Here is a 70,731-nt window from a genome sequence, read left to right on the forward strand (position 1 = left end):
TGCAATCTGTAGAGATGGAAGATTTATTTTTTGGGTTCGTATCAAGAATATGCTGCCGGCATTTGAGCAGAGGAAAACCATAGCGAATGTTGCTTCTGTTGCAGGTAAATTGCTTGATCTGGATCAGAAGTTGCAACTGGAGAAATTAGGGTTAAGGTTTCTCATGCAATTTTGAAACCTTTGTTCATGCAAAAAACCCTAAAGTTTGCAAAAGGAGTTGAGCAAGAGGTCCTCTTCTTCTTTGAAAACCTAGTGGGCAAATACAAAACATGTCAGCGTGTTTATCATGATGGGAAGGCCTGTAATATAGAAGCAGCAAGACCGATGGCCACTACTGCTCCACCACCAGCAGCAAGAAAGCTAGAGCTCAAACACTCTTTTTTGGGTTTTCAGGGAAATCAATTCAAGGATGGAACATTTCATTTTCAGGGGTATTACCACCCCAATCATGCCACCTGTTGGAAGGTCTCTATTTGGAGGAACCGAGACAAGCAAGGTATGCGAACCTATTATTATTCGTAGTGCAGAAAAAAGATTTGCTAGCGAGGATAATTCTTTGGCCTTGGCACCTGTGGAGATCGAGCAGCAAGCAAAGAGGGAAAGGCCTTTCGCCTCCCAAAAAAAAGCTACAATTCCTAATGTCTGATTTACTGGAAGGCAAGACAAGCCTTGTTGCACCCTCCAAGAAGGTAAAAATGCCCAAATTCCCTACCAAGTTTCGTGTAAAGTCTCTGGGATTAGTGGAGGCACCAGGTGGTATGTTGGTGTTTACAGAGGTAATGATGCCCAAATCTGTGCAAGTAGAGTTTTCTGGTGGAAAAGAGAAGAGAGGAAGACCTTTGGGAGCTAAAAATAAAAATCCCCTTAAAGCAAAGAAAGTTCTTGTTGAAGATGTCCTGAGTGTTCTATTTTCAGGTAAGCCTCCTAGCCCTAGTGTAAAGGGCAAGGAGAAGATATAGGTTTTTTTTTTTCTTTTATGATTATAAAAGCCTATACACTATGTAACTGTTTGACATAGTTATAAGCTCGCTTTAAATAAGTGACCGGTAAGTTCAAATATAGTTTGGTCTATCCTATGTATCACTATGGCTCCCTCACAAAGCTTTGTTCTGTCCATTGTTATGTGAAAGCGGGTGGGTATGTAATAGATTTTTTAGCATGCGCAATTTATCAATGAAATTATCATTACTTAAAAAAAAAAATTAATAATAATAAAAAACAGAGCCACTAGAAATATCAAAATATTTAATATTTACAAAAATGACATTGTATTTTTAATTTTCATTATTTATAAAGATGTCATTTTGCATCCGAAAAACTACCATTCTTTAGAAAAGCTATTAGCTTTCTCTAGAAAAACTATTGTCTTATAAAAAAAAAAAACTATTTTCATGCACAAGAAAAATTGTTACCATATTTCAAAAAACTATTGCCATGCATCTTTCGAGAAAAAAAAATCAATGAAGGAAAAATGACTTTTCCTCGTCCAAAAAATAAAACAAAAATAATACAATTTCCAAACAATTGCAAGAAAAAAAAAAGTGATATCCTTCGATTATACCGGAGGAGATTGGATTAGGTCCTGATGCCCTATTATTTAAAGACATCCTTTTTTTGTTCTTTCTTATTCACAGAGGGTCTCCCTGTGACTCATCGCATAGCTCCAAACATGCACCTCCCCTCTCGTCCTTACACGTGGCACTACAGCGAAGTCACACTTCGGGACCCCACGTAAAGCAGACTTGGATTTATGCGTAGGACCCACCGTGACTGGAATTTTACAAGTGTGAGTGCTCACATCCTACGTTGCCCCCCCGTACCAAAATTAGCAGTTGTGTTAGTTTTCCCTTCTCGGGATCCACCAACGACTTTTAACTATATTTTTTATATTCCTTCTCTCTTTTATTTTTTTATTTATTATTATCGTATATATGATGTAAAAAATATATGCCACTATTTATCAACGGCGTGCCGAACACCAATGTGAGAATGTGGCATGAAATGGTCAGTCTGCACTGTTGGGTGCGAAATATATTTTTCTAGGATTTATCTTACCCAATACTTTATTTATATTATCATTTGGTGTTTTTCTATTGGTCATGCTAGGGTGTGAGAGGGGTTTTTTTTTTTTTTTTTTTGAACGCGTGGATTAGGTAAAGTGTCTTTGTTAAGGCAAGGTATCTATCTGAACCACAAAAAAAAAAAAAAAAAAAAAAAGGGAGAAGAAGGGCAGGTATGACTTATGAGGATCAAAGGGTGAGGACTACTGAGGATGTGAGGAGGCATTGTGTGGAAAAGGTTTATGTGATTGGGCCTTGATGAAAGGATTTAAACTAATGTATACCGCACTAAATCACTCTCTAAAGAGTTTATTGACGGTTCTAAAATGTTCATCTTATATTATATATATTTTTTTTACTTTGAATTCTTGTGATCTTATTTTATAAGTTCAATGATTACAAATTGTTCATATTTGAATTTTTGACAAAATGGTTTCAAAAACAAGCCCCAGCTCTCAGGGAACTCGGGACCGACGTTCAAGGCCAAGACCTATAATCGACATTCGGAGTTTGGTGTTCATGGTCCACAATTGATTAGAAGTCTTGAATCATGCGTACATAGCTGTTGACTATAGAAAATACAGAAAACATTGGAAAACAAGTTAGGGTAATTTTTGAAAAATTCAAAATTATGGTAAAATAGATTAAAAGTACAAAAACATAAAATGTGGGAGGGATGACTTTTTAGTAGTGTAACTATTTTAGTCTAAACTTTGAGTATGAATATTATTATTATTAGTTATATGAAATTCATATCAATTAACGAAAGCAAGTCATCCACACATATGAAAGTTATATTTAATTTTCACTGATTTTTTACTTGCAAGGAAAATGCACTTTTGTCACACAAATGAAAGGGTATTTCTTTATTTGGGATGTAAAATTAGCCCCTATTATTTGAAGAGTTGAATTCATCTTTGATGGTCCTAAGCCGTGGAACAATGTCCTGTTGCGTATTTAGTTGGTTACAGGTCAAAATCTATGGAGGAATGACCAGGCAATCCGATGGCTCAGACCAGAAGGTACACAAAATCGATGGCCAAAATTACCCCTAGTTATTATATTGCTGACCATCAAAGCTGCAAGTTTCATAGGTATGGTGGGCCATAAGATAGGCAAACTAAATACAATAATAGTAGAAAATGAGGCCACATGGCACCAAATCAGTCAAATTCATGAGATACCCACTATGCATCATGGAGGTTTTCAACTTGTCCTCTTTTATTTTCATCAAACCTGCAAAATAATAACTCCAATTATTTAATAAAAATTCAATTTTACAGAGCTACTCACTTAAAGGATAATTTTTGATGGACAGTAAGATACAAGTGTATATGATGATTGGATAAATGTAAAGTTTTTAATTATTATAATTTTAATATTTAAATTTAATATATGTAGTTGAGATTTGTTTATTTTCCACAGTTCCTTAAAATTGTCCCGTAAACAAGTAAGATTGCTTGTCATATGAGAAGGGATTGAAGTCTGGATCTAACCTTATTCTGTCCCAATTTACACGGTTGAATAGGGGAAATAAAAAATAAGGGGAAAAAGGGTGACTTTGTGAATAAAAATAGAAATTTCCCTTTCAATGGAGTGCTTTGCATTTTCTTGGTCTAGAAATTAGGATTACACGCTTTGTGATAATGCAACAAATGACAGCCCTCTTGATCACCAGAGGATCCACAATCATGCCACATGGCAAAATCCCAAGTGGGCCCACATAAACATTCTTTTCCTAATTAAAGGCGGAGATTGCTATTGTGATTTAAGAATTGGTTTTGTGGGAGGTGAGATTAGAATTGAGCTGTTTTAAATAAAACCCACCAAGTTTGATCAACATCATGTCATCATAGATATAAAATTTCATAAAGAAGGAAAAATTGTAAAAACTGAGGGAAGAAAAAGAATAATAATGGAGTGGGAAGAAAATGAGAAAGACCAAACAAACCCCTGTTTGTTTCTTCTTCCCCCCCCCCCCCCCCATCTTTTGTTCCTATTGGCTATGGGAGGCTTATCTTTCTCCTTTAGCTCTCCCCCAAGTTTTAATTTCTAGTCAAAATCCTTCTCAAAATTTCAGTGCTTTGGAAAGAGGGGATTTTTATTGCTTCATTTGTGGGATTTGAAAATTGATATACAGGAAAGTCTGTAGTCAACACTCAACAGGATATACAGCAATAATATTCCTTTAACTTTACCCTCCCTCCTACTCACAATTTAGAGGGTTTAATTTTTTCACATTAACATTAATATTAAAAAGAGGGGTTGAGAAGAAATCTTTCAATGACATCAAAAATAAAGCAGAGGAGAAAGCTCAAACATTTACTTCATATACAATACAACAACACAGACACACAACAAAACCTCTCTCTCTCTCTCTCTCTCTCTCTTCCTCTCTCTCTCACATTTCACCTTCCCTTTTCACACAACCCCATTTATGAGATTCCTCCAATAATGGTCTTTTCTTCTCCATTGGATTGTACAAATACCTAGCTCAAAACCCATCTCAATCCCTCAATTTCTTGTTGATGTTTGGCTGTTTTCTGTGATTTTTTGGGACTGTAACACATAAAACTCTTCTGGGTCTTTTGGCTTTTGCTTTCTTCTGCAGACTCTCGCTCTGGGTTTGCAGCAGAAAAGCCTTGTATACTCATCAGTATATGTTTGCCATAAAAGAAAAGTTCTAAGAGAATAATCTTGTTTGGAGCATAAAAAAATTTGTATTCTTTTTCCACTTTTTGCAAATACATCAGTCTCTTCTTTGTTCTTCTGCAAATTTTCTTTGATTTTTTTTTCTTTTCTTTCACTTGAGGAAAAGAGATAGAGAGAGACATGGGCAAGCAAGGGCCCTGCTATCACTGTGGAGTTACAAGTGAGTTCTTGTTTCTCCATTTTTCTTTTTCTTTTTTTTGAAATATACAAGAATTGGGTTCTTGATTCCATGACAAATAGATATTGCCCAGGAATGGATTTGAATCGCAGTATAGAAGAGAATAACTGTGCAGAAGAGGAGTGACCAAAAAGTTAATAAATGGAAATTAGAAACTTATGGGGATTTGCTCAATTCAATTTGCCTATGATTTGAGTACTGCCAGCATCCTTGTATCATTGGATATCTGTAGTGGGTTGAGTTTGATTTTGTTTTGGTGAATTTTCTGGACCCTTTTAATCTGTGTTGATTGGTGTTGATCCCCCTTTGACTCTCAGTAGAAGTTGAGCATGTGTCAGCAATGCAACTTTGAGATTGATTTCTGTTGTGTTCTGGGCAAGTAGAGAGTAATGTTTGATCTGTATTACTTGCTCATTGCTCTTGTATCTCTTGAAAGTGTATTTGTTACAAGTGTGTCTTTGTATTTGTGACTACAGCAACTCACTTCAGCTTGGGAAAATTTGATACTCACCCGGTTTGGTTCTGAAATACAATGATCATTGTTTTGTGACTGCAAATCATTCTCGAACTTTTTAAGCTTCCTTCTGTCAGCTTATTGAGGGAAACTTTGTGGGCTACTCATACATTGGTATTGGTGTTGAATAGAAATTCAAGGACAATGCCAACTCCTGGTATTGTTGATTGTGCCTTTGTTCTGGACTGCATCCTGTCTATCAGTGCCTTGGTTATTGTGTTGGATTGTTCCATTTTTAACTGTAACAGATACATGACTGTGTGGTGATTTGTTGATAACGGGTCCTCTTTCAGTTGCAGTAATCTCGACATAAGTTAAAATGACATGAGAATATTTCTGAGTATAGCTGATTGTTCTTGTTCTGCTTATCTGCTTCTTCAAGTTGATGATTAGGAAGTTGTTGAGTATCTTCCATGTTCAATTGTGCTTATCTGCTTGCAGCTTATTTCTTCTGGATTAAACTGACAACCAAGCATTGTAACAGGCACCCCCCTTTGGCGCAATGGGCCACCTGAAAAGCCAGTACTTTGCAATGCATGTGGATCTCGATGGAGGACTAAGGGAACACTTGTAAATTATACCCCTCTACATGCTCGAGCAGAACCTGAGGATTATGAAGATCACAGAGTTTCCAGGATGAAGAGCATGTCTATAAATAAAAACAAAGAAGTGAAACTGGTTAAAAGAAAGCAGCATCCTGACAGTGTAGTGGTTGGTGCTGATTACTCCCATGGGTTTCGAAAGGTAGTTGATGAAGATACAAGTAATAGATCCAGTTCTGGGTCTGCTGTGTCCAACACTGAAAGCTGCGCACACTTTGGGAGTGCAGATGCAAGTGATTTGACAGGTCGGATACTCTGTGACAATTAATAATCAATTAGAGATACTTGAAATTTTCTATGTGTTTCCATTCATCAGAGAGTATACTTCATCATAGAAGTGATAGATGTATTGATAAGTTAGCTACACCAATAGCTGAAATTCCTGTTTATATGGCTTGTGTTTCTTCAAATTTGGAGATGCATTTGCTAGTCGGTCAGGAAATGGTCAATAGTTCCTATATATGTATATATTACATATATATGCGGCTGTACCTCATGCACAGTTTTGTTTGCAGCACAATAAATGTCTACAGATATCATGTTAGTAACATAAACGAATAAATATAGAAGGCACTTGGTCACGGGGGTTGATGAAACTCTGACACTGAGTGATATCCTTAGTTCCTCGAGTTTTTTAAAATCTCTTATTCAGGCAGTTGGCTGTCATGCTGTCTATAAAAATCTGTTTCATTTCATATGATACAGGTATCAATAATGTATGACACTAGAGCAGTGAACTTTCAATTGATTTTCATGGACTTAAATGGATCATCAAGGCTTTACCCGTAACTTATTGCAAAAATAGCTGGTCAATTTACTGCTCTAGTATAATTGCAGTTGTTGTCTTAAGTGGCAGAACATTAGGGGAGTTAGATTTTAACTTTTGATATGCAGAATTTTAGTTCTTTGTCCTTAGTTACTTGTATAAAGAATGCTTTGTTCATATGATCCAATAAAAATAGTGTCTGGAGGTCATACAGAAACCAAATAATTCTTACTTACATACTCTTTTGACTGCTATTTTGCAGGTCCTGCTCAGTCAATGGTGTGGGACTCAACGGTACCTTCTAGGAAAAGGACCTGTGTCGGTCGTCCAAAGCAATCTCCTGTTGAAAAGCTCACAAAAGATCTATATACTATTTTACATGAACAACAGTCTTCTTACTTCTCTGGGTCTTCTGAAGAGGATCTACTTTTTGAGAGTGAAACACCTATGGTCTCTGTTGAGATAGGACATGGAAGTGTTCTCATAAGGCATCCCAGCTCAATAGCCCGAGAAGAGGAGTCTGAAGCTAGCTCGCTTTCAGTTGATAACAGGCAGTGCCATATAAATGAGGCTTATTCCCATTCTGCATCCCTTTTTGTACATAATAACAAGGGTGTAAATATGTCCAGTACTGTGATTGGAAAGATGAATAGCCCTGCAGGACAAGGGATGCAGCAAGAACCACTGAAAAGGTAATATTCTCTAGATCCAGTAAAATAAAGTTTGATTTGCACTCGTCAGAGATTCAAAAAGACAAAGCCCGGTATTGAAGCTCAACTAATCTAGGCCTACATACTATCCAAAGCACAATAAGTTGTTTGTGTGGTTTTTATTCAAAATGATGGGGTTCCAAAGTGTTAGGAATAAAATTAGGACCATTATGGTATGTACCTATTGTAAACTACCAAATATCCAATGTTCATGTGAGCCCGAAATCATTTTAAATAGCTGGTAGCAGAATATAGCAAAACTTCTTTTTACTGTGATTCAAAATTATATATCAAGTATGTCCTTGCAGGTAAACGTAACAGATACTATATGAGAAAGGAGAAGGAAAATATATTTCTGTCACCATAACTAATATTAAGTATTTCAAAATGCAGGGACAAGTCACAGCATGACAACTTCCAAATCTTGGGAAACCATAATTCACCACTTCATCATATAGATTTGAATGTAAGTTGCAAAATCTATGTGTCATTTCCTTCAATTATGTCAAATCAGCCTTGTGACAAGATTCTCTATCTTCTATATATACCCAAAATCATGCATGGCAGTCCAACAAGTTATAATGAAAGCTTAGCTAGTGTGTGAATTTTTCATGAATGTGGAACTTGTCACTCCTATCCAACTCCTATTTTAGTGGACATTTTCATGGTGTGAGCTTTTTGATAGTTAATTTACAATTTTGTATTTCTTTTATTCTTATTGTTATCTTTAGGATTTTGCTTGTTCTACCCAACTTTTTGTTGCCCAAGATCATTAATAAAGTCATATTTGGTGCTTGAGTATTTGTTCATCCAAAATGTTGAGTGCTTAACATAGTTTGCATTCCTGTTTGGTGTAGGATATTGTAAATTATGAAGAGTTCATGAGGCAGTTGACAAATGAGGAGCAACAGCAATTACTGAAGCATCTATCTCCAGTGGATGTCAAGTTTCCTTATAGGTTAGAATCCTAGTGATTCTTTGTTAGCATAGTTGGTTGACCACAGAATTTTCAAATGCCTTGTGATATTTATATTGTGGCATGGAACCATACATCACCTCACAAGATGGTTTTTATTTCTAAATTTATGTATATATATCAGTTGACCACTTGGAACATGTCACTGGTCTTTGCAATCTTGCTGATACTGTAACCCCTGTTTTGCATGTCATACTTGAAATTGATTGCACAAAGACCTATCTTTCAACATTGGGTCATGTTGTCACAAATTACAATCACCTTATGTGATTAAGGAAATATAATAGAAACTATTTGGGATTTTAGACATGATATATATAATTGACTGTAGTTTGTTTTTTCTCATGTGCAGCCTCAGAAATATGTTTGATAGCCCTCAGTTCAGAGAGAACTTAACTTCCTTTCAGCAACTGCTTGCAGAAGGGGTCTTTGATATCTCCTTCCCAGGGGCAAAAACTGAAGACTGTAAGACTTTGAAAAGGCTTGCATTATCCAATTCTTTGAAATCTAAGTGGGTTGAACGCTATCATCTTATCAAGGTTTGAGCTACTCTAAAATATGTACCATTAAAAAATATTCAAAAGGAAACTACAGTAGTTGACCTTTATTTTTGGCCACAGAAGTGTAAAACTACCTCCGGAAAGTCTGTTGTCTCTGGATCTAACTTCACCACATCTAGTAATTTTCGACAAGTCAAGAGACTGCGGGATAGTGAGACTCGAAGCTTTCCAGGTTAGCAGAAAATTCTGTTTGCTTGTATGTTTGAATGATGGAGTTTATCCACTATTTCCTTTCAAGACAGAAATCTACAGATGATCATACCATATTAAATTTCTGAGTCACAGCATCATTTTGCTCTCTGCCCTTGTATGATGACAAATTAAGGGTATAAGTGGTCCATAATGTGCTCATGTATACAACACAGGCGTGTCTACATTAAGAGCTACAAATCTACTTAAACCTCTCACTCACGCAGTGGGATGTGGCATCTAAAATCAAACTTTCTTTTCTTCCCGAGTCCCACATCATGTGTTAAATTAACCGAGGAGCTTTAGCAATTGACGTTTACATGGATTTTATAATCATTTGGAAATAATCCTTCACATAATGCACATTCAAACTTTCTTAACCGCTTTTCTTCTTTCAGATGTAAAGATTGTGATGAAGAGCCCCAAAAGGGTAATCATGAAGGGGGGCTATGAAAACAAGGATATCCTGGACTATGATGGTTCTTGCTTTAGTCCAAAAAGCCTCTTTGCTTTGCCTCCTGATGGTAGCTCTCTCATGCTGGATTCCATGAGTTTCGTCGAAGAAAGTTCTGACCAGGATCTTCTGCTGGATATTCCATCCAATGGATCCTACCCCCAAGCAGAGCTTCTTCACCCAGCCTTGAGTTTTGGCTCCCAACAAGCAAGCACTAGTAGTAGCTCAATATACCCACATCTACTCCATCCCTGACAAATTTCGAATGCTATGGTGATCAATAGGATTATACAGCTCTATGCCTTCTACCAAAAGCCATGACAAGGGTTCATGTATTTTGCACGGTAAAACACGTATGTGAATGAGTGTTTGATGGTTGCAGTTTTTTTCCCTCTGGCTTTTTGAACCTGGAATTCTAAAGGGATGAATTTGAGGTGGGCTTTTTGTATAGGTTGACAACAGGTTGTAATATAAGCTATATATTTGCACAAACTGGTAAGTTCCATAGTTTTGTATGACTATGACTTCTAGTTTTTGTCTTTCATAAATAAGTCAGATGCTCTTTTGGTGGATTCTTTGCTTCTTATTAGATTTTTTGACTGGGGAAAAAGGGCGGCTAGCTAAAAGAAAACAAATGACATTGGGATGCATGTGAAGGGAGACCTGATGCCTCTGGATAATGCTTCAATTGGTTGCTGCATCTTCACACGATAAGATAAGATTTTTGTTCTCATCATAACCATCCACCAAAGTAATAGGGTTTGTGGGTTAACTACTTACTTTCAAAAGATTTAAATTTTTAAGCAACTGTTAGATTTCAAGGAGAAGAGTGCAAGACGGTTCTAAAATAAAAAATAAAGCAAGATGTTCCACACAATATAATTGAAAAGTGAAAAGCCCTCTACACATTACTTCAAAAACCTGGGATTTTCAGTCGCTGCTGCTCTTCAAGACTGTCCTCAAAACCCAGCATTCCAATCCGAAATCCTTCCCTCATCTTCTTCGTTTCTTGTGAATACGGTTTCGTCCAATTCAGAAGAATCAAAACCCTTCTTCCAGCCGCCACTCTACAGCTGAGGGAAAGTCATGCCGCGACGCTTAGCTATCTCCAAAAAGCTACATTTATCAACCTTATTTTTACAGTCTTGACGAGTTATTTCTCTCACACGTTTCAACGTCTCCAACAGACTAGACCAGCTATGCCCCTCCTCGGCATGCCTCTCACTCGAGTCTGCTGGTGGGCAGAAGGATAGAGGCAGCACTCGAAGCACTCCGGAATCAATTTCAATGCCTTCCTGATAGGAATACTCCACCCCGGATGGGCTTCCGCTTTCTTCAGTAACCGGTTGAGTCTCTTCAGTAGCATTCTCACTCTCGCTGTCTGAATACTCAGCATTTTTCTTTCCTGAGCTTTCCTCAACTGATTTGGCATCATCCCCTGCGATTTCGAGAGTTTGATCGGAATCAGAGCCGAGGTTGCTCAGACTGAGCCGCTCGGTCTCCAATTCCTCCTCTGATTTCCCCGATTCCTGCTCCGAAACCCTCAATTTCTTCGACGGCGGCAAAGACTCCTCCGAACTCCCTTCCATCGACAAATCCCTCTTCGAAACCCTAAATTCCACCGATTCCGCCTCCGAAGTCACCAGATCAGCATCCCGCCCCAAATCCACAGCGCCGTCGCCTTCCTCGCCGCAACCACCGACGACCACGATGACGCCGCTCCCATCTCCTATATCTCCAACTCCCTCGAAATCACGATAGTTGTCATCGCCGATCTGATCAAGATCGAGCAAGGGAGTCTTCTCCTGGGAGGTTCCGACGAGCGAGGACTCCGGCGGGGTCTCGAAAACGTCCTGGTCGGCGCTGCTCTTGTCCTCGGCTGCATCCTCATCGAAACTGTCGGGGAGAGAGAGCATGACGATTCCGGCGGTGGCTGCCGGAATAGTAGTACTGGAATCGGAAGATGAGTCGGTACTGGAGTAGTCATCGTCCATGAGGTCGGTGTTTTGGGAGTGAAAGGGGGAGCCAGACTGCAGGCTCGATTTTTTGTTTTATAGTGTCTAGGAATTTTTTATTTTTTTCTTATTTTGTTGAATGGTGTTTTGAGTTTTGACTTTTGGGAGATTCCCGCCCATTTGGTAATCAACGGTGGATGATAACTTATAAATTTGGACTGGGCGGGCTTTTGCTCTTTTTGATATTCCCGCTCATTTTAAATTTTAGAGACTTCTAGCATACAAGTGACATCTTTGACAAGCAGCCCGTCTAGCTCAGTTGGTAGAGCGCAAGGCTCTTAACCTTGTGGTCGTGGGTTCGAGCCCCACGGTGGGCGCTGGAATTTTTTTTTAAATATTTTTATCTTTTTATATATCGAACCGACTGAAGAGTTAACGTTTTTTTTTTTTTTTTTTTTTTTTTTTATGACAATCTTGAAGAGTTAACGTCGGCAGACTAGATCTAAGCTTATAGTCTAAATTAACAAGTCTACGGAAGTTTTATATACAAAAAGAAACACACACTATATATATCCAAAATACCAGAAAACTCCCTCTAACTTAAGATGTGTGTATTTTGGATACACACACACACACACGGATGTATCTCCATGTATTGGCAAGCATATATCAATGATAATTATTGAACTCCAAATCTTTGGATCTGATTACATGAAGACCTGAAGTTCTTCGGAATAGTATATAATAAAAACTAAGGGAAAATTTCACAAATGGTCACTCAATTATGACTCATTTGACACTTTGGTCACTAAAGTTTCAAATATATCACTTTGGTCACTCAACTATTACATTGTCAATCACTTAAGTCACTTTGTTAATTTTTTCATTAAAAAAAATTATAAAAAAAATACTCTTTGGGTGACTTAAGTGATTAACAGTGTAATAGTTGAGTGACCAAAGTGATATATTTGAAACTTCAGTGACCAAAGTGTCGAATGAGTCATAGTTAAGTGATCATTTGTAGAATTCTCCCTAAAAACTAAGATATGAAGTTTCTTAGAGCTGTACAATGATTGAAACCACATGTTGTGATCCCTGGTCATATAGGGACCTGATCGAAGTTCCTCAAGGGCCATATGTAAATTGAAAAATTGTGATATGAAGTTCTTCAGAACTTATGAAATTACGAGGGCCAGAAGATCTTTAGAGCTAAATAATCAAGTATATGAACTCAAATGTTTCTTAATCCCCAATTATAAGAGGGCTTGAAGTTCCTCTAATTATTTTTTGATGCTAGGGTTCCTTCCTCCTTATGACTATTTATGAATTTGGAGTTTCAAACTACCTCTAGAAGATGTAGTTTGAGGTTGCACACTTGGCCAATGCTAGAAGCCACTTGGCTTTACATTTTTTTTTTTTTAATATAAACAGAATCTGTCTAGAAGACAATATTATGTTCTTGTGCAATTAGAAGAGAAATAAAAGATTATCTTGAACCTCAAATTATCGAGTATGTCATTTTGGCCAGAAGTTCAAAATGCATTTGATGTTATTGATTTACATCAAACAACAATATAGTAATTGAACGTCAAAGTTTACATGTATAACACGGACCAGAAGCTTCATGTGTATCATATGAGATCCACTGTTCAATTCTTACAAATTTGATTTGTGTCATCTTCAAACTTATGTTTTGAGTGATTTTCAGGCAATGCAATTTTACTCATGGTCTCTATACGTCCATAAAACATTATTAAGCCTTATGCTTGTGAGGCTAATATAACAATGATTTCAGATCCTGCATATTTGATTGATGGCTCTAGAAGAGCACATACTAGTGTCTCTTTGAATTATGTGCCTCCAATATTACCAGAGATTCTTATCAGGAGGAGCATCCAGAAGTATGCTACCTAAAACATATGCGCATTGTACTCCTTTTCTCATTCGACCAGGGTTGTTTTTGTCCCACTGAGTTTTTGTTACCTGACAAAGTTTTTGACGAGACAACAACAAGCACGTCTAATACCACCATTCATTAGTGGACATCCAAGGGGGAGTGTTGTAAATATTATTACCTATGTGGTTGTCCACGTAAATAGTCATTAGTTATGTATCTTGATGTAAACTTTACCTCTATATAAAGGAGGCTAATGAGAACACTTATATTTCCTCCCAACAATTATCTCTTTATTTTTTTTCTCTACTCTATAACAACCTATGCATATATTGACAATTAGGCTTCAATAAAAATCAGACAATTAGGCTTCAATAAAAAGCATTCATAGAAGAAGGAAAAAATACACAAGCCGACGAATTCGTCTTCGGCAAAGCCCTCCCATAAAAAAACTAAATAATAAAGGGGACAAACATACACAATTAGGCTTCAGTAAAAGCCAACTATATAAAAAAAATAATAATAATAAAACCCTTACAGTCTACTTGAGCCCCTGAATTTTCAAGTTCAGTCACTGTTGAAACTTGGGAGTACGAACAAAAATAAAGAATAAACACAAATAGATACGGTGGAGTAATTATCTATACTAACGCTCTAGCCTCTATAAATAGTATCCTGCAATATTGATTTACCATTTTGCTCTCTCTCCCAATTAAATTACCTACAGACTCCAATTCTCCAAACATATATTTTAGACCTTGACTAAATTAAAATTGAGAGTGAGACGAAGAAAAATTTTGATCCCATTACTCACACACCATATGAATGGTGTGTTGGCAGTTTCTAGTAATGTACTAGCACTTGTGAACTTACATTGTTTAAGGACAACTAAAATGAACTATGGACCCTCCATATATAGTTTGAGAACAGCAAGAGGGAGCATTTGTCAAACCAATGAAACAGCTAGTTGCGTATGATTAGTTCTTGGTATCTTACATATATATATATATATATATATATATATATATATATATATATATATATATATATATATATATGCAACTCTTTTGCCTACCACGCAACTACCTCTTTATAAGAACAACGTTTAAAACTTCAACGACACAAATTTCATACTTATAATACAAGCACTGTTTTACTTCAATCTAATGATTTGCACTACTTGTACAACAATGAGGAGAAAGAAAATAACAAAACTAATCGTCTTCTTATAGCGTCGGGATGATTTACAGTACTCGTTCAAGTCTTCGAAGAGTATACCAAAATAAGAATTATTGGAATCCACAATAACTCCTTCAACAAGCTAGAGTCGAACCCTCGTCGTTCGCAAAAGTGGCGTCCACAATAACTCCATCAGTAGTAAGCTTGTTAATTACCACATTTTCGACAATTCCTTTCTTAACAAGAAACTCCACATCTTGAGCAGTGTTCACCAAACGATCCATGAACACAACATAATTACTCGTGTAATTTTCTGTTAAATCGCATTGACATTGTTCTTAAGCAATGAGGTTTCTGATTATATATTCTGTTTCAGAACCTATTATTATCTTTGGAATTTCGAGAACACCATTAAGGAATCGTATGTCGAATAAGGTTTTGCTCGATCCCACATTAAACTTGACTCCATCCTCTTGCAGTTCTGTCATGCTGGGTAGAGCTTTGATCTTCCCTCCGCTTTGCAATTCGAGTGGTAGATATAAATTTCTTAAAAGATCAACAAAATATTCTATGGATCCAGAAAAACACACTCTCTCCAAATTTCTTTGACATGTTCCTTCTCTATGCAATAGAATTTTGAAGAAATTGTAAGAGAGACTTATTATTGAAGGCCTCTCAGTCCCAACACAATTGATTATGTTTGGTCAAAAAGATCCTCAAGAATGAATAACGGCAACTGATTTTCGAGGAACCCCAAGTCACAAGAAACACCTTGTAACCAATGGGGATCTGTCAATATGTAGTCATTCTCATCCTGCAATTCGGGGAAATAATACCTCAGAAAGATCTCAATGATGAACACAGCATCGACTAGAATGATTCTCACAAGTTCATCGCTATTAAACTCAATAGTCTCCGAGTAACAGCTGCGCAGTCTTGCTTCTTGATCTTTTATTTTACTTGTAATCCTCTGATGCTCTCTCTGTCCCACAGAGATAATGTTGAAGATACCTATTTTTTTTCCTCTTCCATGGCTCTCAAGCCTGCCTTGCCATGATGGAGTGGACCTATGGAGACTATCTTAGGTGTGAAAGTTAGCTTACCTTCACAGCTAACTTTTCCTCTTTCGGCAGTTGGAAATCGGTTAGTATTATAGAGGGACCATCTTAATCTACCCTATTTCTTTGGTTAGTGAAATTTCTGGGAAAAGAAACAAGGTGTTTCTTAATGGTCCAAGGATTGCAATGATTTGGTTAACAAATAGTATAGAGACACAAATCTGGCCTATCGGTATAGAATATATAACAGTATAGTCTGAACCTGGACCATGACTCCACGAAGCAACCTCGATTGAGACAGTGATGAGATGACAAAACAGAATATAATAGCATGTGGGTGAATCTTATCGGATCAGCTTGACAATTTTGCCACTAATATCGAGTTCTTGATGACATTTTCCATCAAGACATTATACCAATGGAACAAAGACCGTCGACCGAAAGTATTTATGATAAAGAAAAGTGAAGAGCAGATGAACTTGACCGCATAGCTTTCACTACAAACAAGGTTTCATGATATGTTCCCAAAACAGCCATTACAAGTACAGAACTATATTGTCGAAAGTAACTACATCTAGTCAATCATACCAAAATTATCCGGCTTCATTGTTGAGAGGGAAACCACCGCCGGTTAATAAGCTCCTTTTTCAACACACCCAACACCACTACCATCAATTAGAAAACAAAATTACTGAAAATAAGAGTTTAGTTCCAATTCCTAAAGAAAACAACATGAACTTCTCTTCAATGCAGAAATCGAATAGGAAACTATGATAAAGTCCACTCCTCTCTGGCAAAGATTCACTTCACAACCCCTCTACGTTGAAGTCAATCGATAAGAAGCACATCTTACTCCTCACCCTGACTTTCATCTTTGACTAGCCTGATCATGTCATCAATTCGGAGAATCGTGATGGCCGCTTCTGTTGCAAACTGTCAAAACAAAAAATTTGGTTTAATTAACACTTTAAAAATATATAAGACTACATAAACGTTACTGAATATGAACTTTTCGTATGATATTTACCTGAATCATCTTTATTTTGCTCATTGCAGGCTCAATGACTCCAGCCTCTAAATTATTAACTACTACTCCTTTTACAAGATCCAAACCCCAGTTGCAATGCGACTGCTGCCTCCTGTCACCCGGAGCTTGTGCCTTGTGGTGGTAGGACCTCATCTTTGCAACCAAGTCTGTAGAGTCCTTGGCAGCATTGACAGCTAGCACCTACAACAGAACCAATCCAGAATATCCCATTATGAACAGAGGACAAGATCAGAAAATGTGAGAAATGCAATAAAAACCAAGAAATTAAAAACCTTTGGTATGATTGTCAAAGATTCAGCAAACTCTGCAATTGCCAACTGTTCACGGGATCCTAGTGTTATAGCAAAGCACTCCAAATACTCACACAAGGCAGTCTCAACTGCACCTCCACCAGGTACCACCTGTACGGCCAATACCAATAAACAAATTTTGAACCAAAACAAACAAAAACTGAAGAAAACATTCCCATATTTTCACTAATTCTAGATAACTCAACATTCACGTATATGAGCCAAACTCATGCAGACAGAAACAAAGAAATTTTCATTTCACACTCCCAGCAACTTATGTTAATAGCAAAGTGTGGCAAATAAAATGTATATGGTTTTGGAACCTTATCTCTATCTAATGCAACAACAAGAATAACTATGTGTTTGTGCAAAGCAAAGATCAAGTTTCAGGGAGGACGGGGATGCGTTACTGATAAATAGTAAGGAATTGCCCGAATTTTTAAGCAAAACAACAAAAACCCAAGCTTAACTATGTTTCACAAAATCTCATGCAATTAAAGCTGTGGACAGCTTATCACAGAACTGACCAAAGCTACAAAAGGAGGAAGGAAAAGCTTCCACCTTCTAGTTGCTGATAAAAAAATTAAGGATATTTTTGAGCAAAACAACACCAAATCTCAAACCACAAGTATAGTATAAAAAATATTAAAAAAATTAAGAAAGAACCCAATGAATTATCACCACATGAACCAACAAAACAATGCACTACAGTGCAGACAAGGTTTCAAGCCATTTTAGAAAGTGAAGAAGGTAATCAGGAAGCGCCAAAGTTTACCGTGTTCGATTCTAGAGTCCTCTTGACAATAGATAGAGCATCATGAAGAGCTCTCTCCATCTCGTCAAGCATGTAATCATTTGCACCTCTAAGGATCAAGGAGACCTGAGTAATATATTAAGAAATATCAGATCATATCATCAGGGTTATGGGTTTATGAGGTTATAGTATAACATCATATAGACATAAAACATTATAGAAGGAATTTAATCAATTAGACAAATTCAAGAAGGTAAACTGTATAAATTTAACTAAAATCACTCACCGCACTATTAGTTTTGGTCCCTTTTATCAAAATTACATCATCATCAGAAACGCGCTCCTCTACAACTTCATCTGCAGATCCAAGAAGTGAAGAATCAAATGTTTCCTCTCCTTCCATATCAGCGAAAGTTGATACCTGCAGATCCAACAAACAGAAAATTCATAATCAATATAACAGGTCATACCAGTTATCCTGTTTATTACTGAAAACCATATGGCAATCAAAAGATGGACCAAAAAAGACACAGAATATGTAATTTAAAAAAGAATTATGGAAAGTCAACAGAAGAGAGCTAACATCATGAACCACCATCATTCTGGCAAAGTAATATCGAATCATTTTTTAAACTGTTGGGCCAAATACAAACTAAATTGTCCCTGTGGTAGATCAAGTGGCAAATCCACTCACTTACTAGAGCCGAGTCCCCAATCAAGATTCAAGCCTTGGTGGTGACCGTTAATTCATGTAGCGAACAAAATCCCAATACAAGGGACCGTTGGATATTGATTTTTAGAGAAAACATAGAAGAGAAGAAACAAGATGACAATGAAACGAGAGATGATAGAGGTGAGGGAGACAGGAGAGAATAATATAGAAGTGAGGAAGGAAGAGTTCTGTCTAATAGAGTAGTGTTTGCAATTGAGTCTACGGGCTAATCATCACCACATGAATCATCTGAGAAACTGAAAGAACTTCCACCAGCCCAACAAACAGATAATATTGCTAGACAATTTCCTTTGAAAATAAGCTATGGCTGAACTACACAATAACTCCGAAATAAATCAAATAAGCCAGACTACATGATGAAGTTACCATTGTTGCACCCGTAGCCTTGGCAACATGGCGCATATCTTCTTTCTGAACACGTCTTACAGCGATAGCCCCAGCCTCCACAAAATACTGAAACAACAAGCAAGAATACAAAACTTATGTAATGAAAAGTGAATTTAATAGTGAACTGACTACAAATTCATATTAACAGATTTTTGCAAGTCCCAGATCTCTGTAATAATAGTAACCCACACCATCAATATAAAAGGGAAATGTCTTCTACATGTTGATGCTTTATATCCAAAATAACCAACGTAAAAAAAAAAATACAAAGATTGAGAGAGGGAGAGGGAGGGGGAGAGAGGGAAGGGGAGGAGGAGGAGTTGGGGGGGGATGGGGGAGGAATTAAACAACTGTTGCATTTCCAAACATGTTTCAGGACTGACAACTTCTGCAAATTGTTGTTAAACTACAGAAAACCTAATTCAAAGTGTCTTAAAAAGGTGTCAAAGTGGATAATACAAGTAGCATTCCCAAGAAGATATACACATTTTGCAATCAGAAAAGACAAATAAAAAATCAGGAAAACATAACCAGAAGTCTTCAACCATGCAAATTTTCTGCGTGCTCAAAACAGGTATGGCGAGACTAACAGAATCATACATATGCACAGGCAGGAGATTTGTTTAGCACTCTTTTTCTTATATGATGCACCAACATGCACATCATAAAAGTATATATAAAAAAAATAAAATAAAAAAGGCAAAATTATATCTGTATTCTGAATTCCTGCTATGACTGGAAACAGTAATCTGACATTCATTGCACCACTAGCACCATCCTCTAAAGCCCAAGGGAAGATAAGTTCTTATTTCATACGGGTATCTAAATCTGGGTAATGTATGTCTGTCAAATACAGCATGCAACAAACTCAAAAATACACAGAAGTCAGGTTTCACATGTTTATGCCTCCGACACAAAGACAATCACTGAAATTAAACTAATCTAGCCAAGAACCTGTAGCATCACATAAGGAAGAACTAGACCAAAATAGAAAGTGACCCACACATCGCCAAAAGGCTTAAACAGGTAGAGAGCAGCAGGGATTCCACCTTAAATGAGAATATATATCTTTAAAAAATAAAAATAAAAATATTAAAAACTAAGAACTTTATAATAGTCTGGTACTGCAATTTGAGTATCAGCCATGACTAAGCAATATCAGTAGGAGAATCTACAAAGGAATCTTGCCTTGAGTGCCATATCATCAATCCCTTTTGTAGTCAGAATAACATTTGCTCCAGCTTTAAGAAGTTTCTCTATACGTTCTTTCGTCATATCCGCTTCTCTGCACAAACATGTGTCATCAGCACATTAGCAAACTTACATGCACGCATTATCTGATCATCAATACATTGGATATCTGTTACAACCGTAAGCAGCGACCAGTAACAGTAACCTCCTTACAAAACCTATCTATTTAAGGTTATTACGTTATTTGAGAACATTTTTAAGTGCATCACTGATGTATGAGCATATCAATTTCACTGACTAAAGTACAGTTGAAAAAAGTCTTCTAGCTGTATGGAGAAGGGACATATCACATCAGCATCGCCTATTTTATATCACACTATGCTAACCCGTGTTCATACACTACATAATTCACCGTAAAAACTTATATTATAGATATGTCAAATTTAATGCCTCCGGAAAAATCTGCATACAATCCTATGGCAACAGCAAGTTTGAAAAAACAAATAATAACATAAAAAATTGAGATTCATCATCTAATCACCTTTGGCGGATTTTTTCAAGCTCCCTAGGGTCGCTAACTAAAACTTGGGACACCCATTTGCATTTTTGCATTTTTGAAAAAACAAATAATAACATAAAAAATTGAGATTCATCATCTAATCACCTTTGGCGGATTTTTTCAAGCTCCCTAGGGTCGCTAACTAAAACTTGGACACCCATTTGCATTTTTGTCTTCTGAAGATTCAAGTCAAGGCAAGCAATCCTTGCAGGGGAGACTTTAAGTGGCATTCCTTGTGCAGCACGGCCTGTATTTAGTGCATATCCATTCAAGAGATAACTTTCTCTTGCACTTTTTCCATGAGCTTTCAAAATATTGATCCCCTGAAAATGAAAAGAGCAACTAAGACATAGTGCTAAACAATAACAAAAAAAAATTCAAACGAAGATATGCACACATGACATAACCTTCTTGAAAAACATGAGAAGACATAACTACAAGGTACCAACCTTGATTGGGTACTTGATGTCCCCCCGAGCATTGGTCATCTTTACAGCTTGTACAGCATCTACAACCTAGAATAAATGGTATACACATAGAGAAGTTAAGGGTCTCTGCTTCAGTAGCCTAAATATGAGTCGACAAGACTACCAAGTTTTATTGGAGTGCATGCCAATGAGAAATAAATGTTTGATTCACATAACATCTCATCACTATAACAATAAGCTATTTATCCAATATAGGCATACCAAATTTGCAAAGAAATCACTGTCACCAGATATCAACTTCGAGGACATGCTTGTTTTTGCACAATTTACTAGGCAATCTTTTCCGAGCTTTTCAACCTGAGAAATCATAACAAAATATTAATCAAACTGGACCATTTTTCATTTAAACAAATTAACTGTTCAAAAATGTCAAATCAGGAGGCATGGACATTTATCAACTATGACCTATAAGTTTCAGGGTAATAGCTGATTGACTATCCAAATTAACACTTGTCGACCATTTACCATAGTTGGAAACCTTTACGAGATTGGATAGAGTAAGCGAAGCACAAAATTATACTATTGTCACTGTAAATGGAAATAATGAGTCTTTGGACAGCAAGTCTTTTGGGAATAATAAACCTATCATACTAAGGTTGGCGTATTGCACAATAATCCAAAACTACATTCCCATGTATTCTTTACCATCCAAAAGCCATTTGTCCTCAGATATATTATCAAAGGAACCCTTTACTTTTCAACAAACTTTTAAAGAAGCACCCAGTAAAGGAACCTTACCTTCACAGCTAGCTTTTCCTCAACATATTTGCACGCTTCCCTCATAGCAAGCTGTACGCAATAAGATACATGTTAAACATATTGAAATCTCAGATGCAGTTGTCGGCAAATATTAGAACACAAACAATCAAGAAAATGCATACCCTGTAACCACTGATAATGGATGTTGGGTGAATTTTGTGCTTCACTAGATCATTTGCTCGCTGCAAATTAAAGTCAAACCATACATTAAACAAGTACCCATCTTTTAGGCAATAGCTTCTAAAAAACCAACACTGGATGAGAAGAAACCCCAGATATCAGTACCTTTAACAACTCTGCAGCAAGAATGACAACTGATGTCGTCCCATCTCCAACTTCTTTGTCTTGAAGCTCAGCCAGATCCACAAGTACCTGTACAGCTTAAGATAAGCAAAATGACTTATATGCTTATAACAAGCATTTGGTGTAAACACACTCATAGTAGCATATTACAGCAAGAAATAAGCAAACTTGTACCCACCTTGGCAGCAGGATGCTCGACTTCTAGCATCTTGAGTATGGTAGCTCCATCATTTGTAATAGTCACGTCACCAATATCATCGACAAGCATCTGATACAATCAATCAAAATACAAAATGGTGAATCAGTCGAAACCCTTGCACAAACAAATACTACAAATCTAAGAGGCTGGATTCCGCCCCCAATTACTCAAAACCCCAACTCCACTATCGCAATCGAGATCAAGCATTCCAAAAGTGAAACGCACCATACACCACTAGTCCAAAGTTGAAACAAAGAGTCCCCATACTCAAAACCATATAAGGAGTAATGAAGAACAACAAATCGAGCAGTAGTAGCAGTTCAACTTAAACCTAATGCACCCATGGCATCTCTCACACACTGATTCATACAACTATATCTATATCTATGTATAGAAAGAAGTAATTACCTTGTCGAGACCAACAGGGCCAAGTGAAGATTTGACGACATTGGCAATAGCTTGACAGGCCACCACTGCGTTCGCCGAAACGAAATCACTGAAAAATTAGCATTTCCGCACAACACCGATACTGAAACCCTAGTGAGCAACAATGAAGAGAGAGAGAGAGAGAGAGAAAGTACCATTTTGAGTGCGAACGTCCTGACCGTACTGACGGTCGCCCATGATATCGGGCGTCTGGCCGGAAACAGCCATTAGTGGTGGGAATTAGAGAGACTGGGGTGAGAGAGTGAGAGAGAGAAGAACCCTAGATAAAACCCTAGATCGGTGAGGTGCGAGGAAGAGAAAGCTTCAGTCTTGATTGTTTAGACTACAAAAGTTGCAAACACTTCAGTGCCCTTTGCTTCCGCAGCTTTTATATATGGCAAGGGTTTCATATAAAAACGACGTCGGCTGCGTTCTTTGGTATAAGACGGCAAATGAAGCCATTTTACCCACTGCTAACCCGATATGAGAGCTTTTTAAAACGCAGCTAGGGTTCAAAAAATCATTTTACCTACTTTGGGGATAAATTCTTGTTATTTTCACCCCAACAAAACGAATTCTTGTTATTTTCCACTACAACAGATGAAATAACAGTGTCTAGTAAATTTTGTTTTTATATTATTATGATCATAGAAATAATAGTGTCTAGATACTTGTAAAATTTAGTACAAAATTTCTTATAATATGCATAATGATTAATGACTAAAATGGACACAAATAGCCACATTGCTCTCCCAAGAGAAAGTTAAGTTTTTTTTTTCCTCAATTTGTACAGAGCCTGCTAGGATTGATTGATTGGCTTGATCTCCTCTACTTGCGCCTTTTGAGTTTAGGAACCAGGCCCAAAACTTCAAGAAGCTCTATAGAATCTTCCCCTAAGTTCTCCCAAGTAATGTTGGCCTGCTACAGTGGCAGCTTCTTGAGACATATAGGCAGAAACTTCGTATGGTCTTGATAGATGAACAAAAGTACATGAAATGGCTTACAAGAAGGCATGTGGCATGGGAGCTAGAAGTCTATGAGTTGCAGAAGATGAGATGCTTGCTACGGTTAGAGGTTTACTGTAGTGTAATCTACTGTGGTGAGGAAGGAATAGAATTTTGGTGGTGGTTGATGGGTTTGGAGCTTGAAATTGTTTTTGGATTGGAGGTTAGTGGTGCTTGGTTTGTTGCATGAGGTTTGTTTGTGGCCTGGTGGGATGTATTACTTTGGTTGTGTGATCTCTCCCTGTAGCAACCAGAAGCCTTCAAATTAAACTTGTGTGAATAAGATTTCTCACTGTTAATTGAACATGGAAAGAATAAAATTTGACAAAAAAAAAAGTTACACGAGACATTCGGCGACTAGCCTACTAGAGAATGACTCAATCAAACCAACCAGAGAAATTAATGTCTGAAGACAAAATAGGGAAGAGTGGAAGAAACCCACAATAACCTTGAAGAGAAGTGGCGAACGCTAAAATATATGGACCTGTGTCGTAAATTCTACAAAAGACAATCCTAATTTTTTTTCCCACCAAACGCTACAATTTTTTTTAGAAGTAGAAATGAGCCTCGTCATAAATGCTTATGGAGAATGGAGAGTTGGAGACCATATGGAGCTTATTTTAGTCTTAACCTACATACCAGAATGTGAAACCTTCTCATTTTGGAGCTCTTTTGATGTTCTGATATGTAATGGTTGCATATCATTTGAGGAGAGAATGAAAGTTATTACATCAATTCGATAAGTGAAATTTACTTTGTATGTTTTATCCCAAATTATGATCATTAAAGCATGGTAACTTACGGGCAACAATTCCTAACCATGTGTTACGTATCTCACTTCCACTTCAACATCTTTCCATTTTTCGTCAACATTTGTGCCTTCTCTTCTTCTTTCTCTAAGAAAAAAAAATAAAGAACAACATCTATGCCATTCTTTCCTTCTTCCCTGTCAATCTCAATTCTCCATTGAATAAACAGACAAGGAAGTATGGACTATAAGGTTCTAAGATATTATCTCAACTCTTCTAAAATTATTTTCTTCTCCCTTCCCATTCAAACAAGGATAATACTTGGCTAACCATACCTGGTTAGCCAAAGCTGACCAAATCCAATACTAAGACACACGTGTATGAAGTGTAAATTGAGACTAAAGCAATGAAGAGTAAGAGATAATAACTCCTCAACTCGGCCGATCAAAACAACGACATCACTGACCTTTAACCCGACAACTCTGAGTGACGCGACAGTCTCGAGAATAGAGGCGTCGCTGGTGACGAGGTCCTAGATGATGAGGTAGACTTGGCTGCCTAGTTGGGCTTGAAGTCGCCTTTGATGGTTTTGGTGGTGTCGTAGTCCTTAACCAGAAAAAGGAGAGAACTTTACGAGCTAAAGCTTACCGATTGAGTGATTGACCGAGAGACGACATCGAAGACGAGTTGCTCGGGCTTGGAGTGCGAGTCACGGCCACCCCACTCATTCTCGGCGGCCAATTGAAACGCCGACCACCGTGATCTCCCCCTTCTCTGTAACATGTTACTGGTTTTTTATCGTCTTTTTTCTTTCTCCTATTTTAATCTTCGTCACATAATAATATTCATGATATGTAATAGTCATATATGGGTTCATGTGTTTAGGTTCATCTATAACGTTACCACATTGATTAATAGATACAGGGCCACAAATTGGGTTCTTTTTATGTTATGTAATTGCCCACATTAGTAGAAATTGATATGATCATATGATTCATAACTTCATGAATCATTGAAAAAAAATTGTTGGGTGATCACTTCGAATGTAGTAATGAACGTGAATTTAGTCCAGAAACTAATCTGACCCATTCTTGGAACATAGCCGCAGCCGGTCATGAGGACGTCATGGGAGATGCTGATGCATGTGGTGATGGGGAGGGTGGTGTAAGAGACGTTGCAGATGAGGTCGTAGGGGGTGGAGGAGGGGACAACGACGATTAGGGTTTGAGAGATTTGGCGAAGGAGAGGGGTAGGAGACGACGAGGAGAGGCGGAGGTCAATGCGACCAGGCTCTCATGCTCTTTATGCTTTGGCCTCAGTTTCACTTCCTACACGTGTCATTTTTTTAGTGGATTTGGTTAGCCAAGTATTATCCTTCAAACAACTAATAATTTATTTCAATTAAAGTTGAAAGATTTAGGGTTTGAACATAAGACTCGTGATTGAATTGGTGTGGAGTAAAAGCAAAGCCACTAACCATGATTTCTTCTAAAATCGCTAAGTGTTCTTTACAAGAGCTAGATGGAGCCTTTCCTTTTTTTGTCTGTAGAGAATATAAATGAACATATGGGGAAGAGGAAGAAGAAGAGAAGACACATATGATCAAGAAAATATGAACAACTATTGGACTGGGAGTGAGATACGTTACACATAGTCAAGAAACTAGCCGGACAACTAAGTACAATACTTAATACAGCCTCATTCAAATTTTCGCACTTAATTTCTAGAGTCTTAGGACCATTAGTTCTAAAGTGGATAAACAATTTCATGTAGAGAAAATAAAAAATAAAGATCAAACACACTAGAATGTTTAACAAAATATGTTTCAAAAAAAAAAAAAACTTACCTAGCAATTGGGTTTCGCATGTTAACCCTAGGTCGGTAACCCAACTCGTTAATTTTACCCGATAAGGCTCGAAGCCTCGAACCTTTTTATCTGCGTCACGTGCGATCTTTTTGTTGAGAAATTCCAAAAGAAAAAGGGGGTTGAGCAGTAACCCGTTGAAAAGTGAAACCCAGTTTGGCTCTCTTCTGTGCCGCTCGTCGTCTATAGCTCTCTCGCTCTCTCTCTATCTCTGTGTGTGAAGCTTCGGAATTTAGCTAAAGATGAAGAAGAGGGGGACTCTGGGGTTCGAAGATTCCAAGGCCGTGTTTGGATTGCTCAGAGCAGAGCAACGACCACTCGAAGAGATCGTCTCCGACTTCACCTCTATTTTCTCTCACGCCTTCCATTTCATTCCTTGCTTCTCCCTCTCCCTCCTCTTACAGGTACCTCTATCTCTCTCTCTCTCTCTCTCTCTCTCTCTATCTTATTCTTGAGGAACATTGAAATTCGCGTCTATCCATTTCTCCACACAATTGAACTAAAACCCTAGATCCCTTACTTGCAGAAAATCTGTGTAATTTACTTGGGAAAACAACTAATTGAATTTCTTGATATCTGTATCATGTAATATGATGTACAATTATCAAAACCCAAGAGCCAAGACAATCAATTTTGGATAGTAACTTTCTTGTTGTTTGGAATTTTTTTTTGGTATTAGCTGTTGGATTCTGACTAGTTGGGATGCTGTGCTTTCAGGATAAGAAGATGCTGAGTTCCACCCAACGCTTGATTGCATTTGCTTTACTTCACCAGGCTTATGCTTCCCAGAAACCTTCCGCGAATCCGTTCATAAATTTGATTATAAGTGTAAGCATTGTTTGATGCCGTTCTTGCATTCATAGTTCATTTCATCGTGATTGATTTTAGCTCACAAAGAACCCCAATCATCTTAAAAAAATGTTATTTGAATCGTTTATCATGCTATCAACATCATCCCGAGTCTTGTAATTACTCCTTTAAGGTTAAATTATAATATGACTGATTGAGGATATACTTATTGGACTGTTGGATCATTGTTTCTATATGCTGTGTTGTATGCATTGGCCCCTTTATTTCAGAATAAGTGCTATTTTAACTTGAAATCTAAAAAGAGATCAACCTGGAATAAATCCATTGCAGGTTTCTGTGCACTCTTGATAGTTGATAGTGACCAGAACATTTAATCTTCTTATCTTAAATCACCGGATTAGAGTCAAAATTGAAAAAGTGAATAGGATCTGGTTTATAAATACCCATTGTTTTGTTTTAATCTTGACTAGTTGGATGGTCTATCACCAATTTAAAATAACAGTTAAGCAAATGACACTGCATTCTTTAACATGAAGAAGTTTGAACTTGCTGATAAGTTTGTTGTGAATCCTTTATCCTAAATAAATTTCTGAGTGTCTTCTGTTGGGGCTGGCTACTTATTATTATTTATTATTGTGGGTTGTATGATTTGGCATGTAAATTGCATTCTTGATGTATAATAATTGCATCTCTTTTCTATATGCTGTCTTGCAGGCTGCATGCGATGTTGAAGCTGAAAAATGTGAGAGGGCATTTGTTCTGCAGCTATTACAGTTATCCGGGTCTGATGGCTCTAATAGTGGCAAAGAGGTTCCACATTCTTTGTTTAGCCTTTGAATTATCAAATTATGTTGTTGGTTTAGTTCTATAGAAAACAGCTAATCGATGTATACCTGTTAATTCCCCTGCAAATATGGTTGATTAGTAGTTCTAGGAGTCACTGAGGATACCTTGTAGAGCAGTTCCATGCTTAAATGGACGAAAGCATTATTGAAGGCTTTAGTGCATTGCTATCTCCTTTACATTTTTCTTGTCAGACTTGTTCTTCTGTATCTCTCTGTTTAAAAAGTACTGCTATCCTAAATCCTCTTTTTCTGTAAACCTGTTACGTATACTAACCCACCATAATCACAGGCATAACCGCATAGCATCTCCACTATCTTCCTTGTGTTGTCCTACATAACCTTAAATCATTTATATCGAATCATCCAATTTTGATGTTGTTTGTATGCTTATTGTTGTAAGAAATTATTTTCTTTCTTTCTGTGTCTATTTGTATGCTTCTCTTCAAGGTTACGAATATCTGAAAGAGGTTTCTCCATTGCAGCTTCTTAAACAGTCCGCGGCAGATTACATTAAAAATTTTGATTCTTCGGTGCATGTAAGTGATATATATTTTACAATGCCGTTTGGATTAAAGTTTCTGCTATTTTTCAAGCTACTATGGATACTCATTATATGAGGATTTTATTGTCAAATAAGTGGTGAAATGTGGTCGGTCTCTGCACATAATGGACATTTTTGAATTGTTACTGTCAGGTCTTCCCGCAACAGGAACATCTGCAGCAGCAGTATGCAGATAAAGTCCATCCAGAACCATATAGTTCTCCATTCAAGGATGGTTCTATCAAAAATGTGGTAGCGGACCCTGATGTTCCTTCTGGTTGTGATACCAACTCATCAGAGTATGATCCATGACTATAGCTTATTTATTTCTTTTTTTTGATTATTTCCAATCATGACATCAAGGATTATGTTTCAGGTTTGATCTACAACCCGGAGCAAAACCTAAAGTCGGTTCTGGAGATAAAGACGAGACAGTGCTTGGCTTGCTGTCCAATCTAGCGCTGGAAGGATTAGGTCCTCACTGGAGTAGGCCTTTTCCTCCGAGGCTTCCAGTTCAGGACGATGAAGTAAGACACAAGGGCATTTTTTTTCAGATATATTTGTACAAGCACACTTGTTTACTTGAGTTATAATTGTAAACCCGTTGCAGCTAGTGTGGCTCAACCCAGTTGACAATCATGAACTTTTATGGGATGATGGTATGTGTGTTGATACCAGCAGAGGTGCAGCTGTAAGGGACTTGATTGCTAAAGCTTTGAAGGGACCACTTGTGCCTGCACAACAAGAGGTGCTGATATTTATGATATATATATATATATATATATATATATTTATATGCTATATAATTATATATCCAAGATATGAAATTCTATAAATGGCCATAATATACTTAAGCATGTATACTTCTATGTCACTTCTGATATTGAATTAATTAGTAATTCTGATATTAAGTAGTCGTAATGTGTCTATATCCTTGACTGATGTAAATTTAAAGTTTAGTGGATGGAACATTTTCTGGTTGGTCTTTGTATGGTTTGGACGTGCTTAAGTGAAATAGTATAATATTTGTGAATGGGAAAGTAATTTCAATAGAAAGCTAAGGTAGCAGAGCATATTGATGCCCCATCTTTTTACTCCCTATGTGAGCTGATGTGGAAGACCGAGATACCTTATAAGATTAGCACTGAGATGTTGTTTAACAACAAAGGCCAAGTGTGTACCTCCCACCCTCTTGTTTAAAAATTAGTAACTATCCTCTTTGAGAAGTGGCTGGAAATCCTTGGGAGGAAGATAAAGTAATAAAGATAAATCACCATGACCTAATGTTTTTTATTTGGGCAGTGTTGGGATATTTGAATAAGTATTTAGTTTTTGAGGAATTTCACAAGAATGGGGTTGCCTTATCTCAGCGGGTAGATTTCAGTGGAGTTCAGGGCTTTAGACGTGTAAGTTTAGTCTGAAGTATATATAAGATAGGTTTCTCTTGTGTATCATTAATTGTTAAGAAGCGTTAGTCTTTCTGGAAGTATTAAGACAAAAGTTCTGTGGAAATGTTGTGTATTGACTGTCTTTTGAGTGCTTTGGCTAGAAAGGAGCACTAGAAATTTGGAAAAGAGGTGGAGTAGGAGGTGAAGGAGGAAGTGAAGACAATATGGGCTGCAAAACCTAGAAATTTCCCTCTCTTTATTCTTCATATTGATTGAGGAGCGTAAGTTTGCTTATTAATTGTATCTCTTATGTTAATACTAATGGTTTAGTGCAAAAGGCTGAGAAAGTTGATAATACTTTATTACAGTAATAACAGGAGCTAAATTATCTTTGAAATTGTGAGTCCTGTTGTAGCTGGAGTGATAGTCATGGGTCAGTAGTCACACTTACCCTCTGAAGCAGAGGTCATAAGTTCAAATTCCCCCTTCCCAAAATACTACAGTGGATAAGATAAATCATTAGTGACATAGAATTTGTTGGGAGATTTATTGTCACGTCAAATTTCAAAGAAGAATTAAGAAATTCATGTTACTTCATTTTATATCGTGTTACATCAGTCATTTTGAAGGAAGAGATGACCCAATGCTTGCCCTTTCATTGTCCAGCAAGTCGTGATGGAGTTGACAAATGACCCGAAGCTTGTATATCACTGTGGGCTGACACCAAGAAAGCTACCGGTAAGTGTTGATGATAGCATTACTCTGTCAAACAATGTATGTATGCGTCGATGGACTATTGTATAATTCCATAATTCTTGTTTTCAGGAACTGGTGGAAAATAATCCCCTAATTGCAGTTGAAGTTCTCACCAAGTTGATAAACTCCCCTGAAATTGCAGAGTATGTCTTCAGTTCTGTGATTTATTTCCATCTCTAATTCTGCAGCGATTTTGTTGAAGCCTGCGGGGTTCCTTTATTATCAGGATTTTTGTGCTTTATATACATTTTAATTTTTCTCACAGATATTTTACAGTGCTCGTCAATATGGACATGAGTCTACACTCCATGGAAGTTGTGAACCGGCTTACGACAGCCGTTGAACTTCCTTCTGAGTTCATACACATGTACATAACCAATTGTATATCTTCGTGTGAGAACATCAAGGTACTTGCTCGTGCCTATGGATATTAAACTTTAGTCACTAGTCAAATTCGTTAGTTTGATTTGGTTTTCGCCAAGCTACATAATGTTTGATCCTATCAATATAATGTTTGATGTTTTTTTATATTATGTTCTAACCACTTGGCGTATCTCATCTGCCCAGGACAAGTACATGCAGAACAGACTTGTGAGGCTTGTTTGTGTATTTCTGCAGAGCCTTATCCGAAACAACATTATAAATGGTCAGTGCTCCTTTTTATTAGGGTCATTCAACCATACGTGTAGACATCAGCATATGCATTAAGTGCTCTATTCATGATTACTTACATCTAACAAATGTTAAGTTGCTGACTTTCTTCAACGGTCATATTTGCAGTTAAGGATCTTTTCATTGAAGTTCAAGCTTTTTGCATTGAGTTCTCCCGGATTAGAGAAGCAGCTGCACTCTTTAGGCTGCTAAAATCCTTGGAATGAAGAACTATACTCTTATTTGTCTGTAACTTTTTGTATTGCAAGATTGCTACCGTTTTGCAGTGAGCAATTATCTCTGTATGATTTTTCCTTGTTCTTGTAGATAATCTCTTCATTTAGAGGTCATTTAAATTGTTTCCCCATAATTTTTGATTACCACATAGTTTACTAGGTTCTTGATCTCCTATTAATGAAAAAGAATAAAATTAAAATTCATGATCTTAGTTAACCTGAGCTGAACCCTTGCGTATAATGTAAGCATGACATTGACATGGTATAGATAGACTTCTATTACATCCTTGATAGATCCTTGTGACTTGAGCTCATAGAACTTCTTCGTCACATAATTTTTGCCGATGCATTGTCACACAAATCATCCTTCCTTGATCGGGTAACTCATATATATATATATACAAGCAGAGTCCGACTCACACATTGTAAATCTCCATTTACTTGCACCATCGTTGTTGATTTCTCACCTTAACTGTATATGTAGACGCATATATGTAGACGGTACAGAATCTAGGACCTTTTACACACTGTATATGTAGACGCATGGAGGAACCTTTTGGGCCTCCTTGTAGCAAAAAAAATTGGGCTAAAACTACCCCGCCAGGCCCACATTTTAAAGCCCGCAGTTTAGACCATCGTATAAATATCCTCACTTGCGTTACCGCTTCCTCTACCGCTAGGGTTTTTCTTCACTTCCTCTCCAGAGAGCACAACTGAAACCCTAACAATGGCGGCGGCTGTTCCAGCAAAGGAGTCCGTTCAGTGCTTCGGTCGCAAGAAGACCGCTGTGGCCGTGACCTACTGCAAGCGCGGCCGTGGGCTTATCAAGATCAACGGCTGCCCAATCGAGCTCGTCGAGCCGGAGATCCTCCGATTCAAGGCCTACGAGCCCATCCTCCTCCTCGGACGACACCGTTTCGCCGACGTCGACATGCGGATCCGCGTGAAGGGCGGAGGCCACACTTCTCAGATCTACGCCATCCGTCAGAGCATCGCGAAGGCCCTGGTGGCTTTCTACCAGAAGTACGTGGATGAGCAGAGCAAGAAGGAGATTAAGGACATTCTGGTCAGGTACGACAGGACTCTCCTTGTTGCTGATCCCAGGCGCTGCGAGCCCAAGAAGTTCGGTGGCCGTGGTGCTCGTGCCAGGTTCCAGAAGTCTTACCGTTGATTTTCTGGGGGCATTTTGGGGAAGCCCGCAGGTTTTTGCTATGCTTATGCTTTTAAGCTTTACGTTTTTGGTTTTCGAGAACTTGGATTTGATGCCAATGGAGACTTTGTAGTTGTTTTAGTATGATGGAATTTGAAATGGTACCTTGTTTTTATTGAGTAATGAATGGTTTAGTTAATTTGTTAATGAGTGTTATGGTTTGGAAATGGTAGCCTCTATGCCTGAGGTTGTGTTCATGAGCTCTCGATGGATTGGATTGGTTGTTATGTTGCTCGATTTAGCAAGCTTAGAATGTTTGTGTTGCGTTGCCAATTGTATGGTTACATTGTTTCGATTTTGCATGTATGGAATAGGTTTGTTCTAGGGTTGGTGTCTTTTGCCTGTTAGATTCTTTGGACAATTTTCTGGGTGGTAGGCTACATGTAAATTAATCTTCTCTTTTCTGAAAGATACACTTGTTTTTACAGAATTAAGTTCATCTAGTTAAACAAACAAGTGATATAGTTTCTCGTAAATCTTATCTCCTAAACAAACAGTAATGTGAATTACATTTCTAGTGTGAAGATTTCCCTTTCTATTCGAAAGAGTATATTACAAGTTGTCTCTGTAATCATGCGTTGCCTATAAGCATTAAGTTGACATTCAGTATAGAATATAGATAGAGGATGGTGTTGGTTGACAATGTTAAATTGTTGTTCCCATCTCAGAGGAATAGGAGTGTGCTCGGGAATGTTGATGAGTCAACACCTAGTTCAATTTTTGTTGTAGGAAATGTTGTTTATTTGTTGTCTACTATCCCAAACCCTGGTCTGTTGAATGGTTGAGCCTTTTATTTCACTAGTTTAGGGTTTAGGGTCTAACAAGTTACCATTTCGTCAAATATATTGTTCATATGCCATATTCATTCTGAATCACCGATTCCTATATACCAACTGGACTTCAATTAGGGAATTGGATGTGATTGTAACCAAGGATTAAAATATATGTATCTACATATCTATCAGAATTTTGAAAAAAGGAGATATTAGAAATATCGGGAATATAGGAGAAAATATATCGTTTTTGAAAGAATAATACATATGAATGTCAACTTCATCTACATCTAAAAAGAAACTCTAGGTGGTTGAAAAGTCGCTCGCTGATCTATGAAAATACAATAATCAGACCAAGACATATGCCCTATATAGTACTAATTGTAGTGATGAACATGATAGTTATAGACTATGAAGCATGGATACTTCAAAAATCTGACTATGGTGTATCGTATCTGTATCGGATATGGATACGGGTACGATACGCATTGGGTACGTATCTAGGACCTTCAAAACGTATCATTGACTATATAGCATCAGTTGACAAATTTGATACGTCTTGGATACGGTTTGACAAAATTTTGGATACGTTTTGGGGGTATTTTGGATAATTTCATATCACTTTCAACCCGATACACCCGAAGCCGAGTGCGGCTTCGATCAGATTCAGTTTTCTCTTCATATCAGTTCTCTCTTCGCTTCTTCGCCGCATCCCTTTTTGAGTTTCTGTTCGTTGCTTCTTTGCGAGTTCGCACTTCGCAGCTAGTGGGTATGTTTAGATCGAAAGCTTGAAGCTAGTGGGTATGTTCAGTTCGAAAGATTGAAGCTTTAACATCTGTGGGTTGAAGGCTTGAAGGTTGAAGCCTTGAAGGTCGAGTTCTCTGAAGACTATCTTCGCATCTCTGTTTGTTGCTTGATGGGTTTGTTCTGAATTGAAAGCCTTGAAGGTTGAAGCTCTGTGGGAGTGTGGGTTGAAGGGTTGAAGCTTGAAGATTGGACCAGCAGTTCTCTGAAGACTACTTCGCATCTCTGTTTGTTGCTTGATGGGTATGTTCTGAATTGAAAGCCTTGAAGGTTGAAGCTCTGTGGGAGTGTGGGTTGAAGAGTTGAAGCTTGAAGATTGGACCAGCAGTTCTCTGAAGACTATCTTCGCATCTCTGAAGACTATTAATAGCTCCAGCAGTTCTCTGAAGGGTTGAACCTTCAACTTGTTCTGTCACTTCTGTGGGCTATTATTAAAGGTATGATTTTTGGATCATCTTATATTAATTATAGTGAGTAGGCTAGTAGGTTTGGAATCAATTATGTTTTGGAGTATGAATTATCATTTAATTAAGTCTGTTACATGAATGTTTTGGAATCAGTTACATGAATGTTTAATTAAGTTTGTTACATGAATGCTTTGGAGTATGAATTACGTTTTGGAATCAGTGACATGAATGTTTTGGAGTATGAATTACGTTTTGGAATCATTTACATGAATGTTTAATCAAGTCTTGGCAGCAACCATATATTTATCGTTTTTATTGTTATTCTTACCTGTTTAGGAAGATGAGCGATGCAAATGTAACAGCAACAGATTCATCTACTAATGAGGGTGAACCCAGTGGAAGTGTGGGAGATAATAATAAGGGTTCTCCTTTGTGGAAATTTGTTACGGTCCTTGTTCAACCTAAGAAAGGTGAAGGAGGCAATTGTACATTCAAGTGTCATTTTTGCAATGGTACTTTCCATGGATCACATTATAGAGTGAGGTTGCATCTTCTCAAGATTAGTGGCAAAGGGATTAGAATATGTAGGTCAATCCCGGACGAGAAGAAAAGAGAGGTTGAAGGCTTGGTAGAAGCTTATGAGACCGGTAAAAAGAGAGGACAACCTAGACTAGTTCCTCTCCCTTCATCAAGCATTGAAGGTTCTTCAAGTGGAAGTACATATGGGCTAGATTTAATGGATGAAGTAGTGGAGGTTCCAAAGAAGAGGAAGGGAGTAAGTGGACCGCTTGAAAAGGCGTTCAATAACAATGCTAGAGAACAATTGGATTGTGAAATAGCAAGAATGTTTTATACCGGTGGTTTGTCATTCAACCTTGCCAAGAATCCACACTATATTCGTTCTTATAATCGGGCTGCTTCTTGTCCAATTCCTGGTTATCGGCCACCTGGTTATAATGCTTTGAGAACCACTCTTCTACACAAAGAAAGGATGCACATTGAGAAGATGTTGGAACCGATTAAGCTCTCATGGCAACAAAAGGGTGTTAGTGTGTGTAGTGATGGGTGGTCCGATTCTCAAAGAAGACCACTTATCAATGTTATGGCAGCTTGTGAATCTGGACCTATGTTTTTGAGAGCAGTGAACTGTGAAGGGGATTTGAAAGACAGGTTCTTCATTTCTGACTTGCTCATTGATAGTATTTTGGAGATTGGTCCACAACATGTTGTCCAGGTAATCACTGATAATGCTAGCAATTGCAAAGCTGCTGGAGCTATTATTAATGCTAGATTTCCACACATATTTTGGACTCCATGTGTTGTGCATACACTAAACCTTGCTTTGAAGAACATATGCACACCAAGTTCCATTACTTCTAATAAGGTTGCTTATGATGCATGTAATTGGATTTCACAAGTTGCTGAGGATGTGTGGTTCATAAAGAATTTCATTATGAACCATGGTATGAGGTTGGCTATGTTTAATGAGCACTCCCACTTGAAGGTGTTATCCATTGCTGATACACGCTTTGCATCCATTGTTGTGATGCTTAAGAGATTTAGGAAGATCAAGCAATCTCTAGAACGGATGGTGATAAGTGATCAATGGGAAGCTTATAGAGATGATGATGTGACAAAAGCAAGGGCCGTGAAAGACATGATATTAGATGATGATGCTTGGGCAAAGATTGATTACATACTTGCCTTCACATTACCCATCTATGAGATGCTTAGGAGGCTAGGAGTGATACGGATGAGCCATGTCTTCACAAGGTTTATGAGTGGTGGGATGCTATGATTGAGCAAGTAAAGGCCGCTATCTATAAACAAGAAGGCAAAGAACATGAAGAGCCTTCGGAATTTTATGATGTGGTGTACACGATTTTGCTAGCAAGATGGACCAAGAGTTCCTCACCTCTTCATTGCATGGCACATTCATTGAATCCAAGGTAAATTTGAACTATTTATTTGAGATTGAGTTTAGATTTTTACTTCCAACTACAAATTGTTAATTTTTTGTTATATATATGGACCTTGTAGATATTATAGCATGGAATATCTTCATGGAGCTCCTAATCGTCTTCCTCCACATCAAGATAGTGAGATTTCTAAGGAAAGAAAAGAATGTCTTAAGAAATACTATGCTAATGAAGAGGAAAGACGAAGTGTGAATGAGGAGTTTGCCTCTTTTTCGGCATGCTTGGATGAATTTGCAAGTAGTGATTCTATCAATGATAGAGGTAAGATGCCACCAATGAAATGGTGGGTTGTCCATGGATCTAGTACACCAAATCTCCAAAGGTTAGCTTTAAAGCTACTAGGACAACCTTGTTCCTCCTCATGTTGTGAAAGAAATTGGAGCACCTACAAGTTTATTCACTCTTTGAGGAGGAATAGGATTACACCACAAAGAGCCGAAGATTTGGTGTTTGTGCATAATAATCTTCGGCTTTTATCAAGGAGAACTCCACAATACAAATGTGGAGAGATGTGGGATATTGGAGGGGATGATTTTGACTCAATGGATACGGTTAATGGAGGCATTCTTGAGGTTGCCAACCTCTCTCTTGATGAACCGGAATTGGAGGGTGTAATCTTTGATGATGAGGATGAAGTTGATTGAAGTTGTGCAAGTTTTGGAAGCTTGTTTGTGCTTGAACTTAGTTTTAATTTATGTTGCTTGAACTATTTGTTAAGTAATTTGATCCTTTGACTTATGTTTTGTTTGATTGTTTGAATATTATGTCTTTCAATTGCTTGTTTCATTGCAATTCCATCATTTTATATGCAATATTCATCAAATATATTTATTAACACCATATATATATATATATATATATATATTTTACATATTATTTTATAAATATGTCCAAAACGTATCGTATCCTGTTTTTTTGAAAAAAAATGTATCCACGTATCGTATCGTATCTCACCCCGTACCCCGTACCCGTGTCAGTGCATCATAGGTTATAGATCTCTCTAGAGCTGCCGACTGTTTCTCTAATAAGGGGATAATAAGGATGAGTCTAACTGGATGATTGATTATGTACTTTTTCATATTTATTATATTCATAAGCGTTATAGTCAAATTGATTATTGTCTTCGTGAGATTCACTTGAGGTCCCACTGCGTTCTGTGCTTAAACGGATAGAGTTAAAACTTAAGGCAATTGAATAAACATTAGATTGGGTACTTTGATCATCAGTTGCACCTCTAATCCTTCTCCCATATCGGGGTTTCTCTTGAGCACCATGACCAGCTGTTTTAGCTCTGTGGTCTTCATCTTGGGTGGCATGATCAAAATTATCTTAACAGGTAAATTGGTTTAATCCTCTACACAGAAAATCGTCCATATTCATATCTTTCACCTCCACCACCATCTTCATTGTCACCATAACTATGAGGGGTTGCTATACCACACCACGCATCATCACTATCTGAATTATCTCCTAGGTTTTTAACAATTTCTTCAGATAAAACCCTCTCTACATTGATTCCAGCATTAGTTGCAGTTTCTACATATTTGCATTTATAGAATTATTGTGTCTTTTCTATTTTTTTATATATATCAGATTTTACATATACTTCTTCACTTTATTGGGGATATATTCTAAAATTCTTCACTTTATCGGAGATATATTCCAAATATCTAATATATCGGGGATATTTGATGATGTCGGAGAAATTTCGGGGGAAACGGTAGAAGATAAGATATCAACCTCTTAAAAGATATCGGCCCTCTAAAAGAAAGATATTGGGGGATATATTGGAAATATCGCAGATATTTCAATCATTGATTGTAACAGGTGTTTGATTTGTTCTAGTAGGTAATGAATGTATTCACTTCATTATTTGCAACCAGTTCTCCCATGACATGATCATTTATCAACCATGGCTACAACAATTGACAAATTATTGTAAGCATGACCGAAAGCTTTGCATGATCATTTTTCATGAAAGCTATATTCCCTTTAGGTCTTTTTTAATAATATGTTTTATTTCATGCAGTTAAAATAGGAAATATTTCAACGTACAATTCTCAAGGATCTTGAGGATCCAACTTCTTTTGCAAATTAGTTGGTATTATTAGGAACTAATACAAATTTTTGGGTACAAACTGAGCAAACACACCCTCTTTCTTTCTAAAATCGTCTCTTAATTATAAAAACCCTAACGCAGCCTGATCGCTGCTTCTCTGTGCGCCACTGTGCGCCGCCGTAGTAGCAACCTTGTGATGCTTCAGATCAATGTGATCGCCTGGAATTGTCGGGGCATTATGAACAATGAGACTCAACGAGCGTTGGTCGATCTGGTTCATGCAAAGCGACTGAGTCTATTATTTCTCTAGGAAACCCTAGCACAGCCAAGTTTGCTGGAGTCGCTTCGTACTCGACTGGGATTTGCAGGCTGCATTGCTTATCCCTGTGAGGAAGATTCACAAGGAGTGGCTTTGTTTTGGATGGAAGATGTTCCGGTTCGGTTGAAGACTTACTCCCCACATCATATTGATGCAGAGGTGGGTGTTTTGGGGTCGCCTGAGGTTTGGAGATTTACTGGGATCTACAGTTTTGCTACCAGAAGCCAGCAGTGGCGAACGTGGGAGTTGATTCGAGCATTAGCGGTGAACAGTACGCTACCTTGGTTGGTGGTGGGTGATTTCAATGAGGTTGCTTGTCGGGATGATAAATCTGGAGGGAGGCCGCATGCAGCGGCGCCTATGAGGATGTTCAGAAACACTATGGCAGAGGCGGGTTTGCTGGATATGGGATATTATGTGAGTAGATTTGCTTGGTCCAATAGGTATACAAAGGAGCGATTGGACAGAGCTTTTCAGTGTGCTCGATGGAGAGATTGGTACTCTTGTTCTAGGGCGGTTACTTTGCCTCCAAACGAATCTGATCATAGTCCTATTTTGGTGGAGGTTAGCGCTGAGCGTTTGCAGATTCGGCGTACACCACGTCAGTTTAGGTTTGAAGAGATGTGGGCACAACATCACGACTGTAAGAACATTATTAATCAAGGCTGGTCTCGGCCTTCGACAGGGAACCCATTAAACCAAGTGGCCTTGAAAATTGTAGAGACTGGGAAACAGTTAATGACTTGGCATAAAGGGGTGTTTGAACATGCGAAGATTGAGATGAGGCTGCTTCAGGAGAAAATGGATGGACTTATGCGGCAGCCTTTTTCTGAAGTTCAGTATGAGGAGCAGCGACAATTACGCACTCGATATAGTGAATTACTTGCACAACAAGAGACTTACTGGCGGCAACGATCTCGAGTTTTATGGTTGAACGATGGAGATAGGAATTCTGCGTTTTTTCATAGAAGGGCTTCAAATAGGAAGTGTAGAAATCACATTAAGGGGCTGCAGAATACTGAAGGACAATGGTGTGCTCAACCGGAAACAGTTAAGGCTATTTTGCTTGAGTATTATGAGGAGATATATAAATCTGCCGGGGTGGATGAGGAGGCTATTCAGGAGGTGTTGGCCGGGTTGAATTATAGGGTGACATCGACTATGAATGAGCAATTATTATCAAGAAAGCATTATTCCAGATGCACCCTTCAAAAAGTCCCGGACCGGATGGTATGTCACCATTTTTTTCCAAAACTATTGGGATACAGTAGGTCCTGATGTGTGTTTAGCGGTGAGAGAATTTTTAGAAACAGGGGCTATGTGGCAGGAGTCCAATTTTACTCATATTGCTGTGATCCCTAAAGTGAAAGATCCTCAGGATGCTACACAGTTAAGACCAATAGCACTCTGTAATGTGATATATCGGGTTAGCTCAAAAGTATTGGCTAACAGATTGAAAAAGATTTTACCGGCGATTATTTCCCCACTACAAAGTGCTTTTGTACCTGGACGTTTGATTTCAGATAATATTTTGGTGGCCACCGAAGCAGCGCATTTCATGAATAGATTGCGTCGACAGGCAGACGATTTTTTTTTCCTTAAAGTTGGATATTAGTAAGGCTTATGACAGGTTGGAATGGAGTTTTTTGAAAGCTATTTTGGAAAAGATGGGTTTTGATTCGAGATGGATTCAGATGGTTTTGAGTTGTTTGACTACTGTTCGGTATTCTGTTCTCATTAATGGCGAACCTTCTGGCTATATTACACCTACGAGAGGAATTAGACAAGGGGACCCATTATCCCCTTATTTATTTATTTTATGTGCGGAAGGGTTCTTTTCAATGATCACCAATGCAGTGGCTGCAAATAGTTTGCAGGGCTTAATTATGTGTCCAGGTGCTCCTACTTTACACCACCTATTTTTTGCGGATGACAGTTTTATTTTTGGGTCAACTGTGGAGGCAGAATGTAGGTAGTACAGAGCTTTGCTTGATGTGTATGAGCGAACATCAGGGCAGAGAATAAATTTGCAGAAGAGTAGTGTGGTTTTTAGTAAAAATGTGGCACCAAGTTTGCAAGGTCAGTTAGCGGCTATTTTGGAAGTGAAGTGTGTCCAAGAGCACGATCGATATTTGGGTTTACCATTGCATGTGGGGAAGTCCAAAACGGAGATCTTTGAGTATATCAGAGAAAGTATTAGAAATAAGCTGACTAGTTGGAAATCAAAAATATTGAGCTCAGCCGGAAAGGAGGTTATGATAAAGGTGGTAGCACAGACCATGCCTTTGTACACCATGAACTGCTATCTACTACCTAAAGGATTATGTGATGATTTGCAAAAATTGTGTGCTCAATTTTTTTGGGGTGATACAGAGGATAAGCGGAAGATTCATTGGAGGTCTTGGGATAGGATGTGTCTTACTAAAGCAGAGGGTGGAATGGGCTTTAAAAACCTATATGCTTACAATTTGGCTATGTTAGCCAAGCAGGGGTGGAGATTAATTTTGAATCCTTCTTCTTTAATTGCTAGATTGTTTAAAGCTAGATATTACCCGAATTGTTCTTTTTGGGAGGCCAATATGGGGGAGTCCCCATCTTTCTCTTGGAGGTCAATTTTGACAAGTAGACCGGTACTGCTAGCTGGAGTTCAGTGGCAGGTGGGTACAGGGCAGCAGATTAATATATGGAAGGAGAATTGGATACCGGATGTGCCTGATGGTACCATAGTTCGACCGGCTCATTGTGAAATTGATACTGTGGCAGAATTGATAGATGGTGACTCCAGGACGTGGTCTGCACAGGTACTTCATTCTCTATTTGCTCCTAATATAGTGGAAAAATTATGTGCATTCCTTTGAGTCGAAATGTGAGGAGTGATCGAATAACCTGGAAATTGGAGAGAAAAGGATTTTATTATGTGAATAGTGCTTATTGGGTGGCTCGAGATATTGTGTTAGATAATTTGAGGGTTTCCACATCTGTGGGTGATCCTTTTGACTTGCTTTGGAAGGCTTTATGGCATGCTAGGGTACCAGGGAAAGTTCATATTTGTTTATGGCGGGCCTGTAATAACTTGTTGCCTACACGGGATCGATTAACTACTAAAGGGTATACAGGAGAGTTGGGTTGTCTGTTGTGTTCCCACCCGTATGAGGATAGCAGACATGTTTTTTGCGCTTGTCTGGTGGCCAAAGAGATATTGGGTGCTGCTCCTTTTAATTTGCCTCTATCTATGTCCTATTCCTTTAGTTTCAAAGAGTGGATGTTAGAACAGGTAACCACCATGTCTTCTGATATTTTTGCAAAGCTTCTTATGACAATTTGGGCATTGTGGAAGAATCGAAATGAGAAATTATGGTCAGATAAGTCTCAAAGTGCAGTAGCTCTTTCTTTGGGTACTATGACTTGGTATGAAAGCTTCTTACTGAATAGGTATCCTAATGGGAGGAAGCAAAAAGGCCGTGCCCACAAGTTCTGGACGGCACCACACGCAGGGATCCTTAAGTTGAATACTAATGGTGATTTTTTGCCATCAGTGGGCTATGGTGCCGTAGGAGGCGTCATAAGCAATGATCAAGGTGGATTTGTTGCGGCTATTGTGCATCAGGTTAGTCATGTTACAGCAACACTACACATTGAATTGGTGGCTATACGGGCAAGTATGGATTTGTGTCAAGCTATGATGGTTGATCAAGTTATTATTGAAAGTGATTGCTTAGTTGCCATCCAAGCAATAACTTTAGAGGTGCCTGATATGTCTATTTATAGTCCTCTCATTGAGGATATCAAAGTAGGTGCAAGGGTGTTTCAGGATATTTCTTTTGTTCATGCTCCTCGTTCTGCAAATTGTGTTGCTCATAGGTTAGCTAGTCATGCATTTGAAAATGAAGGTTTTCATGAGTGGTTCGCTCAAGCTCCAGAGTTAATCTCGGATGCCATTATGTACGATTGTAATCATCGTAATTGATTAATAAAAGTTCGGATTTTTCTTTAAAAAAAAAAAAAATACAAATTTTTGGGTTAACATTTAAATTAAATTTTCCAGTAGAGTGGGCTTAGACATGACTATCAGGGATTTAAACATAAGTTTCTCAAAAGGGTGCGGCTATTTCCACCCTACCATTTTTTTTGTTCACTCTACTTGTTCATTACACCTTACATTTTAATTGCAATTATTAAATGAGTTAATATTTACTTATGTAACCCATTTCTATTTCCAAGAATATCCGTATATGACATATCCAATAAAAAGAGATTTTTTTTAATGAAAGGTTTCCTAACAAAATCATAATCTAATTTACTTCCATTTTTTAAATTTTTTCTCTCTGCTTCAATGTTCATCTATTTCAATCTATGTCAAAATATTAGTTAGTTAACAACTATGAGCACTGAAGAAGATATTGAGATTTTTCTTGCGTGTTTTAAATTTTTATTTTCAGTGTTCACAAAAGATATTGCAAAGATTTTGATGTAGTTAACATTAATAATTTTGTGAATTAAATAACGAATTCATGATGAAGAGGTAACAGAAAGACAAAAAAATTGTAATAAATGCAAATTTGGGTGGAGAAGATGAAGATTAATATTATCCAATGTGAAATTAAGTAATCTTTATATTTAATTCATTGGTTATTTATTTATTTTTTCTTACAAATTTGGATTTTAGAAAATTAATGTACTTAGTAGTCATTTTACAGTACTTGGATAATATAGTCTTTCAATAATTCAAATGTTTGTAGGGTGAACTAAGAAAATGGTAGGGTGGTAATAGACGCACCATTCTCAAAATTGTGATATTCCAGTTGATAAGCGGAGATTGATTTACAAAGGTTGTATTTTGAAGTTCCAGACCTTCACAAATCATTTTATATGCTTTGGTCCATGCTTGTTTACTTTTCCCGGCTTGTGTTTTTTTGGCCATTAATTTTTTATTGTTTGTAAATTTTATCTAAATGCATAGTTCCAATTTTATTTGCTGAAGTCTCAGTCAAAAATAAAGATTTGCTCAAGTCTCCTTCAAAAATGAAGGAACGAAGTATAGGCCTCTTTCTTATATCTAACTTTTTTTAGTAGAAGTTCATCTAATGGTGTATTATGTGGTATTATTTGTAGATGAGAAATGAAATTTCTTTTTAACAATCATGGAGATCATGAAGTTTATTTTTTATTTTTTATCTTCTATCTTTTAGTAGATCCCGGAGAATCCCCATATGTGTTGGGCGATCCTTTGGGAACATCAATAAATCAGGGAAGAGTCTTGAAGTCTTCCCTATTAGTTTTAGGGTCCTAAATTACTTGGAAGTTTACTCTAGAGTTGCATTATGTTAGATTGCTTTAGAGTTTTTGACGCAGTCGGAAGTAACGGGGTTTACAAACGATAAACCCTAAAAGACATAGTTCTGGAGTCCACTAGTGTCACGCCCCTGATTTTACACACATGAAAATCGATATATATAACCCCATAATTATATATGCGTGAACATCCAGTCATCAATACAAAATACCTGAAATCTGTTTTCCCTAAAACTTACACACATACTGATGTCCTGAACCCTCAAAGTTAATATACACTCGCATCCAAAGAGTTATATATTACACAAGCTTACGAATTAAATTGTCAACAACAAAATAAAACGTAAAGGCTACTCAGAGTAACTATACAGCGGAAGTCCTTATCAAAAGTAAAGTCACAAAGGTGGCTTCCTACCATAAAGCTGCTAGCTCGCTGCCTCAACCTCGATTTTCCTAACCTGCAGGATTAACCCCTACACCGTTTGAATGGTGTACCGGGTTGCCACACAACAAACCCGGTAAGCTTTTGCAAGCCCGTATGAGTAACTCAAAACCACACATGCACAACTCGCCTAACGAGGAAACCCATCAACTCGTAAAAAGGAACACACACCATGTTTTCCCAAAACAGCACATTCTTTTCCCAAAAGAAACAATAAAGGTCACACCGTGACCAAATCATATAAATTGAAACTCTGACAATTAAATATGATAAACAAGTCCTCCAAGGACATTTAAAAGAAACAATCCCCGAAACTCCCTTTTAAAACACATTCTCAAATCAACACAAGTCACCCCGTGACAAAATCATAATAATTGAAACTCTGACAATTAAATATGATAAACAAGTCCTCCCAGGACATTTAAAAGAAAGAATCCCCGAAACTCCCTTTTAAAAACACGTACTCATGAGCATCAGATAGCTCCCCGCTACCCCCATGATGTACTATGGCAACAGACTAGAGCTCTAACTGATCGTATCCACAAACCCGGCCAAAGGCGTGAAGTCCCGATATATATGCCTGAGGTTACTCCCAGCAACCCCAAATCCTCAGACCTCCTAGGTCGTCAGATCAAAACCTTTCAAAATGGTCACTCAGGACCCAAAAGTTACTCAACTCACACAAAAGGAGATGTCACCCCGTGACCTCCAATCATCAGACCTCCCCGGTCATCAGATCAAAACATTAAATCAAACCAAAAGGAAAAATCACAACCTGTGACTCTCAGATCTTCCGACCCCCGGTCGTTAGATCAAAACATTCAAATCACATCAAAGCAACTCACACCAAATCTTGACACTTTTCAAAACAATAGAAATTCCCAATTCCCACAAAATGTTTCCCGAAAAGTCAAGCCCCCAAACAATAGAATGAAACCCATCAATACCTATTGCTTCAATTCACTCATCAACCCACAAGAATATACATATTCCACGTAAATATATATATAAGTGGTCATTCACTCAGGAAGGCCACTAATACCAACTATAGTTTGCAGTTAACTAAATAACTCTCAAAACAATAAGGTCAACCCGTTCGTGAATGAACTTCGTGAGATTACTCACCTCGAACTCCTGCTGCGTCTTCAATACAGAACCGAACCAAAACTATCACCAACAACTCGTCCAAATACTTCGTCAAGTACCTAATCACAATCGGTTTCCACTTAGTAATAATTCACAAACGATTTAAGTCCGAAACCCCTGTTTTGAACTAAAATCCCCAAAGTGGCGCCAATCGAGGCAAAACCACATCCGAGACCTCCCAAAGTCTCCGGAATACGTCCACGATCGATGTGACCAAACCACAAGTCGATCGGACGCTCAAATCCTCACAGATAGAATAAATTGATAGGTATGAAACAACAAAAATCATAACAATTCCATACGAACTCCAAAATTTGCATATTATATATCGAAACGCTCGTATCGACGAGTAGAAGACATATAATACCAGAAACAGTCCCATACATGGCCAGAACACCGCCGGAACGCCGCCACAGACAGTGGCGCACCGCCGCAGGCCAAAACTCAATGTTTCACAAAACTCCCAACATCAAAGTTCTTCATCTAAGCATGCTTGTGAATTCTCATAACTAGCTCGAAGTTAGAAAACAAGCTTAAGAGATCGAAAACTACCTCACAAGTCGTGAACAGTAATCCCAACTGAGTTGAACCGATTTCCACGTAAATCGATCGAAACAAACACCATAGATCGACTCAGACGACCCCCACGAAGCCAAGGAAGGAAACTTGAAGCTGTGCCGTCGCAGGAGCTACGATTTCCGGTCGGGTCCGATTTCCGCAACCTGTGCCGCCTTGCAGCGCCGCCGTGAAAGAGAATCGCTGCTAGAGACCACCACAGAGACGACCGGAGCAAGGAGGCGAACTGATCTGGGCTCGTTTCACCGGAAGAGGTCGCCGGAGATGCAAGTTCCGACCGGGTCGGATCGCCGGGTTCGGGTCGGGTCAGAAGGAAAATTTCGTTTCTGAAGGTAGCAGCCGAGAGAGAAGAGAGAGAAAGGAAAATTGGTTTTCAGGAAAAGGAAACCAAATGAAAATAGTAAGTTTCCAACTTGGGAAACTTCTATTTATACCAAAATGGAAATTCCTTCCAATGGCCATAACTTTCTCATACGAACTCCGATTCTCGCGTTCCACATGTCCACGAACTCGTATCGACGCGCTCTACAACTTTCGTGAAGGAAGTTTTCGTAGAATCCGTACAAATAAAAAGTCAACCTTTGCGCCACCCCTAAAGTCACACTTTTCAAATAGAATTTCGTCCGAAACACTTCCGCTCCGTCCACGAGCCACGAAACCGTCCAACAACCATAAATTAGATTCCGGAAATTCCTCGGAAAATAATTACGAATTTCTGGGGCATCACAACTAGAGAAATAGAGAAAAATCTCTAGATTTTATTAAATTTGATATGATAAACTAATCTTCATACATAGCATGATGGTGCTTATATAGGCATCCAAGTCATAATCTAATCATAATCATTATCTAACAAGGAATCCTAGAGAATTCAAATTAAAAAGGAAACTAAAAACCTAAAAATAAAAAGAATCCTAATAAAAATGTAAAACTAGCCTAAAAATATTAAACTCAAATCAGATAATTAAAACGATATATTTTGGCCTAAATCTGCTAGGGCTTACTAAAGTGAGTCTTGAAGATCTCGTCATTCCCATTCTGGAAAGGTATTGTGCGTTTTAAATAGACAGTCTAGCCAAAAGTTGATCCCAATTTGATTCACAATTAAGACTTGACTTTTTGCATGAGTAACCCGAATAGTCCAAAACCAAATCTTCTTGAATATTCCAGCGGCTAGTAACCTCATTACGCGTGAGTTACATATTTTCCAATCACTCTTCTTGATTCTAGGCCGCTTATTTACTTTTATGATTTTCCCGCTAAACTGGGCCCATTTTCATCCTACATCATTCTCCACCACTATATCTTGAATAAAAAACAAGAATAGGTAGACAAAAGACCCGAGAAAAAATTAGACAGTTGAACCTGTGAACTATTCGCCTGATCCTCTGTAAATTTTGATGGCACAATCATGAACCCAACGCCAAAGATGAGTCTGTCATATGCATTTTGGCTCTCATACGCAACCATATTAGATTCGTCTCGGCTCTCAAGATTGCTTCTTGAATGATATCTGGTTCTGAATGATTTATTTCAGGCTCTAAGAGTTCTTCATTATTAATAACCATGTTTGCCTGAGCAATTGCATCTTTAACCTCCTCTTGGTCATCATGGATGATTTCTTGTGGAGCTTCTTCCATTAGAAATTCTTATGGCTTTTCTTCAGATAAACTATTAATCTCATTAGGCAAAGAAAACTCGGACTCTAACTTCTTCTCGAAAACCTGAGGAGGATAATTCTTGATCGAAAAATCTCTAGGCAGAAATTTTCTTGTAAGAAGACCTTTCATCTTGCGCCATGTCTGAACACACTCTTTTCCTTGCCTCTGACGAGACCTCTGCAACTGATCCCACCAATAAGCAGCATCTTTCTTTAGCTTCCGAGAAACCATCTTAGCCTGCTTGTGTTTTGGAACCTCCATGATCTCAAAGAATCTATCCACTTCAACCTGCCAATCGAGAAAATCCTCCACGCTCATGTGACTAGAAAAGTAAGGAATATCAGCCTTTGGTTATGAGATCCTTGGAATCATAATTAATATCACCTCTACCACCACGTGGAGCTCTAGCACGTTGTCCTTCCCCCCCTCTGTCACAGTTGTTGTTGTTCGTTCCTTCCAACAACCCACAAAATTCTGCCATTTAAGCGTTCATGGCTGCCATTTGAGCGTTCACGGCAGCAGTCGTCTGAGCAATCATCTGAGCGGTAAGGGCATCCAAATTTGCTCTTGTAATTGGAGCATGTTCATCAACCACTGCTACAAAGGTAAATAAAAGAGACAGGAAAGACCTGCTCTGATACCACCTGACGCAGTCGGAAGTAACAGGGTTTACAAACGATAAACCCTAAAAGACATAGTTCTGGAGTTCACTATAGAAATAGAGAAAAATCTCTAGATTTTATTAAATTTAATATGATAAACTGATCTTCATACATAGCATGATGGTGCTTATATTGGCATCCAAGTCATAATCTAATCATAATCATAATCATAATCATAATCATAATCATAATCATAATCATAATCATAATCATAATAATAATCTAACAAGGAATCTTAGAGAATTCAAATTAAAACGATATATTTTGACCAAGGGCTCACACTAAAGTGAGTCTTGAAGATCTCGTCGTTCCTATTCTGGAAAGGTATCATGCGTTTCAAATGGACATTCTGACCAAAAGTTGATCCTAATCTGATTCAAAATTAAGATATGACTTTTTGCATGAGTAACCCGAAAAGTCCAAAACCAAATCTTCTTGAATATTCTAGCGACTAGTAACCTCATTACGCATGAGTTACCTATTTTCCAATCACTCTTCTTGATTCTAGGCCGCTTCTTTACTATTATGATTTTCCGGCTAAAACGGCCCATTTTCGTCCTACATTAGTTTTACTTTAGGGTTTTCTTTCATTAGCTCACCTTACTTCTCAAACTCATTGAATTACTCTGTAAGCATCTAAGCACCTTCATGTAGTCTCCATGCTGCATACTGTCACATAAATTGTCCCTTTCACGTAGAAAAGGTTCGGAATTACTTCTGTATATGCGTGACACAAAACGTTTTATGCCTCTATATTAACAACATTGTTATCATTTTTTTTATTGATTTATAACCTTTGCACCAATCATCAAATTTATATTTGAATTATTCTCTCTTTTATTTTTTATGATTTAGACATTCTTCAATTTTTCAAAGCAATTCAAGATATTGGTAGAAATTGAATCGTGAAATTTTTCAGAGCCAAATTACCCCCTTCAAGCACCTGATTAATCTTCACTACTCCTTGACCAATATAAACGATAGAATCCCTATCCTGCAGCTCGTCGTTATAGTCACCAGAAGCTACAATGCTAGTTGCATAGGGCTTTCCGTGATATTTGTGATAATCGATACCAGTCTGCAGAGGGGCATGTAAACCAATCATTCTTAATTGCACCATATACCGAAACTTATCACTCACTTTCACTCCTAGGACATGCCAAAATCTTCTTTGTATTGACAAACTATCCTCTATTTTTCACAATATGATAGGCCACTTCATCAAACTTCCGGCTCCCTTTTGCATGAGGCTACAACACTCAGTACTAAAAGACGTTAATATATCCTTTACCTTGTTTCTAGCCTCCACTGAAGTACTCACACCCATGTCCTAACCATCAGGTAACAAAAGGTTTCTTCTTGGCAGAATAGAATCCATCATATCTAGGTTATTGAGCACTGTCAATTCTTCTTTCATCCTTCTAATCGCCGTTCCTCTTAATTTTTTTTTAAAACATTAAAGAAATTTGACATATAGAAAGAAACTAAATCATGGATTGTTGTGTAAGTTAAAAATTACCAATCTCTAGTTTCCTGAGTAAAAACGGGACGAGTATCATTCGGCAAAAAAACGTACGTATATTATTCGGGTTACCTTATCTAACGATATGGTCAAATATTCGGTAAGTATAGCACAAGCAAGGATCGTTCAATCCAGGGATTGTAGGGTACACCTACACAAAAAGGTCAATTAACAAATAAAAGAATAAAATGGGGGTTTTGAAATTTGGTTCCTAATCTACTTAAAATAAAAACGAAACATATAAAAAAAATGAAACATATAAAACTATCTACAATGATCGACTTTCCTTACTTAGACCAGTACCACTCGGAAATTACGAAGTGTAAAAACAGAAAATCCATTTTAACATGCTACAAAAACGTGATCATCTTAAATGCCTAGATAAGAGCTCAAATGAAAAGCCTTAGAGGCCCAATCCATTTATCTAATTCGTTCTAATGTGGGTTTGGATCGGAAAAGTCCTTACCAAGCCTAATACTACTAATTTCTGAAAACACTTAGAGTAATTCTCTTAATTAGATGTATTATCTAACCCTAGAATCAACTCAAACATGCAAATTAACTATTACACATAGCAATTAACAAGTAATTTCCAGAATCGTTTAACCATTGAAACATGATTTTTACCACTCTTTAGAACTAATTACTACTTGTTTAACTTAGCGTCTAACAAATAACAATTACTCTTGGAAAATTAAGCAAACACACAAGAACACTTAGAGTTATTCTAGCATGCAAACTTATTAACTTAACTCTTAAAATTACCTAAACACGTAAAAAGGCACAAAGATTGTAACATGCATCATCAAAGAATTCTCGAAATTAACTCAATAATAAACTGAAATCTCAAAAATATTCTGAAAATTTCATGTCTCCAATTACACAACCGACAAATCCAAAAAAGCAAATCCCAAAATAATTCACAAGTTTTTACACACAAAACCGAAATAAAAATTGTCAGTAGAGTCATAGTTACACTTTGAAGTGTTTTCTGCAGCGGATTGGCAACAAGGTGATGAACTCGTCTCTGCTATGGTAGTGGAGCGTCCTTGATGAGCTTCGTAGATTGATGGATGGATGGTGGTCACGGTCTTGTAAGTGATGGAGGTTTGAAGAGTGAATTGGGCAGAGTCTCGGAATAGTTTTTGGCCAGGAAGTGATGCCAATTCTGTTCTGGACGTTGCCTATATATAGAGGAGCATTTGTTGGCTTTTGTCGATCATACCCTTCATCATTTGAACGGATGAGATTGCATAGCTTTAAGAAACCCATGACTTCTTCTCTTTTCACCTGACTCAACAAATCTCATCTTCTCCTTTATTTGCCGTTTCTTATTTCTTGTCCTCTTTCTCTCATAATGGTATCACTTATGGCCTTAATTTCTCATAATGGGGCAATTCATTTAATTTCCCAACTGAAACGTGTCATTTATGCCTTAATTCTCTCTCCTTTATTTCCTTTCTTCATTGTTTGGTCAAAGAGTCAAAGAGTCATCTCTTTTGAGCTTTCATTGCAACACACTCTTCTGAAGGACAGAAAACTATCCTTTATGGCGCTTCCCCAGCCTCCTCCAAAACCTACTTTTGCCTCCCAGCTTTCAGCGCCGCCCTCCCCTCCCCTTGACTTCAACATCGACGAACTGCCCCCACCCACTCTTGACAATGGCGTGGTCTGAGTTCAGATTTCTGAAGACCCCTATCTCCATGGTTTGGAGCATTGTAAAAGCTACTTGGTTGGCCGGGTTGTCCTCCCACCGAAAACTCCTCCTCTGAAATCCTATGAGTTGACGTCACAGCTTAAAGCTTTGTGGCCAGAGTTGAACAATTGGTCCGTCTCACCCTTGGGAAGAGGGTTCTACATTCTTCAATTTCAGTCCGTAGTAGATATGCAGAGAGTTTGGGCTTTTGGTACAGCAACGCTGCAACAAGGGCTGCTACGTTTGATAAAATGGACACCAAGTTTCTCTCATTCTTCCTATAGAAATACATTCGCGCAAGTCTGGGTTCGCCTTTGGGACCTGGGCTTCGCGTTTTGGGAGCAACAGATGCTCTTTGAAATAGCAAGGGGAATAGGAATTCCCATGAAACTTGATCCTAGAACTATTGATCGTTCTGTCGGTCTCTATGCGCGGGTTTGGTTGATGTAGATCTTTCTCAGCCTCTTCTTCAATAGTTATGAATTACCCGTGCAAATGGTGAGCATGTTTTAGTAGATGTGGAATATGAAACTCTTCCAAGTGTATGTTCTAAGTGTGGCCTTGTTGGCCATCTGGGCGACAAGTGCAGGGTGGTTGTTTCTGCTAACAATGAAGTGACCATGGCTACTCAGCCTCCCCGTGGTCGTTCAACCACTCGTCGCCGGCGGAGAAGGCATGCGGGAACTTCTGGTCCCCCTACTCGCAGTCTACCTGCCCAGCCTTCTGTGGAAGTGGGGGCATGTTTGGCTAGTGAAGCTCCTATACAAGGGATTAAGTCGTGTGTGCCGGCTGACCAAGCATTTGCAGTTAATGACACTAATGTGGTGTTAGAAAGGTTTCAGGGTTGTCAGGATATTTAGCAAGTTTCCGACAAGGTCTCTTCATTTGATAGTGTCCCACCTGGCTTTCAGAGGCTAGCTTCAAATACTTTGATACAGGCAGAGTCAGTTTATGTTCCTTCTACTGGTGTTGTTTTCGCACCTATTGTTAAAAATGGCAGTAGTGCTGTTTTGGTTTCTTCTGGTGATGATTTGGAGCCGACAAACCTAGAATAAGGTTGTAACATCCCGTATCTTCACTTACCCGTTTACTAGTCATTTGGACGGTAAACGACAACTACTTTCACTTTTACCGTTGTTTCGATACTTTTAGTGGCCCTAAAATATGACTTTTTGTTCGGGTCAAAATTTGAGAAAATGTTCTTCATGAAAGTTGTAGAGAACGTTAAACCGAGCGCGTGCATATGTGGTACATAAAAATCGGAGTTCATATGCGAAAGTTATGGCCAAAATACTAAAGTTACTGTTCATGATAATTTTCTATAAATAGCCGAGTTACTGTGGTAAGTTTCCATTTTCGGAAACTTACCGAGCCCTCTCCCCGATTCTCTCTTCCTCTCCGACCTCTTCACCTTCTTCCTGCCATAACTCCTCCATCCGGCGACGGATTTTGACGTATAAGATGTCGTTGGAAAGCTCTCTTCCTTCTCTTCATTTCTGGGTTCGTTTCGTAGCTTGATATGAACTGTGGAAGGTGCAGCAACGAGAAGAAGAGGACGGTCACTGTAGCAGTTTTGAGTCAACGCCGATATTTTCCAATTCCGGCAGTCTCCGGCCACCAAATTGGCGTCGAAGGTTCGGTTTTTGACATAGATCATTTCCCCTAAGGTCTTTCATTTCAATTTGCAGTGTAGAGGTCGAATTAACAATTTCAATTTCTAGGGTTCTTGGAATTTCTGGGAATTTTTCACCGGCCAAATTGGAGCTCTTCCAGGTAAAATTGGAACTTGTTGTAGTTGAGAAAGAGGTTGGGTTTGTTGAGTAGATGGTACTGCCAAATTTTGGTGGCCATCGGAGGTGGTTTCCGGTGGAGTGTGGGGCCCACGCGCTGCCACTGTTGGTGGCGCGTGGAGGCATGTAGGACAGTGTTTTAATTCCGGTTTTTAGCCCATTAAATCCTATAAATTGTGTAGAGCTTGTATGTGAAGTTTGGTGATTTTTGGAGAAACTTGGAATTAATCATGAATTTCTGAAGTTTAGGGTTTCGATTACCGAATTACGAGAATCCGACCGTCGGATATCTCACGGTTCTGCCTTGGAACCTTTAAATTAACGAATTGGTATTAGTGGTATAATTTGGTCTAAATCCGAGGAGAATTGGGAGGTGAAATTATGAGGAATTGATTTTAGGAATTGTATTAAATTATTGAAGAATTATTCACGGAATATAATTGCGTACAGGACGACGTACCGAGCTATTGCTCGATGACGGAACACGAATGCGTGATCGTCGGAATAGTACTGTGAGTGGACTTTTGTTTTAAATAGCGATGCATGCATTTATTTTCTTAAATAATGCTCTAGTGATTATTCATATTACTTTTTGAGGAAATGAATTAATTTTCGGAAATTGATTTCGAATTATATCATGGATTTGCTTTCAATAATGAGTTTCAAAGGTTGGTTTTGATTTATAATATTATTTGATGAATTCCTTATTTCCGAGGTAAATTTCTGGAATTAAGCATATCCCTAATCACCGAGTTAAGCTCCTGGAAGATTTTTAAGATGAGTTTCAATGGAGTTGGAAATTCTCAATTGTTTATTGACTTTCAATTTTGGCATCGGGAATGCCTAATTAAGGATTTTGGATTTGGTTGGCTTCTTGGAGATTTTGAGAGATTTTTGGAAATGGGATTTACCTAAACTAATTTCCGGTTTTGGTTACGGATTTGAGAATATCTGGGCGTGTGGGACACGCCGTCGATTTATTCCTATTTCTCACTTATCCATTTTGAGATTGAGAGTAATCTTGGCGTGCGGGGTCACGTCGTTGAATACATGGTTTCTATCTCGTGAGAAATGTGGGGAAGCTACATGGATTTACTGGTTTTCGATGATTTTTCCTCACCATACGCGGGTTATGTTATTAGGTCTCCTCCTCACTGACTTTGTGTTGGTGAGTGGCAGTTGAGGTAGCTTGTTCTCCTCCTCACCTACTTTGTGTTGGTGAGTGGCAGTTGAGGTAGCTTGTTCTCCTCCTCACCTACTTTGTGTTGGTGAGTGGCAGTAGAGGTGATTTATTCTCCTCCTCACGTGGGTGGTAGTTGAGGTTATTTGGTCTCCTCCTCACACAATCTATGTGTGAGTGGAAGTTGAGGTTATTAGTTCTCCTCCTCGCACAATCTATGTGTGAGTGGCAGTTGAGGGTAGGTAGAGCCTGGGAGGCTCCATTTCCCGTATGGTGATATCTCTTCCCCATATCCTATCATTTCTCGACTAGCGGGGCCTAGTCTGATTTCCGTGTAACCAGCGGGGCTGGTCTTATCCTGTTGAGTATCGGAGTTTCGATCTTTCCTCTCAGTTGTTTGTGACTAGCTAGCGGGGCTAGTCGGTTTTTCTTGAGCGGAGCTTCTCGTGATTTGTTTTCTAAATCGTTGCATGCATCGAGAGTTTTTAAGGAAATAAATGTGGGAAAATATAAAATCCATTTAGTTTAAAAATTGTTTATTTTTGTCCACTCACGCTAACGTATTTTATGTACTTTCCCCTGGGCCCTTCGGTTTCAAATGCCCAGTTTGCAGGCGAATTGGTTAAGGTCGGGCGTACACGGGTTGAGGCATAGTCAACAGCATGGCTTCCGCATTTGCCTTTGAATTAGGTTTTCCTCTTATACCTTTCTGTTAGAATTGCTCTGATTACCTATGGGATTTATGCTATTCGAGTTGAGATGTGTGTTTTGGGAATTGGAGACTGATGTTGATTTGGGGAGCAGGGTGGCTCCAGGAGCATAAGGATGAATTGATTAAGTGTAAATGTTTTGTATAGGTTTGGGTAGCCTATTTTAGCGGAAGTTCCGCCAAATTTTTGATAGAATTTCTTCTAAGGTGGGCCCTGCAGGGTCACTTCGGATTTCAGGGTGAAATCTGGGGCTGGTCCTGTCAAAGGTGAATTCACACATGTTGTCTCCAAGAAAGCTAAGAAACAGATTAAGAAGGCCAGTTTAAAAGTTCCGACTAGAAAGTCTATTACAGGTCGTGCTCTCGTGCAGAAGGGGGCGAAACACAAATTATTTTAATGAAGGTTTTGTATTGGAATGCCCGAGGCATCGCCAATGACGACACTTGGATGACGTTAATGGATTTGGTACGTCTGCATCGTCCGTATTTTGTAGCTTTATCTAAATTATTTGTTCCTATTAGTTCTATTAATTGGTCTCATTGGAGGTCGTTGGGCCTGTTTCCTTTTGCTACTAATGATCGAGGTTTACAAGATCCCAATTTATGGATTCTTTGTCAGGAAGTTGTTCAGCCTACAGTTCTCTCGTCCACTTCTCAGCAAGTCACTTTTTCTTGTATGTTAGATGGTCTGCTATGCGTTGTTACTGCGGTTTATGCTAAAACCACTACAGCGGGCATAAGGTCTCTTTGGCAAGATCTTTCTCATATCTGCACAACTCATGTTCAGGGCCCATGGGTGGTTCTTGGGGATTTTAAATGTGTTTTGGGGGCGCATGAGAAGCTAGGTGTCAGTACTCCAAATCAGGCTTCTTGCTTAGACTTCCAACAAATATGTACTGCTTGTGGACTCATGGATATCCCGACAACTAGCCCTGCTTATACCTGGTCTAACCGTAGGGCAGATGTCAGACTGGACAGAGCTTTAGGTAACTTTGATTGGTTGGAGGCCTGGCAGGTTCTGGAGTGTCGTACTTTGACAAAGTCAACCTCAGATCATTGTCCGATTATAATTTCATTCTCTAAGTTCCCGGTTTCTCACAGGTCCTCTTTCAGATTCCAAAATATGTGGTTGCAAGCTCCTAACTTTATCCAGCTTGTTAGAGATTTTTGGGACGGTCTTCACTTTTATGGTTGCCCGATTTTTATTTTGAGTTCCAAGCTACGGGCTCTTAAAGGTATGCTTAAGTGTTGGAATAAATCCCATTTCGGTAACATGCATGCTCGGGTTGATGTGGCTAGACAGAGTCTTGATTTTATCCAAGCTGAGCTTGCAAACTTAGGAGTTGGGACCTTCAGAGGATAGATTTCTTCGCGAAGATGCATCAATTTTCCGCTATCAGTTTGAGCTTTCATTGCAACATACTCTTCTGAAGGACAAGGCTCGTGTGAAATTTCTTAAAGATGGAGATCGCAATACTTCCTTTCTCCACAACATGGTTAAGGTGCGCCATTTAAATAAATTGATCACTTCTTTGTCTGATGGGCAGGTCATTTTGGAAGACCATGATTCTATTGCCAATCACATTGTGAAACACTACACGACTATGTTTACTAGAAATCAGGGTATCATTGACTCGGGTCTTGTGGAGAGAGTAATTCCTCAGTTGGTTACAGATGAAGAAAATTTGTCTCTTATTTCTATCCCCAGTGAAGAAGAGATTTCTTCAGCTGTCATGTCCATGGATAGTAGAAGTTCTCCAGGCCCGGATGGATTTAGGGGGGGGGGCTTTTTCAAAGCTTGTTGGTCTGTGGTTTCAAGTGACGTCATACTTACTGTTCGAAGCTTCTTTGAGACAGGTTTCCTTCCTCCTCACTTTAATTCTAATCTTCTTATTGTGATTCCAACAGTTTTGGAAGCTGAGGGTATCTCAGACTACAGGCCTATTGCTCTAGCAAATTTTGTGTTCAAAGTAATAACCAAGTTGTTGGCAGAAGGGTAGGTCAAATTGCCCCAAGAATAATCTCAGAAAATCAGAGTGCCTTCATCCGCAGTAGGTCAATCACTGACCCTATTATTCTTACTTCTGAGTGCATGAATATTTTGGATTGCAGGTGTGAGTTTGGGAATATTGCTGTCAAGTTTGACATTGCTAAAGCCTTTGATACAGTAGACTAGAACTTTCTTCTTCGGGCTTTCGGTTTTGCTAGTACCTTTGTGTGTTGGGTGCATTGTGTGCTACAGTCAGCGCATCTCTCTATTCTGGTTAATGGTCAGTCTTGTGGATTCTTTACTTGCTCACGGGTTGTGAGACAAGGTGACCCTCTATCTCCAATTCTGTTTTTCCTGGTAAAGGAGGTATTGAGTTGGGGTCTGTCTAAACTGGTTGCTGACAACATGATTGATGGCATTGCAGCTCCTAGTATGTGTTCTCCCCCTTCGCATGTCCATTTTGCAGATGACGTAATGGTGTTCATGCAAGCTAGTCTGGAAGGCCTTAACGCTTTAAACCATTTTATAGAGGAGTATGGAGCTAATTCAGGGCAGGTGGTTAATCGAAATAAATCTCTCTTATTCCTGGGCAAGTATGCGCTAAACAGGCAGGCGGCTATTCATAGTCTATTGGGGATTAAAGTTGGTGTACTTCCTTTTACTTATCTTGGAGTTCCCATATTTCAAGGTAGACCAAAGAGTGATTTTTTAAGGCCAATAGCAGACAAAGTTCAATGTAAGCTTTCTTCTTGGAAGGGAAAGATGTTATCTCAAGCAGCGAGATTGCAATTAATTGAGTCGGTTATTCAAAGTGTGCTTATTTATAGTTTTCAAATCTACTCCTGGCCTCGTACTCTCTTGAAGGAGGTGCAACGGTGGATTCGTAATTTCTTTTGGACTGGAGATCCTCTCAAAAAAGGTGCTACACTAGTTTCTTAGGATCACATCTGTCAACCCAAGGATAGAGGAGGCTTGGGTCTTAAGAATCTGGTTGTTTTAAATCAGTCCCTTCTCTTAAAAAAAGGGTGGGAGGTGGTGTCTAGAGCTTCTCCTGCAGCTTGCTTTTTGCATGACCGGTTTCTTACCGTTGGGTTTCAGCCATGTGCTTATTATAAAAAGTCCTTAGTTTGGCTTGGGCTGAAAGGAGTTTGGAAGACTCTACTCTCCAAGCTTCAATGGATAGTTGGTGATGGCTCTTCGGTCAGGCTCTGGAAAGACAATTGGATGGGAGAGATATTGGGGGAAGCATTTAATTGGAGCTCCCAGGAATTAGCTAATCTTGACAATACTATTAGTGAGTTCATTGTTGCGGGTAAGTGGGTACTTCCTGACATTTTTGCTCAAGTGTTTCCTGAGATAGCTGCGTCTCTTACTTCCATTACACTACCTTTAGTGCCAACTAATGATCAAGTGGTTTGGTCTGAATCGTCTTCTGGTACCTTGACATCAAGGGAGGCTTACTTGACTTTGGTCTCTTCATCTCCCCCGTTAGCTTGGGGCTCTCTAATTTGGCATGCAGCAATCCAACTACGGAAGAGTATTTGCTCTTGGAAAATTTTACATAAGAAAATTCTTACGGATGCGAGGCTTCAGAGAATGGGTGTTTTATTTTGTTCTCGGTGTAGTCTTTGTGGGGTAGGAATTGAAAATTTGTGTCACTTGTTTTTGGGATGCCCAACAGTGTTAGAGGTTTGGAAGTGGTGTTTTGGCATGTTTAATATTGCATTCCGTCAGCCGGCCTCCTTGCAGGATCTGATTAATATAGATTTCATCTCACACCTCTCCACTTCTTCCAAGCTTCTTTGGTGCATAGCGGTGTGCAATGTTTTGTGGTGTGTTTGGTCAGAGAGAAATCGCTTGCTGCATGATGGCGGTATGTTTATCTGGAGTCAGGGCCGGCCCTGAGGGCTGCCGCCTTAGGCCACCGGCTCCGGGGGGCCTCGGAAGTTCTGTATATATGATACATAATAGGTATATAAAGATGTTTTGCTTTTACTGACACCAAAAGAAGTGTTGCTCCAGCGGGAGTGACCCTAGCATACGGAGGTCCAACCAAGGGTCGAGTCTCCCTCTTTACTATTTTTCAATCAGTTAAGTGACTTAAATCAATGTCAATTCTTGGGCCCAAATCGAAAGCTTGCTCACCCATTCAGTTTTTTTTTCCTATATCACATATGTTTTTTTTTTCTCTCCTTTTTCAATCACTTATGTTTAACTAGTTTTTTATTTCTGAAATTTATGTAGGAATAAATATTTATATACTTAAATTTCATATTTACTTTTATTCAAAATACATGATTTTATACTGTTATTTGGCGTGTGCATATATATATATATATATATACACACACACACACACACACACACACACACACACACACACACACACACACACACACTATTATTAAGAGAAAAGACTCTGTTACTCAAAACTGAAAATTTTGAAAGATTTAACCCTGAACTATTAAAAAAATTTGACAATAAATTAAAGCACAAGGATAAATAGGACAATTATAAAATAGATTTTATTAAGAAAATTGAAAAGAAATGATTCCACAACCCTCACTTTTCTCTTTGCAATAACTACTCATTGAATCTATTTCTTTTGTAAATAACTTTTTTTTTTTTTACAATTAAAATTTTTCACAGACTAGTATATATATATATATAGGGGGCCACATTTTAATTCTTCGCCTCAGGCCTTTAGAATCTCAGGACCGGCCCTGTCTGGAGTAATTTCATGCATTTTCTAACCTCAGCTTTACGGGAGTCGGCTAGCTTGGCCTTTGCGTCATCCAACTCTCAATCTGGGCCTCCTATTTTTGGTCTCCTGCATCTTTCGCCGCTGAGGACTTGTGCCCCTAAGTTTACTATGGTCACTTGGCTGCCTTCGCCATCTCCGTGGATAAAAGTTAATGTCGATGGGTCGTTCAGATGTCAAGACCAGGCAGGCTTTGGCGGCATAGCCCGGGATCAAGACGGTGCTTTCATCTTTGCCTTCGCTGCACGTGTGCGTGTTCCTAGTTCTCTTGATGCTGAGGTACTGGCCTTTATTGAAGCTATTAAGGTGGCCATGTTGTAGGAATGGTAGTATGTGTGGGTCAAAACAGACTCAGCAGTTCTCCTGAGGTATTTTGTTTCTCCAAATTTGATTCCTTGGCGGCTGCGAGTACAATGGTTCAACTGTCTAGCTCTTGCTCAATAGTTGCATCTGCATGTTTCTCACATCTTTAGGGAAGGAAATTCTCCTGTTGATACGTTGGCTAATTACGAAGCGTCGCGTGTGGGAAGGAGTACGTGGTCTTCTTTACCTTCATTCTTGGCAGTTGACTATGGGCGTGACTTCTCATCTAGGCCAGTCTATAGGTTCTCTTGACATTCCCAGGGTATTCTTTCTCTCTGTGCTAGCTTGACTTTTGATCTGTTTGCTTTGTTTTGTATTGGTACGGAACTTTCTAGAATGTTCCTAGTATGTATTGGTCTTCTTTGCTTCTTTGATTGGGGTTGGCTTTGGTAACGTCCTCCACCGCATGTATTGTTTCTTATTGATTTCCGAGAGAGGACGTTGCTTGTCCTCCTCTCGTTTTCTTTATAAAAAAAAAAAAAAAATTTCCTTTCGACCGCTTTCAAGTATTATGAGTTGTGGAACCGGAAAGAAAAAACTATGTAAAGTTGTGTGTTCTACTTCAATCGTTGCAGTTTTAGTCTGAACAATGTGCCTTTGAGATTGCATGAAATTCTTGCGTTTGTTGAGAGTGAAATCAGATTATTCAAATTGGGGTCAATTACATACCAGTGTAGAAACATGTAAATAAAGGTAAATTATTTCAATCGATTGGCATGCACCTAAACATAAACAATTTTTAAAGAAAGTTACAAAAAAAAAAATGTCACTTTTGATACGTGAAAGTGCCGAATTGTTCTTAATGTGCAAATTTCGCAAAAATGTTTCGCAAACATTTCATAAGATACATTCAATTGTAATTATCCACTAAACTATCGTTATAGTTTTATTATAAGACTCACTTTCTTTTTGTAATTGTGAGCATGCACCTTCTTTTCTTAACTTAACTCCATGCCACGAGATATATGATTCCCACAGGAACTGGATTTCAAATCCGGCCGCTTGAAACTTTCATAGTACTATAAAACCCTAATCGTTCAAGCATTTACGAAACCCTAGGTATTGCGCCATTATAGTATTTTCTTAGTCAGTCTCTTTTCCTGCGCGCTTCGTGATTCCTACTATGGCTCTAAATCCCTCTCATCACACGATCAAGCTAGGTCCAAGGCTACCTCATCAACCTCATCATTTGAAAACCAAAGAATGTCAATGGCTTTCTCAAGGTAAGAGAGGTAATAGTGATCAAAACGTTTGAAGTATGTTTTGGTGTGGCCCGCGTGGCAGCGTCAACGCATCGGCCAGCCTATAACCCCTCCAAAAAATTTTGCCCCAATTTTTGAGTTGTTAGCTCACTTTTCCTTACTTATCAGTTTACGGTTCGTTCTGAATGTAATTAGACATATTTTATTTTATTTGAGTAATGCTAGGTAAATCACATTTTTCAATTATTTATAGCAATTACTCAGACATAAGCTTTGTTGTGTCTCCAATGTGGTACAAAAAAGAGTTTTTAAATTCGAGATTATCTTTCTTGAATAAGATTTGAGCAAGAGATCATCTTAACTAAATAAATTCCAAATACGAAATCCTAGAGAGCCGGAGCTCGTCAGTTCGGTCCATGAAAGAGCCCAAGTCCAGAAAACATCTGTTTTGGCCACCCACAACCCATTTCCGATTTGGGCCACCAATGATTGGGCCTTCAAAATGTTCTGGGCCTCCTTCAGAATGCTTTGGACACCCAAGGTGATCTAGGCATCCACCTATGACGAGCAGTAGCACCACCATCTGTGGCAGCCTCTATGTCGACGACAGACAGCACCGCCGTCAACGCAGCCGCTACACCGTCGTTTGGTAGATCTTTATGCTTAAAAGAACTCGTCGTCGCATCCCCAAGCATACGACCACTCGCCACTGCCCTCATAGAACGGAGATTAAAGACCACTAATGACCGGTGTCGTTAAGCCTCGAGGCCGTAATCCATTCCCCCGCCGTTTTGCCTAGAGGCTGTTGTCCAAGCTAAATTCGATCATCAAAGTTCTGAAGTCTGGCCCGACACAGTCGGCTCATCCATCCCAATCTAGCAAAAAATCCAATTGCTGGGGCATCACTTAGACCACCAATTCTTTCAGTGAAACAAGATCCGATGTCCAAATTGCAAGGCGTCGAAATTGGTTGGATGTGTGTCAAGCAAGACCAGCCTTTGATAGCTGCAGAGAGGCAGCTAGGGCATAGGACAGGTCGGAGAGAGTTTGCCATTTGTTTATATAAAATTACGTACCCTTTACTGCAAGGTGAACTGGAAAATCCGAGACATGGTCAGTACGTGAGTTTATGGGTTATGAAATTGAAAATGCAGTTATAGTATGTGCATGATAAATTTGTAATTACTCTTTTCAAAAGTAACTGTTGTACAATAATTGATGTTCATTTTTGGGGTTTTTCCCGTATACCCGAAAAATTTCCTAACTGCCCAACACTTTTGTATTACACTGTTGCTGACAGAAAAAGACTAATAGGGATGGTTTTTCAGAAAAATGCCCTTTGTATCCTATGTTGACCCTTGGTCTTTCTTACAATCCTATTCAACAGAAGGAACAGTATTTAAAATGTCAAAAAACAAAAACAAGACTAGCCTTCAACATGCCCAAGTTTTCACCTAACGGCCTCCTGCCTAACGGTTACTTTAACAGGCGGAATCACTGCTGCTTGTCCTAATTTTTTTTGTTTTAAAACTGATTCTTTCAGATGAACAGTAATGTTTAGAACCTTAGATTTCCATAGAATGCATGCATTTAAATAGTACTATATGAATGACAATTATCAAAATTGAAATGCTATGACTACTATATTGGTTAAAGAAGTGGGTGAACAACCATCTGAATTTATTTATTCAAATATACATACATGTTAAACATTCAGAGCCTCATTCTCAGGTAAACAGCAAAAGCTGTTTAGCTATTCATAAGAATGAGAACAGATACTTACTTGTATTGAAAGCACACTACTTCACACCTAGACAGGAAGGGAAGCACACTGCTATCCTATTTGAGAGAAGACTCTTCTGCTCAATTTTTAAAACTGATATGGAAGTTTTGATATCGGGATTATTCGATATCTTCTAAGAGAAGCTAAGGCTCCTTATATAGGGAGCGGAACTCAAATTACAATTCAAAACAACACAAATGTACAGAACAACTCCGTGACCTTCTACTTTTCTGAGTGCTCCTGATGATGGAGGTCGGATGGAGAAAAGCAAAAGCATGTAGGTGAAGTGTTTTTTTCTTGCCTTTATGAAAGCAATAGTAGCCTTTATAAGTCAAAAGGTGCTACAATTGCTCTTTTGGTGTTTTTCTTCTTTCACCTGTGGCTTCACCCGTGATGCTACATATTCTCATCTGTTTCTGAATTGTGGCCAAAGAGAAAGGAGTTGTTGTCTGCCTGGGCCATTCTAACAGTGGTAGCATTATCTTCGACGTTTGTATCAACATAGATTTTGTAGTGGTTGTCAGCTTCAAGCCTTTCCACCCATTGCAAGCATGCCAGCTTCGAATCTATCTCTTTTTTGGTGAGAGATAGGAACAGGTCACTGCTGACTACGTCAGGATGATCGTAAGCAGTGATAATAGTTTTTTCTCCTGCTGCCAGGAAGGTATTGTTGATATCTTCAGAGATGATCTTCTTGATGTACTCTAGGGTCATGGCCTTCATCCAGGGGATGCTTGAATTTGGTTGACCATTGTACCCGACACAGGCAGGTTGCAGATATTCCCTTTGGATAATTCTCACATAGTGATATGGAGAAATATACTCAACCTCACCGTTTGCCTTCTGGATCCATTCTGGAGATTGGATCTGAACTTCAGACGAAGCATACAGTCATGTTTTCTAATATTTTTAACTGTGTTGACAATGATAGAAGGCAAACCTTTCAGATCATCATTTGTTTTGGTCCACAGATTATGGACAAAACCATTTTCAACAAGCCAAAGCTTGTGTTCCTGAGGATGTTCACTCTGAACATTGACTAAGTATCTCCCAACATAAGGTCCTGCAATGATAAAGAGAGTTGGAGGAACCCAGTCTTCTGAATTATGACTTCCTATCAGACTATGGAATTCATGCCAGTCTGATTCATTGAGTGCCATGATGGGGACCCTAGCACTTTCTGGACTTTCAAGGAAGTGAATTTTCTCTTTTCTTACAGCACTCTGCTGCGTATGAAGCTCTTCACCTTGTGGCCTACCATTTTCGTAGAGCTCTTCAGCTAATGCAAAGAGGGCTGGGAACATTAGACCACTGCTTCTTTCTTGGAAAGCAAAAAGGAGATTATCCAGGATTGCTTTCTGGTGATAAGCTAGTCTCCTGCCAGTTCTGAACACAGGAGTATCAAAGGTTCTTAATTCATAATTAAAAACATTTATTACTCCAGTTGGAGTTGGTCTGCTTTTTGGCAAAGCAGCAGCCGTCAACGGTCTTGATGAGCCTTTACCGTCTGCCGTTTGAGACGGGCTAGCCAATCCTTTACCCTGGGATTGATCAGTTGAGGCCAAGCCTTTCGAGCTTAGCAGAAACCTTTTAAGGATTTTGTCTTTGGTTTCTTTGGGATCCTCTTCAGGTTCATGTTCTTTCCCAGTTCTTCTGCTTTTGGGATTGCGACCTTCGTCGTCATCTTTCTGGCTGAACATTGCCATTTCTCTGGTCAATGCGTCTGGAAGATATTTTTTGTTTCCTGCAATTAATTCAACAATATAATCATATTGGTTAAGAAATAATTGCCAGTTTGCTAATCTTCCTCTATCGGCAGCTTTATCAAGTTTGAAATTTTTGAAATTCTTTACTCTGGCACAATCGGTGCGGACAGTAAAGGGTTTTCCAAGATAAGCTGGAGAATTTAAAATTGTTTTCTTGACAGCTAAGATTTCTTTTTCCCCTGTGGGATGATTCAGTTCTGTAGGGCTGAACTTGCCACTACAAAATTTGCAGATCTTTTCAATGTTAGTTCCAGGCGTTTTTGCCAGAACCACACCGGACCAGTAATTATCACTCGCATCCGTCTTTGACAATCTTTTTGTTGACATCTCTGTAGTCAATCACCATTCTAGCTTTTCCTCTTAGATTTTCTGCATGATTTCTCACGTAGAATGCTGGAGCATGATGAGGGCTAGTGAAAGGTTGAATTAATCTCTTGTTCAGGAGATCTTCAATATCTTTTCTGAATTCCTTTTGATCTTCCTCTTTATACTGAGGAATGGCTTTGACATGACAGATGGCATTCATATCATGTAATCTTAATTCACAGACCACTGGGTCTTTTTCCCAAAACTTCTGAGGATCTACGTAGATATTCTGCTCGAGTAGTTTCTTGATTTTTTCAAGAGTGGGAATTTTCTGAGACTCAAGCTTATTTTGCAGGTGCTTGAGGTTATGCTCATAGATGAAACTAGCTTCTTCATCTTTACTAGTTTCTTCTTCTTCTTCTTCTTCAGAAGATTCTTCAACAAGTAATTCTTCTTGTTGTTTGATCTGGAGTATAGGCTCTAATTTGGGTTTGTAGGGGGTAAGATCACCACTATTCTGTTGCGATCTCTGATACTAAGTAGTAAAACTAGAACCTCCTACACTTTTTGCTTGTGTAAGTCGGTCTGCCCAGAACACCCGTTCGCCTTTTCTGAAGCCGATAGCTTCTTCATCCTGAATGAATCTCTGTTGGAGGATAAAATCATTTCCCAACAAGAAATCTGATCCTTGGCCTTCAGATTGCCAAACATTCTGGATGATAAATGTTCCTCCACCAATGGTGATATGAACATTTTTTGCTACTTTATTCATGGTGAGATGGCTTCCATCAAATGTAACACCAGTAGCAGATTTTTTCTTATCTTCTTTCCAGAGTTCATCTGGAATTGCAAATCTCTTTGCAACAGTAAAACCTGATCCATTATCTACAAAGGCATGTAGATGATATTTTTTGTGATCAGGGAATTTCAGTCCAATCTCTATGTAGTTGCTGTATCTACTAGTAGAGACGACCTTCGATTGTTGAAGCTCATTTTTCTGAGCTTGTTCCTTTGGAATGAATGGTTTACATTCTTCTGGAACAATTTCTGGTGTTTCAACCAGTTCAATATCTTCATCGATTTTTTCTTCACCGATGATTTCTTCCTTTGTTTTTGAGGAAGATGGTTCCATGATTTCTTGGAACAAAGTTTCTACTTCTTTCTCTTTTTTCTCAGAGAAATATTCTTCATATTCTTGCTCAACCAATTGGCTGACAAGACCATTTTTGGTTTTTCTTCTTGCTTCAGCTATGAAGCACTCTTTGTGATAAGTCTTCTTAGACTCTTCACAAAACATAGGGAGACCATTCTTTTCGTGACATAGGCAGAAGTCACAAACGAATGTACCAGGGTTCACTTGATAAGAAGACATGAAAGATTCTGTCTTGCTTTCTTCCCAGTTTTTGATTCTTAAAACATTCATTTGTCTGGATTCGAAGTATTCTACTTCAGAATCTATCTCAGACTCAGATGATGAATCTTCTTCTTCAGACCAGGCAGAGTAAACTGACCTGTCGTCTTCTTCATCATCAGAATAGGCTATTTCATAACCTTTCATGTTTGCTGTTTCTACTATTTGCTCGTATTCTTCAAAGAGAGCTTTAGTAGATTTTTTACCCTTTTCCGGGCATTCATTGGCATAGTGCCCTTCAGCTTTACATAACCAACATCTGCAAGCTTTCTTGCTTGGTTGCTTATGCTGATGAGTATTCTTCTTTTTCTTGAAGAATTTCTTTTTAGGATTTTCATCCTGCTGTTTCTTGTAATTGGAACTTCTCTTGAATTTCCAATCCTTCTTCAGATTACTCTTTTTGAATTTTTTAGAGTAATATTTTTCTTTCTTTTTTCTGTGGAATTTGGATTCATGACATCCCCAATTTGTGGGCATATCCAGTATTCCATAGCAAAAATTCTCAACTCCTTTGAGTTGTTTCTTGGCCATCTTAGCTCTAAGATTGGCTTTGCATTGCTCCTTTAGTAATTGCCTGATTCTGTCGGCAATTCCTCCAACTGAAAATCTTTCAATTGGTTTTTCAGCTATGCTTTCTCTCACAGCTGTTCTCCATGGTTCAGGGAGTTTTCTGTGCAACAGATTAACTAGATCAGTATTCTCTAGTTCACCAATTGTACAGTAATATTCTTGAAATTCATTCAAGTATTCTTCGAAATATCTCATGTCACAAATTTTGAGAGCATAGATATTCGATTTGGCGGTTTCTTTAGCCTTTTCACTCAGATTTGAAAGATCTCCACAGAACTGATCATACAAGGGTACTGCAAAATCATACGGAGACTTTGAATTTTTGATTTCTTCAAGCCAGTCTTTTCCTCTGGCAGTTTCTTTGAAGGATAGGTAATACTTTTTTGCTACTCCAGTAAGAGTAGTTTCATAGTACACCTGCAAATCTGGTGCTTCAAATTTTCCAAGGGTAAGTGCAGAAGCCATCATCAGGCTATCTACCCATTGGTCAATGGTTTTTCTTTTATCTAGACTCTTGTCTAGATTTAACCAGATGCCATAGTTCGTGATAGGAACTCTAGGCAGATTGTCCTCTGGGACAAATCTTTGGGAATTTCTTTCCCCTTTTTTACCTGTAGGGGCTTTCTGAAATGGGAGTTTTGTTTCCCTTTTTTCTCGGCTAATGAAAGTTTTGGAGCTTTCTCCTTCTTCCATTTCAATATCTTGATAAGGAAAGACTTTTCTTGTCTTTCTGATTTTGAATTCTTTCATTTCTTCGATTAGTTTTTCTAATCGTTCAGGATTTTCACAATTCTCAGCTTCTTCATAAAGATCATAGAGCTTTTGTGCTCTAAGCATATTTACCGATCTGTTCAGATCAGCCTCCAATTCTTCTTTAGATATTGGTTCTTCAATAGTGGGTTTTGTACCACTAACACTAGCTTCTCTAGTGCTGTAGCTTCTTCTGAGAAGATTTTTGTTTATCCTGAGGTTATCAGGACAGACATCACTTTTTCTGTGATTGTCGAAATTGAGACTGATTTCTCCAGTCTTTCTACTTTCATAAATTTTTGCTTTTACACTTTCTGCAGGTAGCTTCGGACCTGATAATTTCCATTCAATAGGAAAAGTTACTTCATTCCAAGTAACCTTATGGATTTGTTGTGAATGGTTCTTCTGACTGGTGAGGAATCCAGTAGTAAGACCAGGGATATTGGATATCCTTGTCTTTGGCTCTACTGTAGTGCTCATCAGTTTATAGTATATTCTGTATACTATAGCTAATTCTTGCATATCATTTTTCATAGATATGCCATCTGTCTTGACTCTCAGTCGTAGACAGTGAGCTGCATCTTTCAAGCTGGTGGTGAAATTTGGGAAGCAGTTGAAATATGCTACTTGATCGCATAGAGATGCTTCAAGTGTTCCCAACAGACTAGCTTGAAAATCTGTCAGTCTATTGTCTTGTAAGACACATAGAACTGAACAGTTTATGCCTTCTTGAGCCAAGAGTTTTATGCCTACTTGGACTGCTCCAATATGCATAAATTGATAATTTTTTGATCTTGCTCGGGCAACTTCAGCAGGAGTGATCAGTAGTAGATCTGTTTCTCCTGTTGTGGAGGGGGTTGTGAATTCCAGTAATTTGAAATGATGGCTATCCATCAGGTCAAATGTTCCTCTTTTGTAGATTTGTTTGAAATCTAGCTTTGGAATTGAGGCATTTTTTACCTCACGCTCGATTTCGTTGTATTCGAATTCTTCAGCATTTAGGAGTTGTACTCCTTTCTTTTTCCCAAAGATGCTTAACATCTTAATATCTCTTTTCTCCGGGTTTTCATACCGGATACTAGTCTAACTAGTAGATGGTTCCAGAAAAATCATGTTTGGAACAAGATTTGTTTCTGGTTTCTCTAATGGTTTGAATCCATTAGCTTTCTTTGTTTTTACTGTAGGCACTTTCTTGTCCTTCAGTATATTTTTCATAGAATCCAGCGTTTTTTGCTGTTCATTGATTTTTCTACTGACGACTATCAGCTTTTCTTCTTCCGTTTTTGGAAGTTTCTTGATATAATCCAGTTTGTTTTCCAATCTTTCCAATTGGTGGATTATAGCAGGTAATTTTTCTAGATGATTTTGACATCTAGATAATTCTAGTAACAGCCTCTGATATTTCTCATCAGAGGAATTTAATAGAGAATTTATTTTCTCTAATAACAATTCTGACATTGTCCCCATTTAGGAGGGGTTCTCCTTGAGCTATTTTACAAGCTCTGATACCAGTGATGTGCGGATCTAACCAATGCTCAAATAATCAAGAGGTTTTTGTTCCTCTTCCAGAACATATAAGAGATTAGTCTATAGATGATATCCCAGTAGTTGGGAGATTCTCTATTAAGACTTTCTCTATAGGCTTTCAATTTTCTCAGTTTTTCTCTCTCCTTTTGCAATTCTTTGATAGTATTTTTGCAGATAGCTATCAACTCAAGTCTGTCTACAATCGAAATTATGAATAGTACTACGTACTGTTTACATTTGAATCAGAGGATGACTGTTAACTCTGCATATATATTCAAACAAAAACT

General features: G+C 38.4%; 6 protein-coding genes and 1 non-coding gene across 9 annotated transcripts; 5 read left to right on the forward strand and 2 right to left on the reverse strand.

Annotated features, from left to right (window-relative positions):
- Nucleotides 1–4,379: 4,379 nt before the first annotated feature.
- LOC112177088 (GATA transcription factor 26) lies at nt 4,380–10,296 on the forward strand. 2 transcript variants are annotated; one of them, XM_024315286.2, is made up of 9 exons: nt 4,915–4,932; nt 5,758–5,863; nt 5,949–6,311; nt 7,095–7,524; nt 7,936–8,008; nt 8,400–8,500; nt 8,871–9,057; nt 9,139–9,250; nt 9,666–10,296. In XM_024315286.2, exons 3-9 carry the CDS (start codon nt 6,101–6,103, stop codon nt 9,974–9,976), a joined length of 1,425 nt encoding a protein of 474 aa, XP_024171054.1. In that variant the 5' UTR covers nt 4,915–4,932; nt 5,758–5,863; nt 5,949–6,100; the 3' UTR covers nt 9,977–10,296. The 2 variants fall into 2 exon arrangements, with proteins under 2 accessions (XP_024171051.1, XP_024171054.1); XM_024315283.2 differs by lacking the exon at nt 5,758–5,863 and having other exon boundaries at nt 4,380–4,932.
- Nucleotides 10,297–10,788: 492 nt separating this feature from the next.
- Nucleotides 10,789–11,715, reverse strand: LOC112177611. Its single transcript, XM_024315893.1, has one exon. It carries the CDS (start codon nt 11,713–11,715, stop codon nt 10,789–10,791), a length of 927 nt encoding a protein of 308 aa, XP_024171661.1.
- A 265-nt stretch (nt 11,716–11,980) lies between these two features.
- On the forward strand, nt 11,981–12,053 carry TRNAK-CUU. Its single transcript has one exon. It is a non-coding gene; the product is annotated as a tRNA-Lys (tRNA).
- Nucleotides 12,054–16,240: 4,187 nt separating this feature from the next.
- On the reverse strand, nt 16,241–23,383 carry LOC112179238 (T-complex protein 1 subunit alpha). Its single transcript, XM_024317592.2, has 16 exons — nt 23,100–23,383; nt 22,927–22,991; nt 22,498–22,587; nt 22,302–22,388; nt 22,139–22,198; nt 21,996–22,046; nt 21,459–21,554; nt 21,219–21,284; nt 20,875–21,092; nt 20,208–20,304; nt 18,999–19,085; nt 18,186–18,320; nt 17,921–18,025; nt 17,128–17,256; nt 16,835–17,035; nt 16,241–16,740 (listed from the first exon to the last, which is right to left on the reverse strand). The coding sequence occupies exons 1-16, from the start codon at nt 23,170–23,172 to the stop codon at nt 16,657–16,659; spliced, it is 1,644 nt and encodes a 547-aa protein (XP_024173360.1). The 5' UTR covers nt 23,173–23,383; the 3' UTR covers nt 16,241–16,656.
- A 3,280-nt stretch (nt 23,384–26,663) lies between these two features.
- Nucleotides 26,664–31,922, forward strand: LOC112176916 (CCR4-NOT transcription complex subunit 11). 2 transcript variants are annotated; one of them, XM_024315050.2, is made up of 12 exons: nt 26,664–26,965; nt 27,279–27,389; nt 28,086–28,181; nt 28,699–28,752; nt 28,911–29,056; nt 29,134–29,284; nt 29,368–29,505; nt 30,812–30,883; nt 30,971–31,044; nt 31,167–31,308; nt 31,469–31,547; nt 31,682–31,922. In XM_024315050.2, exons 1-12 carry the CDS (start codon nt 26,804–26,806, stop codon nt 31,777–31,779), a joined length of 1,323 nt encoding a protein of 440 aa, XP_024170818.1. In that variant the 5' UTR covers nt 26,664–26,803; the 3' UTR covers nt 31,780–31,922. The 2 variants fall into 2 exon arrangements, 1 of the variants encoding a protein (XP_024170818.1); XR_002927205.2 differs by lacking the exon at nt 31,682–31,922 and having other exon boundaries at nt 31,178–31,308.
- A 520-nt stretch (nt 31,923–32,442) lies between these two features.
- LOC112176917 (40S ribosomal protein S16) lies at nt 32,443–33,184 on the forward strand. The gene has a single exon (XM_024315051.2). The coding sequence runs from the start codon at nt 32,516–32,518 to the stop codon at nt 32,957–32,959; it is 444 nt and encodes a 147-aa protein (XP_024170819.1). The 5' UTR covers nt 32,443–32,515; the 3' UTR covers nt 32,960–33,184.
- Nucleotides 33,185–35,322: 2,138 nt separating this feature from the next.
- Nucleotides 35,323–37,452, forward strand: LOC112179842. Its single transcript, XM_024318328.2, has 2 exons — nt 35,323–36,931; nt 37,023–37,452. Exon 1 carries the CDS (start codon nt 35,323–35,325, stop codon nt 36,778–36,780), a length of 1,458 nt encoding a protein of 485 aa, XP_024174096.1. The 3' UTR covers nt 36,781–36,931; nt 37,023–37,452.
- Nucleotides 37,453–70,731: the final 33,279 nt, after the last annotated feature.

This window comes from Rosa chinensis, chromosome 7 (genome assembly GCF_002994745.2).
Source record: "Rosa chinensis cultivar Old Blush chromosome 7, RchiOBHm-V2, whole genome shotgun sequence".
NCBI classification, from domain to species: domain Eukaryota; kingdom Viridiplantae; phylum Streptophyta; class Magnoliopsida; order Rosales; family Rosaceae; genus Rosa; species Rosa chinensis.

What these genes read in the sequence shown, in the direction of transcription:
- LOC112179842 (XM_024318328.2), top strand. Translation starts at nt 35,323, where the DNA reads ATGAGCGATGCAAATGTAACAGCAACAGATTCATCTACTAATGAGGGT.
- LOC112177088 (XM_024315283.2), top strand. Translation starts at nt 4,893, where the DNA reads ATGGGCAAGCAAGGGCCCTGCTATCACTGTGGAGTTACAA. An exon ending in CTATCACTGTGGAGTTACAA is followed by an intron (nt 4,933 to 5,948) that starts GTGAGTTCTTGT and finishes GCATTGTAACAG; the next exon opens with GCACCCCCCTTTGGCGCAAT. An exon ending in TTCATCATATAGATTTGAAT is followed by an intron (nt 8,009 to 8,399) that starts GTAAGTTGCAAA and finishes TGTTTGGTGTAG; the next exon opens with GATATTGTAAATTATGAAGA.
- LOC112176916 (XM_024315050.2), top strand. Translation starts at nt 26,804, where the DNA reads ATGAAGAAGAGGGGGACTCTGGGGTTCGAAGATTCCAAGGCCGTGTTT. An exon ending in TTCCAGTTCAGGACGATGAA is followed by an intron (nt 29,285 to 29,367) that starts GTAAGACACAAG and finishes AACCCGTTGCAG; the next exon opens with CTAGTGTGGCTCAACCCAGT. An exon ending in TTGTGCCTGCACAACAAGAG is followed by an intron (nt 29,506 to 30,811) that starts GTGCTGATATTT and finishes TTCATTGTCCAG; the next exon opens with CAAGTCGTGATGGAGTTGAC.
- LOC112179238 (XM_024317592.2), bottom strand. Translation starts at nt 23,172, where the DNA reads ATGGCTGTTTCCGGCCAGACGCCCGATATCATGGGCGACCGTCAGTAC. An exon ending in TTGCTGCAGAGTTGTTAAAG is followed by an intron (nt 22,199 to 22,301) that starts GTACTGATATCT and finishes TTTAATTTGCAG; the next exon opens with CGAGCAAATGATCTAGTGAA. An exon ending in ACATCAAGTACCCAATCAAG is followed by an intron (nt 21,093 to 21,218) that starts GTTGGTACCTTG and finishes TTTCATTTTCAG; the next exon opens with GGGATCAATATTTTGAAAGC.
- LOC112177611 (XM_024315893.1), bottom strand. Translation starts at nt 11,715, where the DNA reads ATGGACGATGACTACTCCAGTACCGACTCATCTTCCGATTCCAGTACT.
- LOC112176917 (XM_024315051.2), top strand. Translation starts at nt 32,516, where the DNA reads ATGGCGGCGGCTGTTCCAGCAAAGGAGTCCGTTCAGTGCTTCGGTCGC.